Here is a 71,943-nt window from a genome sequence, read left to right as displayed (position 1 = left end):
TTGCTGTACAAATACAAGGACTTGGGTCCAGGTCCCCAAAACTCAAAACCCTGGGTGCAGTAGTTGCATTTCTGTAATCCCGGGGAGATTGGCAGGTTTCTGCAGTCCCTTGGCCAATTGACCTAGCTGAGTGGATGAGCTCCAGGTTCATGGGGAACCTCACGATTCCACATGCGTGGACACATGAGCACCTGCACCTCTACCCACATGTGTACACACCCATGTGACCACAAACATGCAGCACACACATGCACACACACACACTTTTTATTTTAGTCTACGTGCCAATGAAGATTGTTAAGTTTATACAGCAAGACTGGATACGACTTCTTAGACTACACAAACTACCCATCTGAGGGTTAATTTCTTCTAGGATGAGACTGTCCTAGCCTGTCTGTGGTAAGTTTCACAACTGTAACGACGGAAGTTAGCTTTTGTGGCAGGGGCTTTATCAACCAACTTCCTGTGGTCCAAAATGGCTGGACCACAGTATGTCGACCTTAGAATCGACCTTACAAATGCTAATTTTTTTTTTTTTTTGCAAATATGAAAGAATTCAATATTCATACAAATGGGTTTACAGATGACTCACACAATTTCCATCAAAAAGGTGACTAGGAAGAATAAATGCCAGAGGTGAACTCAAATGTCAGAAGATGAGACTCCTCCCCGACCTTGTCTGCCCACTTGTCCCACACAGTTTCCTTGTGTGTGCTAATGCTAACAAAAATGTTTGGATCTAGTAACACAGCCAAACAGACGACTTCTTACTAATGACAAGCTTATAGATCTCTCAGAGACTTTTTTCCCTTTGAAAAACACTTGAAAATTGAAGGGTCAACAAGATGGTTTTGAGCATAAGAGCACTTGACAGCAACCTGATGACCTGATTTGATCTCTGAAACCCGCAAGGTAGAAGGAGAAAATGAAAACTCAGATTATCCTCTGACCTCTTGACCTCCAAGCTCAAGCCATGGCATTCATGTTCCCATCTCTCCCCCGCTGTCTCCCTCCCTACCTCTCTTTCCCCTTCTTCCTATTTGTCTTCTCTCTCTGTGTGTATCTCATTCATTTTCTCTCTCTCTCTCTCTCTCTCTCTCTCTCTCTCTCTCTCTCTCACACACACAATGTCAATTCTTTTTAAGTTTTACAATTGAGAGTTTTACAAAAGAGAGTTATTGCACGGCTTTAACTCTTCTCTCTTTTTGTGCACACTGAGTTTATTTTTGAAGACAGGAACTTGGGTGAGTGATCATTCTACTAAGATTTGAAATACTGTCACTAAATAAAGCATACAGACTTTTTTTTTTAAAGTATTTTTTAAAAAAGATTTTGAGGTGGGGTCACACTGTGCAGACCAGGCTGGCCTGAAACTTTTGAACTCGGATTCTCCCTGCTTCAGCCTTTCCAAGGAATGCTCCACTGTGACAGGTTGGTAAAACACAGAGATTCTGCGCCGGGGTTTCCTGGTATTCTTCCTCACTCCCAGTGCTGACGGTAGTAGCAGATTTCAGTCTGAAGCTACGCACAGTGACAGGAAGTTGGGCATGGTTCCATATCCCTGTGGTTCCACCACTCAGGAGGCAGAGGCAGGATGATCCTTGAGTCAAGAAATTCTACGACTAAAAAGCATGGTAAGAAACATAAAACAATTCAGTTTCAAAATAATATCTGAAGTAGCCGTGGCGACACTAGTAACAGCATAAAAAACAGTTGGAGCAACAACACATGTATGCTGAGCCCTGTTGACTGTGACTTTATATATGTCGACTCACCCTGAGCTCGAACCAACTCAGGAGCACTAACCTAGACCCCTCACCACTGAAGTATGCTGCAGTGTGGGCCTGCAGCCAGCCTATGGTGTATTTGTCCTTAGCTTTGTGAAGGATGGAACTCAGGCCCAGAAAATAGAGGTCACCTCTCCCGTAAGTGGCACAGCTTGGATTTAATCACAGGATGTGAGGCCCCAAAGTCCCCATTTTTAACTGCAGACTTCTAACACTTTCACGCTGTCACAGAACATGAATATGTTCATGGTTAAACCACTAATGCTACTCTGAATTTTGCTTGTGTGTGTGTGTGTGTGTGTGTGTGTGTGTGTGTGTGTTTCTGAAACCTGTATCTTGTTTGATGGTTGAGAGCTGCAACTCCAGAAAGAATTGGAGTCTATAGCAGGACCACATCAATGAGACATTTGCTCAGGCATTTGGTTTGTTCTGTGTTGAGCAGAGTCCCACCTGAGTAACTCAGTTCCCTGCCTTTCCCCAGCTGGAAGAACCTCGTCGCTATGCAGTAGTGGTCTGTGGTTGTTGCTGGGGTGACAATTGTCACCACACCTGTTACTTCTGAAACATGCTTGCTCAGAAGCACCTCACCACAAACATTCCTATCTGTGTTGCTGCTTCAAAGTTTAAAATTCAGGAGGATTCACTCTTTCCACAAACTTCAGCCTGCCATGTGCCAGGAATTTGGCTACTTGATGGTGGGGGTTACACAAGATAAATAACACAGACTCTGTTTCTGCAAGCTCTTGGCTACTGAGCAGACAACACAAATGACTGAAGTCACTGTAAGGAGGAAAGTGAGAGCGGAAGATGGAGGGTATAGTGAAAGGGCTATTTAGTAAAATCTAGGTGTGCAGGGAAAGTGAGAAGGAGTAATGAGCTGGGCAGGGACCTGAAGGCTGCATAGGAGTCACCCCAATAATGAAGCAGGAAAGAGGCCACAGGCTCCTCCATACTGCAAGGCAGGACCTGACCTGCCTGTGCCTCTTCCTGGATGTTCATCTCAGTGAACTTGGGTGACATCTTGGTTCTTTTGTCTTGCACAGCTTTCCACAACCAAAACCAATGGGTCCTTTGCCTAAATGGCTCTGAGGATCCTCACACTTCTCCATCATTCCTGACATCTATCTCTGGTCCTTGCCTGGATTTGGAAGTGGCCATACAACTAACTTCTGCTCCAGGCTTGCTTTTCCTATTATCTTCCTCCCCTTTCCTCCACACTGCAGCCTGAATGCCTTCTGAACCTCGCAACAAAATGTGAAGAGAGAACATTTTGACAACTCTCCCTTGCTTCAGAAGAAAATGCAACTTTTTTTTTTTTTTTAATCTGAAGAGACAAAGGCTTATTTTTCCAGTGTCCTAATCTCTCATTCCATCCTCACACTCTGGTGCAGCTACACTAAACTTTCAATTCCTTGAATACATCCTGTTTTGTTTCTTGGCCCATATATTTTTTCTCTTTGCTTAAATAACTATTACTCATCCCACACGCCTTGTTTAAATATGGCTTCCTCTAACAAGTCTTTTATGGCTAAGGTTAAAAACTTCTCTTATGTCCTCCCAAGATGTTTTACTAATTATACTATATGGTAAGTGGCTGTTTGGTTGTGTGACAGTATGCTAAAGTAGGAATGAGAGAGAGAGAGACAGAGAGAAAGAGAGAGAATTTCAAATAATTCTATCAGCCAGAAAGGGTTCTGGGTAAGCAAGGGAAACCTGAGGACATTGGAAAAACTACTTAAGAGGTGTTTTCAGAGAAGCAGTTGGGGAGGGTGAGATTTGCTGAGGTGACAGAGAGACTGGGATCTCATTCCTTTTCTAAGAAGTCTGGATGTTAGAAGCTGTGGCAGTGGCTGTCTGTCCAGGGGCAGAGCTGAGACAAAGTGGCACACTGTGAAAACATAGTTTGTTTTCACTGACAACAGGACCAAGTGTATCCCAGGGACAAGTCGTGGGTGCTGGGAGAGGAGACAGTCTGAGGACAAATGTCAAAGGGACCTGGTCCAAGAAGGCGCCTCATGGGGCAGGCTGGCCAGAAGAAAGGCAATGGGATGTGCAGTGAACTGCAGATGCTGATGGGTGGGAGAAGCAGGTCAAACGGTCAGCTGGGGAAAGACGTCTTCACTCAGAAGTTTCCAGAGGGGAGCCATCAAGGGGCCATTGAAATACTCCAGGAAATAATTAGCTCTAAACATTTCTCACCAAACACTGAGAACATTCACTCACATCTTAACTTTAGCAGTAAAATAAGAACCCCTCCTATTCTTTATCACTCCACACTTAACCCATCCCTCCCTACTTCCTCTCATCACTCTCCCTCATCACACACCGTTTCTGGACTGATAGCCCTGGATAAGAAAGGAAAAAAAAACATTTAAATGAAAAAATATTTAAATGACGTCAACATTTGTATTTATTTGTTTATTTTTGGGACTGAGGGTACATACCATGTAGTGTAAGCCAGCCTTGAACTCATGTCTTTACCTCAGCCTTCCAAGTCCTGGGATTATAGGGATGCACCGCTATATACCAAGCTCTGTTTATTGTCATTGTTGTTGTTGTTGCTATTATTATTATATTATTATTAAATGTGATTACTTCTTTTAAGTATTGAGCTGCTTGTGTTCTCGGTACTAAAGCAATCTTGCCATTTAAGTGTAAGCAAAGAGATTAGGAGAGACGCCAGCCTGACATTTCTAGCAGTGAAGAAAAGAAAAGCCAGATAGTCACCCAGTGCTTTTAAGGTCTTTACTTTCGCATTTTGGCTACTTAATTATGGTGTGTGTACATGTAGAATCTTTGAAATTTTCTGACCTTTGAATCTGAGTGGAAGTCTTCAATTGGCTAGGCCGTTTCTCCTGGTAATTTCAGATGACACTTCACCAGGCTGCTTCCTTCTGGAGCTCCAATTATGTACACATTAGATCCTTTGGTTGTGTTCCATAGGTTACGCGCGTTCTATTTTTATTTTCTCATGCTCTGGTTCTGTTTTCCAATTATATTTCCTCCATGTTCCCCACTTTTGAAGTTTTCTATTTAACTGGCTCTAGGTTAACAGGACCAGACTTGCAGTTGGTGCTCGGTAAATGCTTGGTGAGTAAACAAAGATCAGAAGAAACGTGGAGGTTTGACAAAAATAGCACAGAGAATGAAGATGTTATAAATTATTCTTTAGGCTCCGAAACTAGAATTTTAAGCGCAAGGTTTACAGAAGACGAAAGACACACATCGAATGATGAAGAAGCAAGAAGTTCAGGCTTCAAATATTAGGGACTTAACAGCCAGTTTGTTGCACAGGATCAATAGGTGAACCTGGGAGATGGGTTCATCTTCTAGGAGAACAGCAAGAAAACTGTTTTTATACTGCAGATACAAAGGGCAGGAGGATTTAGAGGAAGAGAGAAGAAAATCAGGGTTCTGGGAAAGTGTCAGCAGAGGTAATTTATCTTCGTATATTCTCACTTCTGTCTTAAGTCACACAAAAACATCAGTGGTTATGTACCACCCATTCCCACTTCTCCCCTCAGGGTATACAGGCCCCTTGTGGGCGCACACTGGGCTGGACTGGAAGGCATGAAGCTTGGCAGGATCTTGGCCGGTGCCTCAGTGAGTGCTGAAAAAAAACATATTCCTGGGGAACAGCTTCAAAAAACTGGTGTGTTTATTTGGGAGAAGTGGGTATTTATGCCCCTGGGAAGGTGGCCAGGGTCTCTGGGGCAAGGTTTGTGTGGCTATGTACAATTGGCCAGGAGTGTCAGAAGATACTCATCTGCATACTCAGGGGCTGAGGATGGGTGTGTGGACCTTATAAGGTCAAACAAGGAGCGAAGCCTGATAGCAGTAGTGTCACACACTTATGGGATGTTTACCTACAGCTCCCGTATCTGAGGAGACAGCATAGAAACAGGAGAGCACAGACTAACTCCTAGAAAGAATTGTTTATAACCATATGCGGGCCTATGTATTAATAGACAGTGCAGAACCAGGAAGATGTCTCAGCAGATAAAGGTACATTCCACCAAGTCCAACAACTCTGTTGGATGTCCAGAAGTCATGTGGTAGAAGTAGAAAACGGATTCCTGCACACATGCTCTAAGATATGTGCGCGCCTACACACACACACACACACACACACACACACACACAATGTAAAGAATAAACTATATGAAGTCTGAAAAGAGAAGCCATCCCATATTTTACTGAGAGTTGGGCCCATATATCTTAAGAGATGTACGGAGTCTTCTGGAAGCTCCCAGCGCTAGCAGAACCTCATTGGCTCACCTTAAGTTGTTCTCTTGTTGAGAAAACACCATAAGTGCCCCTCACTGATGCCATGATGCCATGAGTCTCCTGACATAATCAGGTGCAATGGGCACTCGCACGGGTGAACTCTGGCAGAAAAACAGAAAGGTCAATGTCCTTTAGCTGCTTCCCAGCTGCCCTGAGGTGAACAGCCTCCTACACCGCACACTCCTATCACCAGGGCTCTGAATGAGTCAGCATGACACGTTCCTTTTGTTTTTCTCAGAAAGTTGGTTCTGAGAAGTGTAGTCATGGCTATGACTAAACTGGATCATGTAGTTCAGAGTATTTAGAACCGGTTTTTGAGACAGTTTGGAAAATTTTTGGAGGAACTGGTCCGAGAAAGCAGTTAGTGAACCTTAATGGGAAGTTATAGTAAGAGTTCAAGAGACAAGACTATTGACAGGAACACACATGACAGAGATTGTGATCATGAAGTTTTGGGTGGGAATGACGATGCTACTGACGAGTAGACTCATGGGTATTCGTGTTGTTTTGTGACAAAGACCTTGTCTATATTTTGTTTGTGCTCTGAGACTCTGTGGTAAACTAAGTTTCAAGATGTAAGTTTCAAGTCTGGGAGATAATCTCCCAAGGCCGCCCGAGATGGAGCGCTGGGAACTGCTGGCACCCTCTTTTATCCATCTTTAGGATGAAAACTGGAAACAAAAGCAGCCTACAAACATCTGAAACATGGTGCGGATAGGTAGGAAAGGAAGCAAGTGAAAGCCATAGACAATGATAGTGTGATTTTTTTCAGAAGATAAAACTCAATTAAAAGGACATGAAAAGAATTCACTAGGGGCAACAGAAAAGAAACCTCAGGAATTCCTAAGATCGTACCAAGCCAGAATGCACAAATTGAAACTCATTTGAAAGGTTTGTTTGTTTGTTTGTTTGTTTTTCTCTTGAGAAGAGAGTAATGTGGCGGTCTGGAAGAGACTTGTGTTCTATAGGTCCAACCAACAAAATATTATCAGGGATTTGTTTTACCTGGTCAGCTACTGCAGCTGTAGAACAGGGGCCTTGAGGTTTCATCAGATGGCAGCAGATCTTGGCATCATCATCAGCTAGGTGATCGTTGCAATGCAACTAGTTGCTAGTTGGAATGCAAGAAGTGACAGAGTCACATAGACTGAGAGAATTCAAAGGAAAGTTCTGAGTGTTAGGCTACACGTAGCAGGGCCTAATTCCTTGTAAGAAGACCAAAGTGGCAATGCAGGAAGCCATGAGAGCAAAGCCAAAGATGCAGCGTAGACGTGGAAGTCAGAGATGCTAGAAATGGAAAATGGGCCGAGTAAAGCCACAGGCCGTGAGTACCCAGGAGAGGGGCCCTGTGGGCTGCAGCCAGGAAGGCTGTGGATTCAGCGCTGTCTTAGCCTTTTTGAAGCTTATAGCACACCAAGATGTGCCCCAGATGCAAGGCATGTTGGCCCTTCTGGGCTTTAGTCTTTCTGGGTTGCATGCCTTCATTCTAAGTCCTCATTCCCTCCTGGAGTGGACATGTGTGCCATGGCTCACTAGCAAGTCTTAGAAGTATGTGTTCCCTTTCTTTTTGCTTTTACAGACGCTCAGAGCCAAGAGTTTTCTGGGTCTCAGAGGGACTTTGAACTTGGAATTTTGAGAAATGCTAGAACTATTAACACTTACAGGGTTTTTAGACGAGGATTAAATAAATTTTGCACCATGGGATGAGCGTGAATCTAGAGAGATGTAGTGGGATTCTCTAGAGAAACAGAGAACTGTTAAGTGGAGATTTACAAGGTTAATGGACACGGTTACAGTTTGGGTCATCCAATGATGTCTGTGTTTACACTGGAGAAGATGAGAATCCGGTAGCTGTTCAGTCCGCAAAGCCTCAAAAATCCAGCTGTCGCGCTGAAGGTCTGGAGGCTTTATTTACGTGTAAACCTGGACAAGTTAGGTGCTGATATCAGTGAAGAAGAAACAACCTGGTAAGTGAAGGCATGAGGGAAAAGTGAAGCTTTTCCCTCAGACCACTCATTTAGGATGGACCGTCCTACTTCAAATGACCTGCCCCCCAAAAATCCTGTAAAAAATCCTGTGGAGGTGTGCTTATTTCTCAGTTTCTTCCAGGCCCGTCAAGCTGACAGTTAAGATGAGCTGTCACAGGAACCAAAGGAGGAATGCATGGTGGACCCTAACATGCCTTCCCAAAGCTCCTGTGGGAAAGCCTTGGCTGGCTGCTGCTGGAGCTCTGGGGAATCCACTGGCTCAGGGAAGCTCTGACCTAAGGGTTGGATCTGCGCACTCATGCGATCATAGTTTGGGAGTACTGTTGGGATGGTTGAGACAGCAGTTTGTGCCTAATGGGAGACGTGTGCCACTTGGGAGGTGCTTTTGAAGGGCACTTTCTGTCTCTGGGCCCCCTTGTGTTTGTCTGCTTACTGATTAACATGAGTTGAACAGCCTCCTCCGCCATGTTGTTCAGTCTACCTCAGTGTTGGAGCTACGGGACTGTGGATTAAAGCTTCTGATACTACGATTCAAAGCAAAACTCCTTCATACAAAACGTCCTCCGAAAGTATTAAGGGTCCCGTTTTCCTCCTATCAGGTTGCCTTGCCCAGCCTTGATGTGATGGTATGTGCCTAGTTTTATTGGAGCTTGTCATGTCATGCTTGGTTGATATCCCTGGGAGACCTGCTCTTTTCTGAGGGGAGGCAGAGGGGGTGATGGATCTAGGGAAGAGGAGAGATGGTAGGGAGGGATTTGGGGGAGGAGAGAGAGGGGAAACTGTGGGAAGTAATTTATGAGAGAAGAATTAAACAAAAGATTGAAAAAAAGTGTTAAGGGTCCTAAAGAAAAACCCGAGAAAACAGAGTGAGATCTGTAGGAGAGGAGAAATTCAAAATAATTAGGAAAATTCTCGAGATACAGGGAAACATCACAAAGACTGATGTCTTGTAGCAGCGACGTTAGAGAGAATAAAAGATGTGTAGTGAAACTTAGGTCTGGATTTTCAATCCAGCAGATGACTCAAGTAACAGAGCAGAAACAGCTGACAAATTAAGCAAAGATTTATTGTAGATGGTACAATGAAGGACATATTCACGAATGTATGAGGAATGATATGTTTAAAGGAAATTTATAACAGTAAGAATGGAAGACTTCCTATGAAACACAATAGAAACTTCAAAGCACAGGGTAGGGGAAACAGTAACAAGCTAGGTTTTCATAAGCAAAACTGAACTGCACATAGATTCAGAAACATTGAGGGGATAAATAAAGTGAGATGCTTTGATAGCATTTGATTATTTTCAGAAACAAAAATAATCTTTCTTATTCATTTCAGTACTCAGAAGTTTGTTTTAAAGGTGCAATACTTAAGATAGTATTCTTCCTTTGGCATAAAACTGATCTAATAGTAATATAAAAACTATTGTACGGGGTTGCTTGCTAAAGACAGCAATGTAATTACTATCAGGATTTTCATCACTGAGCGCGAAAGAGATAGAGAGGTATGAACAGGATGATTTCTTTCTCTCACAGCTAAGATATAGCTGCCTCTTCTAGTTTCTCTTCAGCTTTCTCTGGTGTTCTAATGATTAATCACAAAATAGCTACCTGCTGAAATTTAGAGCCGTCTGGAAGGCAAACCTCTGACCGTGTCTGTGACAGCGTTTCCAGAGAGATCTGAGTATGAGTGGCATCATTCCATGGGCTCGGGTCCAAGACTGAATAAAAAGGAGCTAGATGCCAGATTTCCCCTTTCTGCTTCCTGGCTGCAGACACAGTGTGGTCAATCATCTCATATTCCTGCTTCCACAGCTAAAATTGCTCCTGCCACTGCTGCTCTCTGCCATGAAGAACTGAACCCTCTAACTGTGAGCCAATAAACCATGTTTTAAGTTGTGCATGTCGGGTGTTCTGTCACAGTGTGAGCAGAGTAACTAGTCCACCTTGTATCTGATGACTTGCTATTAGAAGTGTATTCCTTTATGTCGAAGGCAGCACATTTCCACACCATCAAAACATTACGCGATGTCCTATTGCTGTACCTCAGTATTAGCATGTCACACCTTACTAGCTTATTTATCAATTGATGGAAATGTGATGAGAACAGGTTGTTTGTAAAGAGCAAAGGGAGTGCTGGATAGAGTCTTTGGGAGGCTAGATTTAAGTGGGAGATTTCATGAGGTCTTCAGTGGGCCAAAACAGCCTGGACCTGAGAATAGAAAAGGAAGAAATGCTTAGAGAAGAAACAGAGTGATCAAAGAGTGAAGGGCGAAGAAAAGCACGTTATCAACCTTGCTTGGACTGAGCCAGCCTCCAGGGTAAGACATTTTCACATGCTTATTATTTAGCATAGAATACATATCTTAAAATTATTAGTAGCATGTAAAGTTTATATAATGTATATGCATTCATGTATGTATGTATGTATTGTTACAATACTCAAGCTCATAAATCGGATGTAATTTGTTTCTAATGTAGCAAGTACAGCCACTGCCTGGTATCCAGACATGTTCCTGACCTTTATGTAAGCTGGTATAGTAGATGACTACATTCAGGGTATGCTTTCGATAGTCTTTAAATCATCTCTAAATTACTTGTAATATGACTTGAAATCTTGCTCATACAGCACTCACATAAGCTTTCATAAGTTCATCATTGTACTTGATACCGTAAGTATCAAGGTTTTTTTTTTTTTTTTTTTTTTAACTTTCTAGAACAGTTTCCAGTAACAATTGGTGGAAGGTATGAGTGAGAAACTCACGAATACAGAAGGCCAACTTACACATCACACCAAGTTCTATCAAGAAAAGAGGGACAAACTTGAGATATAGCTGGAGAGGCTAAGGAGCTGTGGTCAGGAATAGGCAGATTAATGATAAATAATGATGAACCCAGAAACAAGCAAAAATAGATCTTTCTTATCCTACAGGAGACAGATTGGTGCTTTCCACTAGTAAAGACCCTACTTTATAGGGCAAATTAGAACAATAATATAAGTAATATCTATTATCTATCTATCTATCTATCTATCTATCTATCTATCTATCTATCATCTGTCTAACATCTATTTTCTATGTATGTATGTATGTATCTATCTTTGATCTATTTATCTATCACCTATCTATTATCTATCTTTTTATCTATCATTTGTCTATTATCTATCATCTGAGTCTCTATCTATCATCTATTTATCTACTTACCTACCTATTATCTATCTATCATCTATTTATCAATCATCTATTTATCCATCTATCTAACTGCTCTACTCTAATCTAATCTAATTTAATCTAAACTAGTCTAGTCTAATGTAATGCAATGCAATGTAATGTAATCTAATCTAATCTTATCGCCCTAAAGCTGAGAGTCTTGAGAACAGGGTATAAAGTCAGATTGCCTGAGTGGGTGCAGTGTTGGCAAAGGGCTCTTCTTAACAGGGAGATTGGCGGGTGAAAGTCAGAAAGAATACATAAGGACAGAAACAGAAGTCAGAGGTTGGACTGAAGAGCTTTGAAGATGAAGAAGGGGCCTGTGAGCTGAGGAATGTAGGTGGAGGCTAGATGCTGAAATAAGCAAGGGAAGGGGCTTCTCCTCCAAAACAAACCAAATAAGCCCTACATAAACCCCCTGAAGAGACATTTCAGATGTTTGACCCCCCAGAGCTACAAGATACTATGTTTCTCCATTACTTTTAACTTACCAAATGTGTTCTATCTGTACTAAGAGATGAATACACACTCCTTGGCTTCAAGTGATAAAGAGACAAAGGTGTTGCCAGAGTCTGGACAGAACCAGAGCTGTGTGGGAGGAAGAGCTGGATGTGAGCTGTGGCCACAGAGCAGGTCCACAATGACTCGCGTCTTGGTGAGCCTGGGAGCTAGCATGAGAGAGAGTCAAGACCTCATTTTTCTTCCCCCTCTGCCTTTTGGATCTCTGTGTGTTTCTCATTGGCTAATATCAGCCTGCCCTATTGCAGCAGAGTCACTCAACACAGGCAATGGGGATTGCCTCCAAGACACAGAGAAGAGAAGCTCAGAGGACGCACGTTCAGAAGAAAGAAGAGCTGAGCAGATGAAGGACGAAAAGGAAAAAGCAATATTATTGAGTTATTTTAATTGTCCTCTTTTAGACTCAGTTTATACATAAAAGTATTGTATTATAATAAATCCTAATTCCTTTCCTAGAGTTTAGGGAAGCAGCATTTTCTTTTCTATTGCATCATAAACAAACAAATAAACAGATGAATACAAACACAGGCCATTATGGAATAAGCTTCATAGTGTGATCTCATTATTATTTGTAAACAAGCACATTACACTGACTGTCATCTGGAGTCATCCAGCAGACTTTCAGTTGTCAACAGAATTCTAAGTTCCATTCTTTTTAATAATGTCAGTAACCTGAAAATTAGCTGCTCTGACTCCAATTTCCTCCTGAGTTGCCAAACATGAAGATGGAAGCTCATCTTTGAAAGCATGTAACAAAAGCCTTCTCTAGAGAGACATGTTCCACTGGGATGCTCAGCAATAATGACTCTCACACTTAGAGATTGGAAAAGGAGTTATGAGAATATTAGTGAAGATCAGATGAACAATTCCAGTTTCCACACTACATATATTTCAGGAGAAACTAAAGTGGCAAGAAATAGAGGTGAGTTCTGGACTTTCTAGTCGGACACAATTAGCAGGGCAATCCTTGAAATGCAGCTAAAACACTATCTTTAAATGAAAGAAAGAGCTTGAGTAGAGAGGGGTATAGATAGAAAAGACCAGTGACCAAACATTTTAGGGATATTTTGTTTAAATTGTGCAGTTGGAGAACATTGAGGATCATAGTTTATTTCAATACCATCAACTTTAGACCATATAATACTCTTCCCAACAGTGTGGTGGATGCTGGTTCATTTTATGTGTGATCACAGTGGGACTTCAGGGTACCAGAATATATGGCTGCACACAGCTATAGATCTATGAGCGTGTTTCTGGAAGATTTCGTAAAGTGGACGACCCTCCCTGGAGTGGGTGCAGAACTCTTAGGAGCCAGCATAGATCAAAAAGGTGGAGGAAAGGCCAGTTCACCTTGTTGGTCATGTTTACTGGGAAACCAGCCTTCTCCAGTCTTTGGAAACACTCACTAGTTCTTAGATTTTCAGGTTGGAATCTATAAGTCTCTCTGCCTCTTAGGCCTTAGAACTATGTCGTTGGCTTCAAGGGCTGCTGTAGGAAATAAGTCAACAAAGGAAAATGAAAGAATAGATTCCACCTCAAAATGGCAAAAGCAGACTTTACTGGTCTGAAAGGTTGGCACCCCCACCAAACCCTGTGGCTCAGTAGCCAACAGTTCAGGAGAATATGCCAGGCCGGAGAATCAGTTTATACATGTGTGTATGTATGTATGTATGTACGAAGAGTGAGAGATGAGTCAAATTGCCTATCTTTGCATCTCCTGGCTCCAGGGTGTGTGAAGGTAGGTGGCTGCTTACTAGAGTTCCATTAGTGGCCAGTTTCTTCAAGCCTTAGGCTTGTTTTACGGCTCTGGTTTTGAAGTGGGGGATTTCCATTATTCCTGACCTTTTATATATAAATGACAGGGAGCATCGTTATCTGTCTGGTACTTGTGCTGTCGGAGGGGACGTTGTTTGGAAGCATTGTGGTCTGAGGTAGCTCCGAGGGAAGCACTGTTCCTGAAGGAGAGCAGGAATCTCTCTGTGGACTGTCATCCAGGAGGGCTCTGGAGACAGAAGATCATAAGAGACCTCCGAGCCTCCACGATCATTTCAATCAGTGCCTCATAATAGCAGCTTCTCCATCAACCTCAAAAAAAAAAAAAAAAAAAAAAACAAACTATTTATTTTTACTGCAAAGATAACATAGCCCAAGAATGAGATGAAAATAGATAAAAAAATTTATGAATGTGAAAAAAAATCTATGGGTGCTACATATAGACTATGGCTAGGAGAACATTTAAAATGGTAAGTTATGTGTGATCTTTTGAGTGACTTTGTCCTCTGTAGCATCAGCAAACCTTCCTGTCATCTTTTCTTTGATTTATGGTCTCACCCAATCCTCAGGGTCAGAAAAGCTGCCATCTTCTTGCCTTCCGTGGTTCTTGTGCTCACTTTAAGTTATGGCCACCACCAAATAACAATAACCGGCAGGACACACGCTGTCCAGATCAACTAAGTTAGGTCTTTGGAAATCCTATGATGCTGATAATCCTAGCTCCACGCCTGTCATGGCAACGGGTGTTCAGGAAGCTTGAGCGGACTGCCCTTGTTGGACGGGTAGGGAGAGGCCGAGCTACCTTCTGAAGCCGGACAAGCTATACCCAGTCAGTGCGTTTAACGTGGCATTTGAAGGCTTTTTCTTACATCACATGAACTTGTCAGCGTTTTTTGCTTTCTGCTCTTCCCCTGATGGCTGAGGCCATCCGCGAATTGTGTAAAAAGGAGAAAGCCGGCTGAGCATCAGCTTTCATCCCCCTCGCTACCCCTTGATTATGGGCACACCACCCCCAGCTACCTCACACTCCGCCACGCTTTCCCTGTCGTCACCTTTGGTGTTGTACTGGAAACAGTACACACATCCGAGCGCTCCCTCACCTTGGTCGCAGCAACTTTTCTTCAGAGCAAAGCTTCATAGGAAGTTCAGCATATAAAAGACAGAACCTGGCTGCTTCCAACCGCAGAAGGAATGCGAAAGATCAGCCTCTATCCTTGCGACTCTCTGGTGGTTCAAGAAGAGGCCCTGGTCAAGTCTGCCGTGTAGACGTGAAAGCAGCATAGAAAATGTTCCTGAAAGTGGGTCCCTCTACCAGCTAACTAGGAGAAGCAACCACTGGGGCTAAGGAGAATGACTGACAAGCCTAGAATGTGGAGATGGGTTAAAGAGCAATTCCCAACAGCGGCCCATCGCTTAGCCTTTCTCAACTTGAACTTCCTCCCTTGCTCATGACTCATTTCCTTTTCCTGGGTGACAGGTCCTTTTCTCTTACTTTATAATCCCCCAATTTTACTACCTTCAAAAACATCCTTTTGACAAAGTGTTTACCATATTTACTAAAACTAGTCTTGCTGTGAGTGGCTTTCCCAAAGGAAGTTTTCATCCAAGACAGTAGTTCTCAACCTTCTAATGCTGCAACCCTTTAATACATACAGTTCCTCATGCTGTGGTGACCCCCAACCATAAAATTACTGTGTTGCTACTTCATAACTGTAATTTTGCTACTGTTGTGAATTGTAATGTAAATATCTGATATGCGGGATAGCTGACATGTGATCCCCTCGCCCCCACCGAAGAGGTCACAACTCATAGATTGAGAGCCGCTGGTCTAAGAGAGCAATGCGTTTCTAAGGGTTGCCTTCACACCTTGACAGGATCACACCTATCTTTGCAGTATAGTACAGCTGTGTCCATGGTTTGATTTAGTTGCATGTTTGTTCAGTTTTTACTACGTCCACATTAACGCTGACAGACGAAATGATCCAGCCGTATCACAAAGGCTAGCAAAGGCCGCATGAAACCTGTACAGAGAAACAGAAGCCGTTTTTCCCTGAAGAATAATCTTGACTGAGGCTGTGAGATGGCTCACCAGTTATGAACACCTGTTGCTCTTAGGAGGACCTAGGCTCAGTTTCCAGGTCCCACGTGGCCGTTTGTCAGCACCTGTGACTCCATTTCCAGGGGATCTGATGCCCTCTCGTGACCTAGAGGCTTGCAAGTGCTATACATATACATGCAGGGGAAACCCCATGCACACAAAATAAAAGAAATACATCTAAAAACAGAAGAGTGTCCTTGACAGGCCAGGAAAACTTGTTGTTACAGCTTGACATTTGAGTGTAGGCTTTTAAGAGCTCTAGCCTATGGGCCAAACGAGAAGCGTGTATTCCGGCCCTTCTGCTGCAGAATGAGGTGGTTGTCTTGCAGAAGCACTGATTCCTGGGTAGCAAGCTGATCATGAGACAGGTAACCTTGGCTGTTCTGGAAAATGAGCAAGACGTGCTTACCGATGTAAGGAGAACAACTGGCGTCGCTTGGTCGCTAGTGATGCAGCTCAAGCCCTCAAGGAAAAGAACCTGGACCCTTGAGAAACTTCCGTCACAACGATCTACTTTCCCAGACGCTAAAGATTTTCGTGATTAAATAAAAAAGTGACAGAAATGATTTAGGGTTTTGTTATTGTGACAGCTAACAGGTCAACACTGAAAGCTCTGTGGAGCCCAGTGAATCAATACTTTCCAAATGACTGATACCTTGAGTCTGACGACGTCCCTGGGTGAGAGATTCGTTAAAAGGAGAAGAACAGTGGTATTGTAGATGAGTGGTAAAGCATTACTAACTCAGAGGCAGGTCACCATTGGTACACGGCCCCTATGGAAGAGTCCACGAGAGAACTCTGCTGAGAGAAACACACAACGAAAGGGTTACTTAGAAAGGTGGAAACGAGACACTCAACCAAAGACCATGAGAGGATAAAACCTAGAACCTCTGCTCAGATGTGACCCGTGATAGCTCAGTAATCAATTGGTTTCCCATAGTAAGGGGAACAAGGACTATTTCTAACAGGAACTCAATGACTGGCTCTTTGACCTTCCCACCTCCCAAGGGAGGAGCAGTACTGTTAGGCCACAGGGGAGGACTTTGCAGCCAGTCCTGAAAATACCTGACAAAAGGGAGTCAAATGAAAGGGGAGGAGGTCCTCCCCTATCAGTGGACTTGGAAAGGGGAAGGGAGGAGATGAGGGAGGGAGGGTGGGATTGGGGAGGGAATGAGGGATACAGCTGGGATACAGAATTAACAAAATGTAACTAATGAGAAAAGTAAAATTAAAAAAAAAAAAAAAAAAAAAAAAGAAAGGTGGAAACGCCGGGAGTTTTATAGGTGTTGTAGGGGGCAGCGCCTCACCTTTGAACTTGTATCAGATAATTTGAATACGTAGCAGAATTTGTAAGAGAGCTAATATTTCTCCCCAAGGAGCATAGTTCTGAATCAATACATTAAAAAAACAACAACTTTTAAATAATATATATTTTTAAATCCTCATTTATTCTAGTTGTGTGATACATAGCTTAAATCCCAGTATGGAGAAACAAAGGCAGAGGCAGAGACAGAGGCAAGTGGATCTCTAAGAGTTTGGGGTCAGCCTGGTCCATACAGCAAGCTCCAGGACAGTTAAGTTTACATAGAGAGAATTTGTCTCAAGCAAATAAGCAAACAAAAACAAAAATCCAACAAACAAAACAATAACAACAAAAATGCTTGTGTGTGTGTTTTTCTCTGTCTCTATATCTCTGTCTCTCTCTGTGTGTAGGTCAGAGGACATCTGGTTTTCTCTTTCCACAGTGAAGATTCTACAGGTCAAATTCAGGTCATCAAGATTTGCTGCAAACACCTTCACCCGCTGAGCCTTTTCATTGGCCCTCAGCATAAAGATTCCTTATGCGGCAAAGCTTCACTCTTCTCTTAGCTCCATTAACAGCTCTTTCCTGGCTGTCGGGTCTACACCTCCTGGGAAGCCAGCTTGCAGCTTTGCACCCCTTTACCCTTCCCTTTTGGTCTATTTTCCCTGCTCCCCTTCTCTCTCCATTCCCTCCCCGCTTCTCATTTCTTTCCTCTCTTATAGGAGTCTACAGGCTCATTGCAGCATCATTCAAAATCTGCCTCTTTTAAAGTTGCTTTTAAGATGAAGACAGACGGACTTGGGAGGGAGTTCTAGAATTTCCCCAAGTCCTCCCAATACCCAGGGAGGCTATATTTGGAGGCACAACTGAGGCCAAACCTCAGGATCTTTGAAGATGGTCTCAGCTAAAATGTTGAGAGTGGTGCGCAGGAAGGGGGCATCGGGGTTCACAGAAGCCAGCTCTTAAAATCTCACAGAGGAAACTGAGGCCCAGAGACGCAAACGCTCTGAGGATGGGCACGCGGAGGGAGCCAGGAACCACTGAACCCACCCACAGACTCCACCTCAGAGGGCCCCGATGGGGAGGGAGGAGGCCGGTTGGTGAGAATAAGGAAGAGGGGGAGGGCGAAGGAAAGGAAGGAGGGCTGAAGTGGGAGTGGAAGACGCAGCCTCCCCGGGGCTGATTGGCTCCTGAGGCTAGCCCTCTCCACGAGGTTTATAAGAGTTAGGGCTGCCCGGGGGTACCCTGCCCTCTCTCCCGCGCCCCGGGGAGCCGCTGCCAGGACCTCGGTGAATCGGGTCAGGGACCCGGCTGGCCGGGGAGCCTGTTCGGGTGGCGGGAGGCCGAGGAAGGAAGAGAGCGCGACCGCAGAGTCGGGTATGCGCCGGGCCAGCAGAGACTACGGCAAGTACCTGCGCGGCTCGGAGGAGATGGGCGGCGGCCCCGGCGCCCCACACGAGGGCCCGCTGCACCCCGCGCCCTCGGCCCCCGCCCCGCCGCCGCCCCCCGCGGCCCCCCGCTCCATGTTCCTGGCCCTCCTGGGGCTGGGGCTGGGCCAGGTGGTCTGCAGCGTGGCTCTGTTCCTGTACTTCCGAGCGCAGGTGAGTGGCCCGGTTCTCCCCCCCTGGGAAACTGAGTCTGGTCCCCAGACCGGGCTTCCTGGATCTTGCCTATCATGGAAGGGAAAGCGACCCTCCCAGGAAGGGAGCTCGGGAACCCCCCTCTCTCCCCGGCCACCCTCTCTGGCTCGTTCTCCCCGCGGCGCGGCGCGCGGAAGCCGAGCTCTTCTGGTTCTGGTGGAGGATGTTTGAATTTCCCCCCAGAAGCAGCATTGGCCGCTCCCTTCTTGTGCGAGTGATCGCCACGCTTTCTCCCCAACTTGCGTGTCTCACTTGGAGTTAAGGACCAACTTTCACCCGTTTTTAGGGAGAGTGGGTGCTTTTGCTGCTGCGCCTTCCGACGCCGCTTACTAACCTGTGACCGCCTCGCTTTTCCGGCACGCTGGGACCCCAGCGAGAGGATGTTAGTAGTCCTTGGAGCAGCTAGGGGATGACACTCTTGTCTCCAGATCAGCCGAGTGACAGCTCTACCAGAAATGCTAGGTCTCAGGGCTGGGGCTCTGCCGCTTGTCTTGTCTGGAGCTCAGGCTCCGAGGGGTGAAGGGACAGCCCCATTGTGCCTGCCTGTGAGGTGGGCGGAGGAAGGAAGGTGTGTGTGTGTGTGTGTGTGTGTGTGTGTGTGTGTGTGTTAGAACAGTACAGCCTGACTACATTCGAGCCAGTAACTAACCTTTGAAGAGAGGACTCTTTGAAGAGAGGAATCTTTCTGAATCTTTAGCTCCATGCTAAAAGACTCAGAACCGCGGGGAGATGGAGAGAGGAAGGGGTAAATTTGTAATATTATGCTTTCTGGTGGTTTGCGCTCTTGTGTTTTCTTGGAAATTGCAGTGCAGTTGGTTGGATTCATTCAAATACTCTTGTCCGGTGCTATGAACTCTTTCTCAGAGGAAGTGGGGGGCTGACTGTGCATATTTTTATGGGAAAAGAAAGTTGTGTTTGGACCTCGCTTGTTTCCAGAATCGAAGGTGATTACTGGACCAAACTGGATGCATAAAAACGTGTCATTGCTTGGATGGCATAGGTTTTCGACATGCGCCAAAGTCGTGAACTGTATTTTGGATCACAGGCTTTGTTAAGTATTCAGATTGACTGGTTTGCGTTTTACACCACTGCTGTGGTTACCCACTAATGCAAAAAAACAGAAAGACCATAAACCAACATTTCTGAAAACCAGGGTCTCCGTATTAATAATCACACTTGCTACCTGTAGAGATTTTCCTCCTCGGGCAAGGTTTGGGTGGTTTGCTTGCGATATTAATCACAAAAGTCATAGGAAAGTGAGTGCCAAACCAAACCTAACCTAACCGAACCAACCCAAACCAAACCTCCCTCATCTGGGTACAGAGGAATCAACGAAGAATGGCTTCTCCATTGTTTTCTGCCATCTGGCATCTTACTGCGTGTGTACAGAAAGCCTGCATAGTTATGACAATATTAAATGCTTAAAATCACCGTGTATGCAGACCCCATGTCTTTATGTGTGTGGTGCCGAGGGATAGAGCATGCTTCCCACAAAAGGCCATTATAATTCTTTGCGAAGAGGTTTTAGGTCTGAAGGTGCCATAGTTCCCAGTGTCTTCTTCTTCTTAATTCTTAGGGTCATAACATTTCCCAGCAGCAATTGTGAAGTGAACACTGAGCCTGGAAAGAACTGTGGTGTGTACATGCTTTAGTGGCTCCTAGTTTGCCAGGGACCTTGGGACTTGGCATGGCTGTGGAGGAAGGAGTCACCATCTGGGCTCTTGTCCAGCTTTCTTGAAGGAATTCTACAGTGGTAGGGTGGCCTGAGACTTCTGTCACCCTAATGTCGTGGTCACCTTCCATCACACAGTAGTGTCAATGGCACGAGAATTATAATGAAACAGCTCTTTCCCAAAGTAAACACGAGAGATAGCAGGCAAAGCCAGATAATTTTCCTTCGGAGAGTTTAGTGTCATCAGATTTCTGGGTATATATTTTTTTCCTTCTTTTTTCTTCCCTCTCTCTTTCCCTCCTTCTCCTCCCTCCCTTCATCCCTTCCTTCCTCCCCTCCTAGCTAGGGTCTCATGTAGCCCAGGCTGACCTCAAACTTGTCATGTAGCCAAGGATTTTACACCGCCAAGAGCTAGGTTTGCAGGCACGCACTGCTATGCCTGTTTGTTTGTGTGGTGTGGTGCTAGGGCTTGAACTCACAGAACTGTGTGTCTGTTAGGCAAACACTCCACCAAGCGTACCATATTTCTAGTACCTAGTCGCTACAAGGACTGAGTCTCTCAAAGACTTGCTTAAGACAATTCCAGCCATTATTCTGAACCCAGGTCTGAACTACAGTTTTAAAAGGCCATATGCAGCGATACAGGGAGATCAAAGTTCCGTATGCGGCGTAGTTTCTAGCTATCAGTGAATAATGGTTGAGGGAGAGTTTGGGTATACAAGGCCTCAACTAAATAAATTTTTCCTGAAACCACTCCTTCTTTTCACTTTCTTATCCATTCTGAAAACCTTCCTTTTGTACTTTCAGATATTAGTGTCAAATAATGAGTAGTTATTAGAAGTCGTATTAATTTTAAAAGTTCTGAGTGCATTTGAATGAGAGTGAAATAATCTACTATCCAAGAACACATTTACATTTTGAGATAAAGCAAGTCAGATTTATTATAGTTTAAAGATGGGGAACAGAGAATACACATTCTCTAAAGCAGGAGGTTTGGAAGTTCAAGGCCAGCCTGGATCAAAACAAACAAACAAAACCAAAATGGAAACCAAATCCTACTTGTGTTTAAATAATTAGCAAAGAAAGGGCTTCCTGGGAGTCTCAGATTGCCTGTGCCTACATTTTAAGAAGACCTAGATTCAGTGTAGATTTTCCCACCAGACCTGCCAAGAGGTTGGCATGTGGCTCGTTCTGGCTGCTTACTACACAGTATTCATATTTTGGTTTTCAAAGGAAAAAAAAAAGCTTTTCTAAAATGTTGCTTGTAAAGCTGTGTGTGTGTGTGTGGTATGTAGTTTGTGTGTTTGAATATGTGTGTGTTTGGTGTGGTGTGGTATGTGTACCTGTGGTGTGTGTGTGTGGTGTATCTGTGTGCGGTGTATGTGGTGTGAGGGGGAAGGGAAGGAGGGAGAAAAAAGTGAGAAGGAAGGGAGGGAGAGACAGAGTGAGAGAGAGAGAGAGAGAAACAGAGGGAGAGAGAGGAGAGAGAAAGGTAGTCATACTCAATCAAGTTTAGAGTTTAGGGAAAGTTAAGCCCTTCAGAGAGCTGGAGGGTTTTTGTTTGTTTGTTTTGCTTTGCTTTTAAACTTCCTTCTCACCTCCCTGTGTGCACATGGCCGCCTCTCTGGCTGCTTCTCACCCAGGACAGCAGCCACTACTGCAAATCTGATGTTGAGGTGGGCAGGGAGCTTGTTTGAAAAACCGATAAGGAAGCAGCCCAAATGTCAAGCATCCTGCCTCATTTAACCCTATGAATGATCAGTTTCAAGGAAGTTCTCTCTCTCTCTCTCTCTCTCTCTCTCTCTCTCTCTCTCTCTCTCACACACACACACACACACACATTTCATAGCCACAACATCTGATAGGTGCAAATTTTCAAAGTCCCCTGTGTGTGTATATATGTGTATCTGGTGTTGGGGATGGAGCCTAGGGCCTCCAGTATGGCAGACACTCTCCCAGCCCTGAATGTCCCTTTAAAATCAGATTAACTCAAGATGTTTGCAGGTACACATGTAGGCATGACTCAGTGTAACTGTGTGCTGTGCTCTTTGGTGCAATTGATGGGTTTTCCATGAAGACACAGACAGCTTGTCTATTCAGTGTCTGACCATGCTTCCCCTTCCCCTCAGCCCCCACAACATCTAACAGGTACCTGACATCCTTAATTGACTGAAAAGGCCTTTCAGATGATTCGCCAACCCTGTACATCTTCCCATTTCTAATTTATTATTATGCAAAAATGATTATCTGGTAGCTAAAATGGCACAGATTTTCAGGTGGGGAAATCCTTTACCTAGACTGCTGTGTACCCCAAAATACACTGCTGGGCAGGAGCTACGTGCATTCAGTTGCTCTGAGCGCTCTAAATTTCCCCAACCAACCTTACTTCCTGGCTTGTCCTCCATCCCCAGGCCACTCTCCCGCTTACCTGTGCTCTTGCTCTTGAGCCTCTCAAACCTCTTCCCTTCCTTTTTCCTGGGCACCGGGAAAGAGAAAACATATCGATTAGAGGTACAAAGCAGGTTTTCTAATTTGCCGTGCTTAAGGAAACAAATACGTGGACTGTTCAAAGTTAAATTTTGCTGCACAATCCTAATTTCTTTTGTTGCAATAGTTGGTGAGGTTTTAAGCACGAAGTTTCGGAAGATTCAACAATCGAATCTAACATAGGCATGTGATAAAATTGGCTGAGGGGTCCAAGTAAGAGCTGGTTACTGGCATTTTTTTGTTCTTAAGAGAGAAAGGCCAAAGTCTTTGCGCTCCATTTTTTATTTGTACCAAGCCAGGAGCTGTTATTAAGTGATGCAGTATTGTGATAATTAGTGAATCTTGGCAGAGGGGGGTTGGATCCATTTTAGTAACACAGTAGCTATACCTATTTGTATGTTTGACATGTTAAAGCATCACTTCTCAGAGTTTAATGCAGAGAAGATGACGTTGGCTCCCGTGGTAAGTCCATGCTGTGATTAGCAACATCCTGAGATTTGCTGGGGCCCCGCTGCTTCTGATCCCTTAATTTTTCTGTAGGATGCAAGGTTAACGACCTTTGTTTGGGGTCCCCAGGCATTTCCTAAAGCCACAAGGTCTCTTCAGCTCAGTTCTCGTCTGAGGCCGTTTCAGAACTCTGCTTTCCTGAGGTCAGAACCCAGGGGTCCTTCATATCAAGCGCCCAGATGTGTCTGTTTTGTAGGATACTTTTGACTTAAATGAGTCTTTTTAAAAGATACTTTTGAGCTTGGGTACAGTGGTACACAGCCTTAATCTCAGAACTAGGGAGGGAGACAGGCGGGTCTCTCTGTGAGTTCCAGGCCAATCTGGTTGACTAGGGAGTTCTAAGCCTGCGAAGGCTATATACAGTGAGACTATTTCTTGTCTTACACACACACACACACACAAAAAAAAAAAAACCAAAGTAAAAAAAGTAAAACAAAAAAAAAAAAGAGGAAGAGTGACAGCTGCCCTTCAATGTAAATCACATGCTCTGATTGGTACTAAGTATTCCAAAGAAACTACATGAAATAAATATACATTGCAACTAATTTTCTTTTATGGTAGGACCTCACCCATGTTTACACATTATCTTTATATATTTTAGTACTTTAAATATTTACTATTTATTTATTTGTGTGTGTGTGTATGTGTGTGTGTGTGTGTGTGTGTGTGTGTGTGTATGAGCATGCCACATGTGTGCAAGCCCTTTTGGAAACCAGATTGGGGGGTCAGATCTCTAGTAGCTGGAATTATAGGCCGCTCTAGTTGCCTGACTTCTGTGAACCAAACTTTGGTCCACTGGAAGAGCAACAAGTACATATGTTTGTATGCATGTATATACATACATATACACATATATGCATGTATATATGTGTGTGTGGAAATACAAGATATAAACAAATAAAAATAAATTTATTTTTATTTCATGTATATTGATGTTTTGTCTGCATGTATCAGTGTGAGGGTATTGGGTCCCCTGGAACAGGAGTTACAGATAGTTGTGAGCTGCCATGTGGGTGCTGGGAGTTGAACCCTGGTCCTTTGGAAGAGCAGCCAGTACTCTTAACAGCTGAGCAGTCTCCAGTCCCAGATCATCCTTATATTTGCATGAATAGAATACTAAAGCATGTAGTCTGTGAGTGCATGTTTGGAAAAAGGCTCTTTTTAAGAGTTTCTGGTATGGAGACAGTAGTTTTTTAGTTTTTAGGTTTTAGTTTTTAGTTTGGTAAATAAGGGCATTAACCTTTCTGATTGCTTTGATCTAATTAGATTGGGGAAGAGAGAAACAGTGCTATTTCTGACTAAAGCTTTGGTTGTTATAAACTTTGTGTTTGGTTTAGTTTTCATCACCTGATAAGTAGATACTCATGAAGTACTTTGTCTTTTGGAAGAGGACAAGTAAAGCTGTTTAAAAAAAATCTAACTCAGCTGGGTGGTGGTGGTGCATGGCTTTGATCCCCGCACCCAGGAGGCAGAGAAAGGAGATCTCTGAGTTCGAGGCCAGCTTGCTGTACAGAGTCTGGAACAGCCAGGGCTATGCAGAGAAACCTTGTCTTGAAAAATCAAACAAAACAAAACAACGAAAATAATCAAACTCCATTTTTTTATAATGGTGGTTGAAGATGCTGCAAGGCCTTGTGGGAGCTTGGGAGGTAGAAGACAGGCTTCTAGGCCAGTACGCTGAGAGATGCCTGGCTGAGCACCTGTTTTAAACCTAACTCCAGGGGGATGTTTGGGGTGAGACAGTGCTTATATTTTAGCATGTCCTAGCACTCTCCGGTATGGTCTGCACAAGTACCCTCCTCACCCTAGTGGGATTACATATTGTAGGATCCTGGTTGAGGAGTACTGGTTAAATAAATAGATATCCATCTGAAAGAGAAGTTACACTCCTGGCTTCTGGTTTTGTTTGAGCTGCAGGTGGATTTCTCACTCCCTTATTCCACCGATCAAAACACCCATGGATTAAGGGAAAAGGCCAAACGAAAATAGTAGCTGAAGATTATGTTAATTTTGCCTGATTTATTCAGGCTTCATGCTCTGGATCTCCAAGAGGGTGTCATCTCTCTGTGGTTTTGTTGAGTAGGCTGCGCGTGTCTTATTCTTCTTGTTTAAGAGATAGGGCCTTACACTGTAGTCCTAGCTGGCCTAGAGATCGCTAGGTAGCCCAGGCTATCCCCAGAGTCACACTAATTCCTCTGCTTTAGCTTCTCTAGTGCTTATATTATAACTGTGAACCATTGATCTAGCTTGGCGAGTCTTTTCTTACCTCCTTGCATCACATGTGACATCCTCGATACCTCTTCTGTCCACAAAGAAGTTCATTCCCTGTGCATTGAATTGCACACATACACTCCTGTTAAGAATCTATGACAGCGTGCATAGCGGGTGACTGTCAGCCACTCAGCAAAATGAATTCAAAGTGTGTTCAGGGCAAGGGAGCTGGATCAGCTGACAAAGTACTTGCCTCTCAAATCCTTGCCCCACAAATCCCCGAGATGGATGGGAAACAGAGACAGGAGGATCCTGAGGGCTTCCTGGCCAGCCAGTCTAGCTAATGGGTGAGCTCCAGGTCCAGTGAAAGACCTCGTCTCAAAAATTAAACTGGAGTGTGGTAGAGGAAGACATCCGACCTCAATCCCCAGCCTCCACATGTGCATATACAGGTGCTCACACCCACACACGCATACGTATACACACACACACACACACACACACACACACACACACACAGATGTTTATTGACTGGAGAGTAATTTTATTAATCATCAGCTACTGTAGCCACTTTAATATCCCTTTTCCCTCTTAGATGGATCCTAACAGGATATCAGAAGACAGCACCGACTGCATTTATAGAATCCTGAGACTCCGTGAAAACACAGGCTTACAGGACGCGGCTATGGACGGTGAAGACACGGAAGCCCTCCCGGACTCGTGCAGAAGGATGAAACAGGCCTTCCAAGGAGCCGTGCAAAAGGTAAGTCTGTACTGATGTTGCTAAGTCAAGGGCTCTTACTGACTCTACAGTAAGTGAGTGGTAAGACATAGGGAGTGCTGTTGACTCTGCTCTTTTGTTTCACTAAATTGTAAAGGAGCGGACGAGGCTGTCTTAAAGGGAATCCTCTTGGAGTTGGTGGCAGTCGGTGTCTTTCCCTCCTTTTTAGGAGGAGGGATTTGGAAGGATGTCTGGAAGGAGAACCAGGGGTGGCTGCAGTCAGGGTGCGATCACTTCGTTGGTTTGAATCCTTGGTCTAAAACTCGTGTTCAAGGTGCCCAGTACTGCCTGGGGGCTCTTTCCCCACCTGCTTCTGTATGATTCCCACCTGTGCACCTGTGGCCTGGGCTCCCACAGGTGTCATTGTCCCTTTGCTGTCAGGTGTGGTGACAGCGAGGCAGCCAGGAGCAGGAGGTGACGAGTGAGGTGGAAAGCATGTGTCTCTTTCTCATTTTGGGGGCGAGCCTGGCAGTGAGGGCTGAGAGTGGGGAGACGAGTGACTGCCATGTCAACAGCTGCAGCCGAGAAGCATGCCCGCCTGTCAGGTTTCCCAGAGCCACCTGGGAATTCTGCTGCCTCAGAACTAACGTACTTACTGACCCTGCCAATAGCTGGGTAGGATTCCGGCACTAAATGCTGCATGTCTGCAGTGAGCCCAGGCGCTCCCAGCTTCCCGTGTTGCTGCATCCTCTCAGAGTAGACCCTGGCGTTCTCAAAGCCGCTGGGCCTTGGACTTTTTAATACTTACTAAGTAGCTAGTACAATCCGTAGTTCCCCAGAGGGATAGCGGAGCTCTCAAGGTGAAAGTACAGGCCGAGAGATTAAGCTGTAACACTTTGAAGGCGAATATAGCGTTTTAAAGGTGAGGCTTGGAGTAGTTCTATTAGATTTAAAAATACCACGACTTTTCAGCTTACTCCATCGCGTCACATCCCCAAGACAATATACAGACTGAAGAATGAAAGGTGACCATCACAGACTCTATTGGCATCCTAATTTCAGAGATGATTCACTAGAACTGAGTGTCATAGAATTGGTAAAATAGATGTTACTATAGCACGTATGAGAAAAGATATTGCTTACAGCATTATTATCTGTTGGTGTGAATATATGTGCATATATACGCATGTAATTCATTTATTTTAAATAAGTTTGCATTAGGAGAAAAATAATTTTACCAGCTTTAAAAATTTAAGCTGTTTCTTAGTCTGGGCCTGGACCTTAGTAGTGGGATGTGTGCTTAGTGTGGGCGAGGCTCTGGGTTCATATTCAGAACCTGGCAAACTAGTGCCAAAACCAGACGAAAAGAATCAACTGCTGTATTAAAGGCGTATGGTTACCTCGTGTGGCTCATGTTTGTCATCCCAGACTGAGGCAGGGGGATTGTGAGTCTGAGGTTAGCATAAGCTATAGAGTGAGGCACAGCTTCTGAGAGGAAGAGAGGAGGGGAGGGGAGAAGAAAGGAGGGAGAGAGAGGGAGAAAAAGAAAGAACAGTATTTTATATTAACAAATAATTACGATTCTCAAGAGGAATGGAATTTTATTTCATTAATTTTGTACTTGTGTTTGCTATGCTGTAGGAGTTTGCATTTGAAAAAAAAAAAACCATGGGCAATTTATTAAATCCTTTTAAAAGATCAGTGAACTATTAACACATAAGCCAGTATATATTGGTATAATACACACACTGTTATATACACACTATTAGAGCATGCCAGTGTGTGCTAGAGGTGGGAGTTTCCAGCTCTCCCTAGGCCCGATCTTTAGGAAGGAGATGAATGTTACCCAAACCTTATCATTACAGTCAACCAACATCCATATGGTGGACCTAGGCACTTTGCCATACCTTTTTCTGCTACCCGAGAACGTGCTCTTTTATACTAGTCAAATGAACGGTTTACCAATAGTATCACCCCTTCACGAAAACCATTGCTTAATGTGACGTCTTCGTAATTGGTCACGGTAATCGGATTTCTGATTTGTCTTGGCAACGCTAAAAATAGGATGGGTGTAGGCAGGCCTTCTGAAAGTAAGCCTGCATCTTCACTTCAGCTCCAACAGATACTGAGTGAACCCGAAGAACAATTCATGTGCAGCTGCAATCAGTATTGAGAGATCAGCCCATGCAGTGGCAACAAATGCCAGACAGGAATGCGATCTCATATTATAGGCGTGCAGAAAGTGGTGTTTACACAGCTCATTGTGGTCAGACAAGTAATCTTGTTTTTCCCTCCTTTTTTGTTTGTGGCTAGGTTTTCTTGGCTTCCCCCCCCCCCAGCATAGAGCTCTGAAAGCCTCCTCCTGGTCCAGCTCTACAAACTGCAGTTTATAAAGTCTATCATAACAGTCTATGACAATTAAAAAAAAAAATCCTAGTACAGTCTGATTTGTGAAGCGATGCTTGTTTTCAATTTTGGCTGCCTTCCTGGGCTCTGCCCAGCCAGCCGGGCTTGGATAGAGTGGTGAGTTCAGGCCTTAATCGGGACTGCCATGCATGGTGGGGAGGACACAGACCCTAGACCTTCTATTTGGACTCAGTGGAGACACATCTATTGAAGTATAGATTCTGAGTCCTCGGGGCTGTGACTTCCCCCGCCTTCAGTATGTCAGGTTGTTGACTTCACACTGGGACCTTTTGGTAGCAAAACTGGATGAGATTTTCCTATAAAATATTTAGATGAATGGTATCAAAGGGACAGACTGATAGGCATAACCTTGCCTGTGCCTTGAAGAGGCTAGGAAGAAACAAGGGGGCTTATAATTGCTTTGCTTGTTTGTTTGTTTGTTTAATCTATATAGGTATTTTGCCTTCATGTATGTTAGTATGTCTGCTGCCCTGGAGGCCAGAGGAAGGAGCCGGATCCCTGGAACTGGAGTTATGAGCAGCCATGGGAGATGGGGGGGTGCCGGGAGTTGAACTTTAGTCCTCCAGAAGAGCAATCAGTGTTCTTATCTGCTGAGCCATTGCTCTAACCCCTGAACTTGTTTTTTATTTTACCTTTTAAAAGCTAGATTCTAGACTGAGAATTGTGTGTGTATGCATGTGTGCCTGTGTGCATGTGTGTGTGTGTGTGTGTGTGTTCACTCCCACTTATGTGTGTAGAGACTAGAGGTTGACAACATTTATCTTCCTCTATTGAGCTTATTCTTTGAAACAGGATATCTCATGGAATGAGCTTATTGGTTTGGTTAGATTGCCTGGTCCCGGAGCCCCCAGGATCTGTCTGACTCTGCTCCCAAACACTGGGGTTAGAGATGGGTGTTGCCATGCCTGGATTTTATATGGGTTCTCAGGGTCCTAACTCAGACCTTCATGCTTGTTCAGCAAGCAGTTTTCCCACAGAACCATCTCTACATACCTGAATCGTAACTATTTTAAATGTACATAACATTTTATTTAATAATTATGTAAATAGATATTTTATTTAAGAACTTTAAGGTTTTTTTTCCTGATAGGGCTGGAGAGATGGCTGTGATGGTAAAGTGCTTGGAAGACCCAAGTTCAGATTCTAGAGCACACATTTGAAAGAGCCAGGAGGGGCTGGAGAGATGGCTTTAGCACTTAATAGCACTCGCTGCTCTTCCAGAGGACCCCGGTTCAGTTCCCAGCCATCTGTGAATGCCGCTTCAGGAGATCTGATGTCTTCTGTCCTCCCTGACCACCAGGCATGCACATGGTGTACATATATATACACACACGCAATATATACCACATACATACATACAAACATATAGGCAAAACGCCTGTACACATAAATTAAATAAAAATCCAGGAATAGGTTCTTGCAATCCTCACCTTGGAAAAGAAGAGACAGGCAGATCCCTGGGCCTTGCCTATGGGACAAATACCAAGCCAGTGAGAGACCTAAATTAAAAAAAAATGTTGAATGACACCTAAAATCTCTTTCTTTCTTTCTTTCTTTCTTTCTTTCTTTCTTTCTTTCTTTCTTTCTTTCTTTCTTTCTCTTTCTGTCTGTGTGTGTGTGTATGCCTGTGAGTCTCTGTCACATCACACACACGCATGAACACATATACACACACACACACACACACACACACACATGCAAACACACACACTGCTAATTTCCCTGATAACATCTGGGAGCTCAGAGTCTCAATGTCCCTAACATGTCTCCTGCTTAGGAGACTCAACTAGCTTCCTGCTGAGCTGCCACTTGTTTATAAAGCTTGAGGGAGGGGCTGCCTAGAACCAGTGGAGGTGGGGAGAGAAGATGTTGCGAGGGTACCATGAGCATTGGAAACATTAGCTCAAGCAAACAACAAAAGAACAGAAAAAAGCCCTCCTAAAGTTGAACAATAAGAAATCCCTATAGACGGCAACAAAGTTGTAAGTTTCCCCAGGCCAAGGAATCTAGTCAGCTCACACACATTTGAATCTATCGCACCTAACTGGTTTTTAGGACTGTCTAGTAAACAAACAAACAATCAATGATGGGTCACCTGTTGAACTATAAACGGAGATTCTTGAATGCAGCTGGACATCACCTAATTTCTAAAGCCATGCAGGACTGTTACGAGGGTGGTTCCTTCTCATCTTCTACATCAGACACGCTTGGTGGTTGTAAGTGGCAGCTGTGGACAGTATTGCTGCAGAGCCAGACCAACTGGGTGCATTTTGTGAGGTGGTATCTCTAGTTAGACTTCTCGCTTTAGTCCTGTGTCCAGGGGGTCTGTTTGCCCCTCCCATTCTGAGCACTCTGTAGCTGGAGAACTAGAACGTTTGCTTGAAATTTGACTCTGGTTTCTTATGGAAGTATAACTGTATGAAACTCTAATTTCTTTCCCAAATATGAAACACCAACAGTGGGAACCAGAGAGATGGTTCAATGGTTAAGAGCACTTGCTGCTTTTGCAGAGGACCCAAGTTCAGTTCCCAACACTCATATTCTGTCTCTCAACCATCTGTAATGCCTGATGCCCCCTTCTGTCCTCTGTGGGTACAGCACACATGTAGTGCACATACATTCATGCAGGCATAACACTCACACACATCAAATAAAGAAAATACAGAGCAAATGACAAACACCATGGTTGGTGATTTTCTTACCAGACCTTTGATCCTCTAATGCCTTGCTGGAGAAATGGGGTAAGAAAGAGTCATCATTACTGGAGCAATACTCATTCTTATCCCGAGACAGCCGGTGCATGTGTAATTTAAAATGCACATGTACACGGTATCCTGATGGTAAGACAGGTCCGCCCAGCATTCCTGATGCTTTGATCCAAAGTGAGATAGTCACTGTTACTTCACATCATCTCATTTGCAAGAATCTTATCCGGGAAAATGGCTAGTGTTCTCTCTCTCTCTCTTCCTCTCATCATACTCCTGGGATGAGCCCTTCAGGTCTGGATTCTCCTTCTTCAACAGGTCCCTGTCCTCCCTGTGTCCAGGGTGGCCTCTTGTGCTGTATGTCTGGATAGGGAAAGGGTAACAGGAGAAGGAATGTCAGTATGTGGCAGTGGAGACCATACCTTGCTGCCAGGGAGGCTAGACATCCAGCTGAGCTGCTGTTTGCTGTGATGTTTGAGGAAGAGACAGCCAACAGGGAGAGAGAGGCATCTCTGATGCACATTAGCTCTGGATGAGTAGGAAAGTGTACACAACACACACACACACACACACACACACACACACACCCTCTGCCACACATGCCCACATAGACACGCATATATATGAAGCAAGAGTTAGTGCAGTGTGAAAAGTTTGGGTAGTCAGGATTTTCTTTTCTAAAGTTTATATTTCGGTAACTCGAGAGACCATGAGAGAGAGGTTGAAAGGTAAATTTAACAGTTTGAGGAAGTGTCGCTGATGGTGATTGCTGCTTGCAGTTTTCAGCTGGATTTTATAGATTGAGAAACAGTTACTCAAAGCCAGAGTGTTCAGCATTTTGAGTGATTGGTTTCTTTTTCTTCTCATGGAACTTTGATCCTTTAGAACTCCACTGTTGATCACTAGAAAAATCTTAATTAGCCAGGCTTGTCCACACGCCCTAATCCTAACAGTAAGGAGGCAGAAGCAGATATCTGTGAGTTCTAGGATAACCTGGTCTACATAGTGAGTTTCAGGACAGCCAGAACTATGACTCAAAGAAACAAAGAAAAAAAAAAAAACCCAAACAAATAAGTCTTCCTCCAAACTTCAACTGAGGTAAAATAGAAACCACTGAAAATTTGAGCAGGTTCTGTCTGCCTAGAGACGTTGGAGTTGTTATGTAGACATTGTTTCTCATGGGCTTCTTAGTTACAAAAGAAAGATCAAGGGGGAAGTTTAAATCCCATTTCCTGTCTCTTTGCCTTGTGTTCAAGAATATGTATCCTAAGAGAATCTTCCATAAACCCAGAAGAAAGCTTACATTTGGGTCGCTCGTGTTCCCGAATCGAGATCTTAGTCATGTCGTGGTTTTCCAGTAGGATTCCAGCTCTCTTTGCCATAATAGTTTTGGGAATTGAAATCAACCTCAATCATATTGAGTGTGTATAAAAGCTATTTTTTTATGGGAAATCTGAAGCAGGATCCACAGAGATTTCCTACAGAGCCAAGGCCATCTGTATTAGTTACTTTTGCTGTGATGAAACACCATGACTGAGGCAACTTATAGAAGAAAGGGTTTATTTGGGCTTATGTTCCGGAGAAATAAGAGCCCCTTATGGCAGGCAAGCATGGCAGCAGGAAATGGATGCTGAGAGCTCACAAGCACAAAATACACACACACACAGAGAGCACATTGGGAGTGGCAGGGGGTTTTGAACCCTCAAAGACCATCCCTATATGAAGTACATCCTCCAGCAAGGCTGTCCTGTCTAGACCTCCACAGACAGCGCCAGCGGGTGTTCAAATACTGGAGTCTGTGGGGGACATTCTTATTCAAACCATAACACCATCACTGCCATTTGCTCCAGTGAAGGCTGATGGCAGTGTTCTCAATCTCAGGGGAGCCCCCAGAGAAGGCAGAGCCAGGAGGATTGCAGTGTGGAACTAAGGAGCAAGTGATGTCAGAGGTGAGCTTTGATCTGTGCTGTGAGTACCCTGGGAGGGAAGAAAAGATTCTGGATGGGGCCTCTTGAGAGACCCAAAGTGAGAAGGATCTACCTGAGAGGGGCCATTCATGCTGCTGTGAATTCAGGCTTTTAAAGGAGCCCGTGTTGCTAAGGGGTGGGTTGGCTTGTGCATGCAAGGAGATGGCAGCCTCTGGAAAGGAGGGGGTGATGTGTCCCGGGTTAGTGCTTTCCAAACCAGCTGCATCTTCGATGACCTCAGGAGCCCTTCCTTGTTGGTTTATTAAGAGTTCTCAGATCTGCAGTGGAGGTTCTGAACTGATAGCCACAAGATGAACCCTCTGACTTCTGCAAAGCATCCTTAGTGCTAAGAGCCGCTAGTGGACAGAGCAGCCCGAGAAAGAATGAAAGCTATTGCTGGAAAAGGTGGCGGTAGAAGCTGGAGAGAATTATCTGCATCAGAGAGGATCCTACATTTAGTGTCTGACTGTTGAACCTGAAGTACAGGAGCGGGAGGATCTTTCCTAGAAGTCCCCATTCTAGGAAACTTCCTGCTCACCAAGACGCTATTCCAGGCCTTGGTCTTGGCCTCTCGAGAATAGCAAGTGGCGATCACAGCAGTAGCTGGAGTGAACACACTAATTTAAAATGCTAAGGGCCGAACACTTTCAGAACTGGGAACTCCTCTCCTTTGCAGCTGCTCCTCTCCTGAGTGAGGGTCAGCTTTGTCATCAGCTCACCAAGCTGGAACCCTGAGGATGACCTTATGCTCTTACCCAAGGACTCTTCCCTAACCTTCGTTCTGTGAAGTCGGCCTCCTCACAAAACATTCAAGCAGGACGTTCAAGCTTGACCGATGAGTGAGTTAGGCACTTGTGTGCTCCCTCTGAACATTTCGGGCCCGTTTTGTCGACTTGTTTTTCTAATTGTCTCGCAACACGCAGTGCAAGCATTTCCCAGGGGAGGCTCCCACTCACACATGCCCACCTGGGAATTAGGAGACCCTCTTCAGTACACTTGGAGCTTATCATCTGCACACTAGCTACAGGCACCTGGGCTGATCCCGGGTCACCCTAGGTAAGCTTTTCAAGGACCTGTGACATTCCTTTCCGTCCCCAGTGGCAAGCATGCAGTAATAGAACCTACAGAACACATTTTACTTGTGAATAACCCATACCCATCCTGCATTAGGTGTCTCAGTTAGGGTTACTATCGCTTCGATGAGGCGCCATGACCAAATGCAAGTTGGGGAGGAAAGGGTTTCTTTAGCTTACACATCAGTGTTCATGACATGGAAGTCAGGATAGGAACTCAAACGGCAGGAACCTGAAGGATGGAGCTGATGTGGAGGCTACAGAAGCGTGCTGCTCACTGGCTTGCTCCCTGTGCCTTGCTCAGCCTGCTCCATATAGAACCCAGAACCACCGGTCCAGAGATGGCACCGCCCACAATGGGCTGGGCCCTCCCCGTTGATAACTACCTAAGAAAATGCCCTGCAGGCTTGCCTACAGTCCCATCTCATGAAGGCTTTTTTTTTTTTTTTTCTTTCTCAGTTGAGGTTCCTCATCTCTCAAACGACTCTAGCCTGCATCAAGCTGACATGAAACTCATCAGCACACGTGGCTAGTCACTCTTGTCAGGGGCAAGCCACGCCATAAACTCACAGGATTTGGTAGGGCTGCAGGTCTCAAGCGTTTTCTGCACCCAGAGGGGCAGCTTCTTCTTCCTGGGCACGAGCCCATCAGGGGCCCTCCTCTTACAGCTTCCAGACTTCCCTTGACATCGTCACTGTGTACAGCGGCTGGCCTGCCATCTTGGCCGCTCTGTGGTTCTTATTCCCAGGGCACCAGGCACATCTTTTTCCAAGGAGGCGGGGCTTTGTGATGTGGAAAGCAGTGCCAGTGTGAGGCTGACATTCTTGTTACATTGGGCAGAGGAGAGCAGGGGCACACTGCACTCCTCCGCTGAGGCCCTGCATACACTGTTTTTAAAAAATAACTCGCATGGTAGAAGACACTTCAAAGTTGGTCTTTTAGGAAGACTAATACCGCTTGTCATAAGGCTTCTTTTTTTTTTTAAATCAAAACCCAAGGGGGCCTTTAACCGCAGCAGAAGCTTCCTCATTTAAACCATGAAGGTTAAACAATAAAAACCAATTTTCTATTCCCAGAATACCCATTGCCCTTCCTGAAAAAGCATCACTCTGCTTGATGACAACAAGGACATGGAGCTCCTTGGCCTCTTGGTGTGGAAAGAACAAAAGCAGTTATAGATGGGCGTCTCTTCCACTCGCTCCTGGAAGAAACGGTACCCATGTGGCCGTCATGGCCAAGTCCTTCACCAGGACTTCCATGACAGCGGCTCAGGGAGCAGGGGGAGGTCCTACCCTTGGGCTGCTCTCCCAAATCTCAGGTTGGGGTGAGACAGCTGAGTGACCCGTTCCAGGTGCACCCCAAAATACAGCTTGCTTTAATTGGACAGTTGCGGATTTGGTCTGTTCTCGAGATTCTCAGGTTTGATGTAAGGAGCAGCAGACCGTGAGGTCAGGCTCTGACAGCTAGCACCATCAGAAGAAATGCCACATGGCCTAACCCCCAGCAGTGCCAGCATCCTGGGGAGAGGAGGTGGCACACAGGGCAGGAAGAGCCGTGAAGCCAGGCAGGCAGCTCAGTGAATAGCTACTGTTTCCTCTACACCTGCAAGATTTCAGATAGCGAGCAGTCTGTTCTTCCTTTCTCCCTAAGCAGTTTCTACGCCTGAAGCCCTGGAAGGACAACTGGATGCCTTATAGAACTCCAGCCTCCTAATCAAGTACTTGGTTGCTCTGGCAACCAGCTCCCATCCCTTGAGTTACCTCATTGGCATAAATAGGCCTGGTTGAGAAAGGTTCACGCATAACAACAGATCGATCATTTTTGTCATTAAAGAAATTCCAGGAATTCTAGGAGGGGTGTGCCAGGAACTTCAGATGCAGACCCGCCATGTGCATTTCTTTAAGCGTCGCGATGCCACAGAGGCCCAGTCATGGAGGGTCTCATAAGCGTTTCGACTGTACTTGTTCTTGAAGTCACCAAGCGATTTCAGGAAGGGTAGGGACAGGCACCCCTTGCGTTCAAGATGCTTATTCCAGCAGCTGACACAGAGGGGGAGACAAGGTAGGAAGCAACTGCTGTCTTCCCGAGGAGGAGTGATGCTGATGCGAGCTTGAAGGCTGTGGTAGCGGGCCTAGGAGGAGCAGGTGGGATTTCTGAGGTATTTACCAGGCACAGGTCCGCAGGACTTCCTCGAAGGAAGGGGAAACGGCCTATTCATCTGCAGAAACAACCGGAGTGTGGCATTCACGCGCTAAGCGGCTGATGAATGCACTATTCTTGTAACTAGGTTGGAGAAGAATTTACATGAAGGGTATCATTAAGATGTTAAAATGAACGCACTACATAATGTTAACAAGTGTGTGAACCCTGCATTATATCTGGCAAGCGGGGTGTTAAATCTTTGCTCAAGCAGCCAGATGTCTCTGCAGCTGCTGCTGTGGCGTTGCTGAGGGAGGCAGCCACCTGAGACCCTTGCTGCTGACTGGCGCCAAAGAGTGTCTGGAGCATCTGCCTGTACAAATTGCTTCCTCGGTGATTTGATTGACAGGTACCGCATGGATCACGTGATCCGTGTCACAGCACAGGTGGGGCTTCAGACTGATAAACCCAGATGCCAGCAGCTTGACCCTTACATGGAAACTCTGCAGCTGGGATATATATGTATGTATATATGTATTATATTATCTATATTATATGCACATAGAATATATCACATATATGTTACATATATACATGCATATATATGTCCCGGCTGCGTATATTATATAAGTGAAGGTATGTTATTTAGAAGGATGAAACCACAGGAGCAGTCAGACAAGCACAAGAGACCAGTTGAATCACAGATATCCGGTGTCTTGCTCCTGGCAGTTATTCAGCACGGTTTGTAAAGACAGGCTTAGAAGTTGGCTGGGTTTGGCAAAAATCCCTAAATCATTTACAGGGCCGCACAGGGGTCTGGGGGAGCTGGGTCCTAGCAGACGGGATGTTTTCCCTGTCCTACTCCTGGGAACTGCACTTCTTGGATGGGTCATTTAAGAGAAGTCGAATAGAGGCCATAGCGGAGACCACAGTTACACAATCAATTGATCTTCTGTAGACTTTGTTCCCCGGAGGAGAGATTATGAAATCCCAACATTTTTTCCTATGAGTTAAACTGCAGTTGAAATTAAGGGGGGGGGAGAAAATCAAATCAGTTGTTTTCCTGTCTCTGCAGATGTACTCTGACAGCAAAGATGAAAAATTAGCGCATTCTAATTTGAAAGATAGCCCTCAATACTGAAACTTCCTCGCTTCCACGTGAAAACCTGAAATCCTGACTGGTGGTCCAGGTCCGCGGCAATTTGGGGCAATGTCCACTAGGTGGCACTGTGTCAGAAGGTTTCTTTCATCCCTGGCTGCGATTTCTTGGGCTGCCTACTTGATTTCAGTTTTCCCGTTCCCTTCTGTTTTGTTCCCTTTTCTTGTTCTGCTGAAGGGAGCTATTCTCGTTTAGGCCAAAATTATGCTTACCTAAAAATGAATACTTTTTGTTACAGTTTGACCAAAAATAAGTCTATTCATTCAGGAAGTTTCTTATCTACACTCATAGGTAACGATTCTTGTCCTGGGTAATTTATAGGAACCAAAGGTCGTATGCATGTGTGTGTGTGTGTGTCAGTGTGTGTATGTGTCGCAGGTAGCTGTACCTGGGAAGGCGTAGTGCTGGTCTTCTAAGGTGGGGAGTCAGCTAGATAATTAGGCTCTCCTCAAGATAACTTGGCTCCTAGGCAGGCTTCTGCTCCTGATGTTTATTATATGATTCTCATATAATTTTAAATGGTGCTGCAAGGGAAAACTTGCTTGGCTGAAAGAAGTAATGCTTCAGTACGGGGCCTGGAAGCGTAACTGTGAGGTTATTCATCTGAGTGCACACGGGTGCTCCCAAGCAACGACTCACGGGGACCCCCATTTAGCTGTCACATTTCTGAACGCCTGCTGGATATTGGAGTCCGCCTTCCATCACGTTCTGAGAAAGGTCAAGGCGGTGTGAGACAGGGGCTGTGCATAGGGCCAGGGCAGCCCCAAAGTTAACGCCAAATGGCAGCTCCCTCTTGGATCCACCGGGGTGCCTCGGTTCTGTCTACAAGAAATCTGTGTGTGCGCACGAAAGTGTGCACTCGTGTGTGGGGGTGTGTGTGTCCAAGTGTGTGGAAGCCCAGGTCATCTGGGTGTGTTGTTCTTCAGAGGCCAGCCACCTTGGCTCATTAGGACAAGGCTCTCTTGTTGGCCCGGAGACTGATGATTAGGCAAGACTGACTTTCCAGAGAGCTCCAAAGCCCAGCTTGTGAGTGATGGGATCGCCCCCTGAGTGCTAGGCTTACGAGGGTGCACTAGTGTCCAGTAGTTATGCTTTTCTTTTTTTTTTTTTTAAACCAACCAACCAAAAACCCCATTGGGTCTGGGGAGATAAAACCCAGATCTTCTTGCTTGCACTATGCCAATTAAGCTGTCCTTCAGTTAAGATTTTTTTTTTTTTTAACAAAGCCCATAGACTTAGTCAAATGGCATGTTTGTGATTGCCCATAAATAGCAATTTCTTTGGGGTTCAAAAGATAGGGGTGGAGACATATATGCTACAGCCCTTTGTGTGTGTATGACCCGAGGTCACAGATTCATCGTAGGATCTTTTCTGGTATTGAAACTTCCTGTCTGAATTTCTGGGGTGAGTTGCAGTTCTTGGATACTCTAGAGAAATAACACAAAAGCATCACCTCCTGGGACTCTAACGAGAGGTCTAATTCACCCAGGGACGCGAACCCTTTTTTTCCCCCTGACAGCAGGCATTGAAAGTGCTTCTGAGAGGTGCTATTTATTGAATTTTCTTGTAACTAAATGGGTCTGTGGCAGCTCTGACCTAGAAGCCACTGATTAAATGGGCAAGGAAAGTGCATCCCCGGTGGAGAGGGAGAAAAAAAGTCCCTGCCCATTTAATCAGGGGCTTCAGTCTGCTGCTTTGGTCTGGTCTCAAGCCTTAAGATAATTTGCTCATTTGCCCATGTAGAAATCCTTGTGAAGGGGATTTGTCGGTCTCAGCTGAGGCTGCAGCAGCTCCTAGTCTTTTAGAAATTCAAATCAGAGACTCCAGCGCAGGCCTCCTGGATCTCAGACCATGACCTTGCAGCCCTCCCGGAGGTCGGCACACAAAATCACCCTCAGGTTGAGAGTCACTGCAACTGGCCACAGTGCCTTATTTTTTTTTTTTTTTTTATCTCTGTGGTGGGGCTGAGTGTGTAGAAAATCAGGGAGCAGGTTTGTAGGAAGGTGCTGCGCTTCTCTCCTGACAGTGGAGCAGGCCAGAGCGAGAGGGGAAGTGAGGAGGTAGCTTTAAGCCTGGGAATAACTGTCTCCAAGATGCCTGCTCTAATCAGGTAAAGGTATACATGGGATATCTCTATGTAGGCATACACTATGGAAATAGAGGCGCTGTCTATATGAATGTAGAAAGTTATGCTCAATGTATGATAATGCCTTCTGTGTACGTATAAATACATAAGAATATATGTAGTTTTATGTGTGTTGGGAGGGAAGGGGCAGGAGCCAGCAAATTCCGGAAATTGGAACACCATTGTGAATCCCAAGAAGAGACCTGTGCCGCCGGAGATCGGCAGGAGTGGGGAGCAAAAAGAAGCCTACTGAGAGCCATCGCGCTGTTCAGTGCCAGGGGCCACCATCTGCTTCAGGCTGTCCAGGGACCCAGGTGCAGGCCAGGGCAGGGGCTGACCTTCTGTGACCTCTGTGGATTCCCTGAGAGTTATGAAGGACAGAATAGATTCCTATCTCCTTTGGGGGTACTGAAGGCAGAGAGAATAACAAAGAAGAATAAATGTTATCTCCAGGTCGCTTCTCCCTGACAAGAACTGAGCTTGTGTTATTCCATCTACCCATTCACTGGTCCGACTGTGAGGCTGAAAGCCTTTCTTTCTGGATAGGGAAAGCTCTGCTTCCGTGGTCTCTTCTGTAGACGTCATGGGATGGTGATGGTCAGCAAGCAGGATGCTTGTCCCAGTAAGAGAGAAATAGGACACTGTCCCCTGTTGATGGCATCCAGGTGTCCGATTTTACTCACCCACCTCCCTGGCTGGGCTCCTCTAAAGCTGACCTTTGACCCAAGGAAAAAGCTAGAGCCCTGACCCGCTCTACCTTATAGGACATTCCATGTTAGGTACTGACTGAACCGGGTGAGGACATGGAAGAGACTTCATTCCGGGGGCTCAGGTTCAATATGCGGCCACCTCCTTCACTCTACACGCACCGATGTAACAGAAACTAGCCACCGGGAGCCGGGCATCACTCCCGTTCTTGTGGGCTGAGCCTCCAACAGGAATTCACTACTGAGCGCCTTAAAAAGAGGCCGAGTGCTGACCGAAGAGAGTCAGGCATTTTGTGTACTTGTTACTTTTCGGGCTCACTCTATTTCCACCCGTGTCCCTGTTACGTGCGCCCCAGACTTTCTAGGCGTTTTGGAGGTTCGGGAATACGAGATCCCGGGATTTTGCTGCCTCCGAGCTGCTGGCCTCATTTTGGAGCAATCCCAGCTGATTTCCCATCTGGTGGTCCTGCCTATTCTCTCAGCGCCTTACAGAAAAGAATGAGTTTATAACTAAAATCCTCTTTCGTTTTCAGGAACTGCGACACATTGTTGGGCCACAGCGCTTCGCAGGAGTCCCAGGTAACCATGAGTCTGTGTGAGTGTTTGAAGTCCTGTGCGGCCGGTAATCTTTAAGCTCACCCGGTTCTGTCATCCCTAGCTACGATGGAAGGTTCATGGTCCCAGCTGGCCCAGCGGAGCAAGTCTGAGACTCATCAGCCTTTCGCTCATCTCACTATTAACGCTGCCGACATCCCATCCGGTAAGATATATTTATGCCCAGCCTGAAAACATGTTCCAGTCATACACAAACCTATTCTTAGCCTGTTACCAAAACTTTCAAGTCTTGACCTCTAACGGAAAAGGAGGAGGCAGACCCATCGGTTGTCCCCTACCTTGTCAATCACGTCAGACACTAACTTCATCCCCGTATTCATTTTCAGGTCATGGAAGCGGCCGTTTATTTTAAGTACCTGCCAGTTGGGAACACATAATTGCCCACAATGCCCATCTGTTTTCACTCATGAAGTAGATTAGTTTGGTATCGAACGCGCCCCCGTTGCTGACATCCTAGGTGGATGACTTCATTCAGGAAGCCAGAGGTTTTCCCATCTAGGAAGGCTGGGGGGTGGGGGTAGCAGATGACAGCAGTCCTCCAGAACCTGAGGTATTTCTGTCCCTTCTTCCCACGCTCATCCACCTACCCTCTGGTAAATATTCCGTTTAATAGACCAGAGCCCTGATTACCTTTGAACCACAGCTGGTTCTATGCACTAGGCAGTTATCACATAGCTCCGCTGGCTGCTCATCATGAGCGAGGCCACGATTACAAGGATCACAGTGGACATTATGGTAGGGTGATAAGTGAACATCACTGTTAGCGCTGCTGGGTCCTTACATACTGAACACTTCCTATGCCTGAGGTCCTGGGCTGCGCGTTCCTTCTACGAGGAGGCAGTTATCAGTCAGATTGTTCAGACGGGGAGGCAGTGCTTGTCTCTTGCTTAAGGTCTCTTGCTTAAGGTAACGGGATTAGACACTGACTTTCCCCTCTACTTAATTCCCATGTGGGTGCTGTACACTGTCCTAGAAGGCAGGCTACAGGGGACTTGTGGTGGGTTGGCTTTGTCAGGAGGGAATAGTCCTAGGGTCATAGGTAGTTTCCCACAAAGCACAATAGTTTGGTACCCAGTGGCAATGGCTCTAATGTCTGCTTGGGCCTGTGACCTTGGATGAAGTACCAGAGTCTGTTCCTCAGCTGTAATAACGATGGGAGTACTGTCCACCGTGTGGGGCTGCTATAGATACTGTATTTTGGGGGTGAAAGGGGCCTATTATACTCAGTAGATGTGATTTACCATTATTATTTGAACTTAATTAAGTCATTATGTAAATCCACTTTGTTCTCCAAGTGGTTTAAGGCACTTTTTTTTTATTTGAGTTTAAACTTTTTTGAGTCTTTTAAATAATAAAAGTCTAATCTTTTAATAAATAATTCTGATCTATTATAACAGCGTAGGCCATAGAGAGTTATTTATTCTTTTTTTTTTTTTTTATGGACGATACAAGAAGTAAGAAAACAGCTCTGGAGTGGTTAGGAGATTGGGTAGGCTGCCAGTTTTGATCCTACACATATTTGCCTCCATAAACAGGTTCTCTGCGTGTGCCTGGGGGTGGAGCTACACTGATGTTTCTCTGGGTGGGAAACCTAGTTTGCATGTCCACAAAGGCAATCAAATTAATACCCGTGTGCGGGCTGCGTGTGCTGTGACCGTACCCTACACTTACCTTTTCAGTTCCCTTTAAATGGCATAGGATAAATATTGCCTGAGAGCGTGTGCCAGAGCCAGCTTGGCAACGGCAAGCATGTTTTAGTCACAAAGCTCCCTCTGCAGGCACCTAGAGTCCAATCGGTGCCAAGAATCCAGGCGAAACTCCCGGTTACGTTCCGACAGCTATTTGCTTTAGGACTTGGGGAAATGAGCCATTCTATGCGTCTGTTTAAGAAAATAGAGTTAGTTGCTGTTGTTGGGCCAACAGCCCCTCTTAACCCATTGTTCTCCCGATGCTGGCCAGTGCTGAATGCTTCCCAGGGAGTTGGCTTGTCTCGGCCATTTTTATTTTAGAGCGCTGTTACATACTTATTTATACACGGGGAGACAGAGTCTGTCGCATGCGGACTGTTATATGGTGTGCAGTTGCAAAGTTTCCTGAGTAAAATGCACCAGAAGGTACTTGGGGACGGGGTTAGACTCTGTGATTTTCCTTAGGAAGCTGTGCAGGCTAAATGTTTGCCGAGGTCCCTTTCCAACAGCTAGCGGCTGGGAGCCCAGCAGAGAGCTAGAGAGGTCAGCCAGGCTGGGGTAAGAGGTCCTCAGCATGCCTCATTAGCAACCGAAATCCTGGCTGCCAGGGCAGGCCTTCCCCCGGCTAATTTCTCATCTTCTCTCCTCACTGTTATCTTTTGGTAAGTCCTTTATTCACACTGTCTCACTTTCTAGCTTCTCTCCTGTGGGCTTCAGGAACACCCCACTGGACTCCAATGGTGTTTTTCTCACCAACAATACGCTCCCTTTCTTCAACCCAGTTTTGACCCAAACCTTCCTAGTTTTCTGGCTCTTCTGTCTTGTCATCAAGATCAGCTATGCTGAGCACCACGGGTCTCTGCAGCTTCTGTCTTTGTTCCTCATAATCAAGCCTGTTCTTTACAGCATGCAGCGATGGAAAGCCCACACTTTATATGCTCACTTCTTCTTTTCCCTACCATCAGGGGCGAGCATCTTAGGAGTCCTTCTGTCAGGTAGCTGGGATGAGTCAAGGCTGGAGAACAGAAGTGGAGAAAAGCAGAGAGGCACATTACAGTAGAGAGGATGAGTCTTCACTTGACTCCTTAGACCATGGGAGTGGCACTCCATCAGGGTTCCTATCTTCTCGCACCACTGTTTTGATTACTTTCTTGCTTTCCTTGGGCATAGCTCCCTTAAATATGAGTTGGCCCATCCCATAGAAAGGAGGGACTTCATTTCAGTACTTTGACTTGTCTGTGTCAAATTACATACATGACATTTGAATGGAATGCAGTACAGGAACTGGCCAAGAAGCTGGGAAATACAGAGTAACTTGAGATGGGAGTATCTTGAGCTTTGCCTATGGATTAGAAGACTGCCTACCGGGTTAGAGGAGTTATCATGCAGTGTTTATGATATGGTAGTGGGCAGGCTTGAGGAGGCTTTTACAGTCTCCTGTTGATTCACTTGGAACCCTAAGGTGACATTTGCATTTGGCACACTTGACTCCAGGGAGAGCTTGGGTAAGACTCCCAGTGGGAAAGAAGGAGAGTTGCTGTCCAGTGCCCGGAGGCTAGTGACTACAGCAGCCCTGCTGGGAAGTTTGAGAACACCCTTGTCCTCTTTGGAAACTGGAGCCATTGTTTTCTTGGTCATTTAATGATGGGTTGCTCCACTGTAGGTTGAGCGCTGCCTCATATCTGCTCTCCTGCCTTTCCTGTCACCTTTCCAGTTTCTGTTGTAGCTTGAGGTGGATGTTTTCAGATCACATTCGAGAGACTACAGACCATTCTGTGGTTCATCCTCTGGTGCTGTAGGGATGGATACAGGTGTTCAGGTCTTCCCAGGACTCGGGTCACTGTAGGTAGACAGTGTAGGTGGTATTATTATTGTTGTTGTTAGCATTTGTATGAGGATCTCCTTGAATCTGTCAAATGAGTTGTCACCTTTCAGGACTTGAAATCTAGTTCATGGGTTGGTGGCTTCAAAGTCAGTCCCTGGTCTTATTTTTTTTTTATTCTTACAAAATTATTTATGTATTTTGTTGTATGAAATGATAGATTTAGTAATGACATTTTTATTCAAGTGTATGGTGTATTTTGATACCCAATCCCAAATAGCACCCCTTGTATTAGCCTGTGTGTCTTCTAGTTTCCATACATGTCTTCTCTGGGTCTCCCTGACTGATTTCTGTGAAGACTATCTAATTGCAATACTAATTACTGTCTCAAGACTAACAAGTTGTAGGCAGCATGACACGTAACATTTTTTTTTTTAAATGCAGCAGAAGCAAATTCTCCCCTGCTCCCCTAGTCAGAGAGCTGGCTGTGTTTTGTCTTACTGACTCCAGAGAGATGACAATGTTAGTGTGCCATAGCTCTTCATAAAATCCTTGGAGAAGAGATGTGGTTTTGGACCTTTGCATAGTTCTGTAAGCTTTCACCCTATCAGTTATCATTTTTTTCCAGTATAATAATATAAATCTCCACAGAATTATACATACTGATTTATAATAGAGGTAGTCCCAATTTTTAAAGACCCAGCTACATACATCAAAGACCTGGATTCTGATAAACATTAGTCACACAGCTAATTTAGAATGTTCTGTAAAACTTGGACTTCTCCAGGAATGGTGGCATGGAGGTCCCTCGTCACTTCATTTCATGGACCAGAAAGGGTTATAGGAGAACTTGGAACTTGGGAGTGATTTTACAGCATTTTGATGTGAGTGACTGCATGAAGTTGAGGAGCTGGGATATTTTGTTTTGGAGCTTTTGTGGGGATGGCCATTCAGTTTTGTGACTCAGGCTGAGTTGGGAGTAAAAATGGTGACCTAGATAGAATCTGGCCTTTTCATAGCTTCTGTGACCCAGATTCTCACATCCTTTTACACACCCCTGTCCACAAACTAAACAAAGGTTAAGCTATAGCAAAGATGGAAATTCTCTTCGTATACAAATTGGGTTCTTTCCTATCTGAATTGACTCTGGCTAATTGTTCTCTTCAACTCAGAATGAACTGTCCATGGGTCCCAATCTTTTCCCTTTTCTGTGTTTCCTAGTTTGGTAGAAACTCTACGGAGTCAGTTTTGATCCCTCTCTGTGGAAGTAACTTGTTTTCTATCTCTCTAAATCTCGTAGCAATTCTATGTGCTTCCTTAAAGCTCTGCTTCTTTTCTGGACCATGTTGCATTATCACTTGTGCCCTACAGCTTCCTTTAGGACAGGAATAGAGGATTTTTGGTTTTGTGCCTCCAGAGTGCTTTAAAGAAAGCACTAAGGGCATCTGAATGCATCCATGCCCTTGTATAGGTGAGTATCAAGGTAAGTTACTACGTTGCAATAGGGACTGTTATGTTAGCACACAATACCACCCTGCCAGCCTACATGACGACCGAGGAGGTTTTCTCATCCGAGTAACAGATTCTAAATCCTGTGTCTCTGTTCTCTGTAGGTTCCCATAAAGTCAGTCTGTCCTCTTGGTACCATGATCGGGGCTGGGCCAAGATCTCTAACATGACCTTAAGCAACGGGAAGCTAAGAGTTAACCAAGATGGCTTCTATTACCTTTACGCCAACATTTGTTTCCGGCATCATGAAACGTCGGGAGACCTAGCTACAGAGTATCTTCAGCTGATGGTGTATGTCGTTAAAACCAGCATCAAAATCCCAAGTTCTCATAACCTGATGAAAGGAGGAAGCACCAAGTACTGGTCAGGAAATTCCGAGTTCCACTTTTATTCCATTAACGTTGGAGGGTTTTTTAAGCTCCGAGCTGGTGAAGAGATCAGTGTTCAGGTGTCCAACCCTTCGCTGCTGGATCCAGATCAAGATGCAACGTACTTTGGGGCTTTCAAGGTTCAGGACATCGACTGAAACTGGTTTTGTGGCACATTCGTCTGTGTATCCTAGATGTTTGGAAACTTTTCAAAAAATAAAAAATGGAAGATGTATATAGGTGTGTAAGACTACTAAGAGGCCTGGTCCGCACTGTACGGAACTCCGTGTCCTCTCTCTTGGCCCTGTAAAGGTCACGTGTGTGTAAAGATTAGGGGATGCTAGGCTCACGGAGGTTCACAATGGTTTTACAATTTTGTAATGAATTCCTAGAATTAAACCATGTTGGAAGAAGGGTAGTGACACTTGTGAAAAAGCGCACGTGAGCTATGGAAGGGGTCACGGTCTGTGGTTCTAACTCCTGGCAATGTGCCACTGAGAACCTCAAAATTAAGAGGGTGCCATGGTCCGAAGGGTTAAGTTCTTTTGAATTGTTACATCTTGCTGGAACCTGCGAGTAGGTATACTTTTCTAATGAGGAGAGAAATATATATGTATTTTTATATAATGTCTAAAGTTATATTTCAGGTGTAATGTTTTCTGTGCAAAGTATTGTAAATTATATTTGTGCTATAGTATTTGATTCAAAATATTTAAAGCTGTCTCACTGTTGACATATTTAATGTTTTAAATGTACAGATGTATTTAACTGGTGCACTTTGTAACTCCCCCGAGGGGACTGGTAGCTAACAGGGAGGAATACTGTTTCTGGTGGCCACAGGTAGTTCATTTCTTCATTCTTCTTAACTTAATAGAGTTTTCCCGACTTGTCAAGCCTATGCAAACAAAAAAAAATTAAAATGAATACCTTGAATAATAAGTGGGATGTTGGTCACCGGTCCTTTTCAAATTCAGAAGCCAATTGACTTTAGGAGCCGAGATAGCCAAGAAGGATACATAACAGGCTACTGAAATCTGTCAGGAGTATTTATGTAATTATTGAACAGGTGCCTTTTCCTACAAAAGGTAACTGTAACACAAATTGTAAGTTTTGTGGTTGTTTTTTTTTTTAAATAGAGAAAGTACTGTGGTTTATCAGCAAAAAAAAATCTACTTTTTTTAATCTAGCAAAAGTTATTTTATTATACTGTACAATAAAAGCATTGTCTCTGAATGTTAATTTTTTTGGTACAAAAATAAATTTGGATGAAACCCGCCTACTGATTTTTGTTCCTGTTCACTTTCATGTGTGTCTTGTTCTGTGATCCTGTTCTTTCCAATATGATAATGCAGCTTCTATCTTTCTCCAAAGGTTACTGGGAGAAGTGCAGATTTAATTAAAAACTAGGAACAGATTCAATTAAATTAATGAACCTTAGAATTTGAAAAATAATTTGCAAGGGATTTGTATGCAAGGATGTAGCTGGAGAGAAAACAGTCTCCTCGCTCAAAAAAGAAAAGTTTGCTCTGCTTGTATCATGACAAAAATATGGAGCTTTGACTTAGGGAACCTTAGGGCATGTCTCCCTTACTGCAGTAAAGAGGGGCTCACTTAGGCCTGGACACATTTTCTCACGGAAATCTGTGTGGATGAGCTGTCTACACCGTGCTGGTTACTCACGAAGGGCAGAGACAAGAAAACAGCCAGCTTGGGAAAGCACAGGAAGCCATTACTTGAGGTACTTGTCATCTGTAGATAAATGTTTTTATTGGCGATTGTGAGAGTCTAGAATGGGGGTGGGGGGAGAAATAGCAGATGTTACAGAGAAGAAATCATAAATTTTAAACAGCAGCGCTATAATGGTGGGACTCGATAGTGTTGACCAAAATATGTCTACTATTTTACATCTGTCAACAAACCCCGAGTTTGAACAACGGAAAAACATGAGTTGGGTGCTGTGTATCCTGATGGCTGCTGCTTAGTTTAAGGAAGAATTTCCACGAGCAGTGGCATTACTGTAGCTTTCACAGACAGAGGATCTTGCCACTGTCTCATTTGCTAGCCAGCTTGGAACCTGGTCCTGCAGTTTTCACTTGTTGGTTTCATATTCATTGGTTGAGCATCAGTGAGGTGCAAAGCACAGTGCCAGCCACCACGGTTCTAATGGCAGTTCTCTCAGCCAGCCCAGGCTTCCGATCAGGTGGGGTGTCAGCTTAGACTAGACTGGATAAAAAGTATGTCCTGCTTGATCAAACTGTGGGAATCCCAGAGTCTAACATGGAACATCAGATAGGAAGTGGAGGAAAAGCCTACAACGTGACTATAGATTGTCAACTATTTATTTTTACTTGGGGGTAGCGTGTCAGTTGTGTGCTAACTGTTGCGATAAAGCTGAGGAGAAAGATTTACTCAGACTCGAGATTTTAGAGGTTTTATTCCGTCATATCGGGGAGATGGCGGGGGAGCGGAGCAACGTATAGCAGGACCATCAGGAAGCAGCCAGCCAGCCTATGCTGCAAGAGGCTCTTCCGCTTGGTCCTCTCAGGAAATGCCTGTGCCCGCACAGTCAAGAGGTGTGCCTTCCTGACCTAGGTGCTTCTCAGTCCAAACCAGGTGACACTCAAAATCAGCCACCAACTTGCTGTCTCTCAAAGATGCACGAATAAAGCACCAGGATCTCCTGAGGTGATTCATGGGGGACCATCCGAACTCTGAAAGCAGCGTGGCAGTCTTCATGTGATGCCAAAGAGAGTCTCCATTGAAGACCTGGGGAATTCAGGCACAGCGTGATGTGATTTTCTGAACACTTGCACCTGCCTGTCCCAGGGGCTTTTTTTTTGGGGGGGGGGGGATGATGACTCAGTGGCATGTTAGAAATCAGCATTTCCAAGAGGATGACAGTAGGGTCCAGACACAGCAAGAGGTATGAAGACGACTCCTCTCTGTAATGCCTCACAGATGGCCAGGCTCTGAGCAGCAGGGTCTACAAAGCTGGGCGGGAGCACACAGGTGTTTCCTACTTTCTTCTTTTCCTCCTGCTTTGCCTTCTCATGCACCTCTTTCTCATTTCCACTCTCTGCTTTAATCCTCCTATCCTCCTCCAGACTTCTAAGTCTCTCATTGTCCTAGTTTTCTTTCTGTTGCTGTGATAAATACCATGACAAAAGCAACCAGGGAGAAAAGGGGCTTGTTTGGCCTACATGCCCCAATTACAGTCCACCAGAGAGGGACATCAAGGCAGGGGCAGAGGCAGGAATCTGGAGGCAGAAATTGAAGCAGAGACCATAGTGGAGCCATGTTGACTGGCTTGCTTAACCTGCTTTCTTATACAGCCCCAGACCTCCATCCCAGGGGTGGGACCACCCACAGTGACCCGGGCCTTCTCACACCAATCATGAATCGAGAAACTGTCCCACAGACATGCCCGGAGGACCATCTGATAAAGGTGATTCCTCAGTTGAGGTTTCCTCTTCCCAGATACATCTAGGTTTGTGTCAAGTTGGGAAAAAACTAACCAGCACACTCATGGTCCTCAGGGAATAAGGAGGCTGTTGTGTCTCACCGAGATGAGACTAGAGTGTGTCCCCCGCCACAGCTGAGTCAATGGGAGGTGTGACAAAACAATGCCAGGAGACCTTGTGTGTTGGATGTAGCGGGTTTGAGCTGCTGGCTCATTTTACCTGCTGTGTTTCAGCCCTCCTAACCTGCCAAGTCTGGGGAAGGAAAGCATGCCAAGTCTCAAGTTATCTGTCTTCCTGAATCAATTTTTACAACCACACCAGGCCCGTGCTTCCAAGCCTCTAAGAGTCGACATGGAGATGAAGTGCTTCTTACTTAGAGTGCTTGCTTTCCCTGTGTTCTCTCGCTCTCTTTTATCTCATTCTCTTTCATTTTTTTTTAAATTGTCTTATGTACATTGGTGTTTTGTCTGCACTGTTGTCCGTGTATCATGTTTGTCCCTGGTGCCTTTCGAGGCCAGAAGAGGGTATCAGATGCCCTGGAATTGGAGTCAGGTTGTGAGCCAGCACTAGGGTAGTGAGAACCGAACTTGGGTCCTCTGGAAGAGCAGTTAGTTCTCTTACCTGCAGAGCCATGTCATCTCTCCAGCCTCCATCTCATTCATTTTTATTAGGCCACCTTGGCATTTTCCCTGGGGAGATAACCTAGTTCCTTGGGTGATTTGGCAGGAAGCAGAGCGCCCCGGACCCATCCTTTCCATCTGTGTGTTCTGATGGGGTAGGTTTCACAGCCACACTACTGTACTGTATGCTTTGGAGACACTGGACATTGACTCACTTTTTGATCTTACCTTTGGTCTCTAGGGTCACGATGGGCACACCACACGCGCATTCCCTTTGCTTTGTCTTTGTTAATTGATTTTCCAGCTTCTTTGCTATGAAATTGAAACATGTTCTCGGTAACTGAAGTTATAAATCCTAATTAGCTGTTGACTTGCATTATAATGATTCAGCCTCATGTTACTTCTCACAATGAAAATGTGTACACATGTTATATTTCAGCTGTAAAACAAGTATTCTTTTGATTAATAACATGCTTATGACAATGTTCTTTTGCTCTTTTTAAACCTTTAAACGTTTAGTGTGTGTGTGCATGCGCATGTGTTTGTGTATGTATGTGAGACACACACAGAGAGAGAGAGAGAGAGAGGCAGAGAGAGAGAGAGTATGTGTCCTTTTTGTTTAGGGGCCTCTCTGTCCTCTGGAAATTGAACAGTTCCATTATAGGCCATTGTGAGTAGCCTGACACGGGTACCAGGAACCAAATTCAGATCCTCTGTAAGAACAGGATGCACCCTTAACAGTTAAGCCACCTCTACAGTCTCCCCAACCTTTTTAACATTTTGTTAACTTGAAATTCTATATATACCTTGGTCATTTATCCTCTTTTTTTTTTTTTTTTGTTTTGTTGTTGTTGTTGTTGACAAATTTACTTTAGAGGCTCAATACAATGGCTATTTTGCTTAAATTAGGCATGGCCTGAACCAGAAGGACTGGCATCTGAGGACAGAAGATGGATGTCCCAGATCAAGCAAATAGGTCCTCAGCATCTTCTTGCTTTGCTCAGACCTTCAGCACATCAGCTGCTGCACATCCACGCTGGGGAAGACAATCATGGCTCCACTAATCGATTCCAGAAATACCCTCACAGACACACCAAGAACAAGTGTTTTACTGTTTGTCTGGGCATCCTATAGTCTAGTGGATGTGGTCATAAAATCAACTACCATGCTGCACTGAGGACACCGAGTCACCTTACACATAGCTTAGGTAGCTATTTTGAGAAGCCCAAATGCGCTTGGACGATGGCAATATCGCTTCTCAACTTGACGTGATTGTCATGGAAACAAATCTCTGATCATGCCTACGAGAGAGGAACCGGATTAGGTTTGTTGAAGTAAGGAGGCATGCCTGGAGTGCGGGCAGTACCATTCACTCACTGGACTGGAGTCCCCAGCTGAATGAAAAAGGAGGAAGCAGGCTGAGCACAAACATCCATTCTCTATGCTTACTGGCTGGGCACGGTGGCCAGATTTCCTCCTGCTCTTTGCACCATGACTCCCCTGTCACGATGGATTGTACGGCTGACACTGTGAGTGAACCCCTTCCCCCTTTTTAAGTTGCTTTGGTCAAGTATTTTGATGCAACAGTGAAGAAAGTAAGTACCACAACGTAGACCATCTGTGTGTGCCGTCTCTTCCCTAAGCGTTTCTGTCTTTCTCCCCTCAATTCCTGCGCCTAAACTTCGATTAAAACTGTTTCTTAATAAACTTCAGTGTCATTCGTAAGAAAGTGAATTAGGGATAAAACTATCCCAATCCAAATAGATGGAAGGAGAAAAGTTCCCAGACAACGCTAGAGGAATCACAAATAATAACCACATTTTATTGATGAAAATCGTAAGTGAAAAAATTAAGGCAGAAGAGAAATTTTGTTGAGTTTATCTAAACTGCCAAGGTTCGAGGAGACTTTCTGTAGTAAGAGCAGGGTAAGAGAGAGCCCCATCCTCAGCATGGGGTACACACCAAAGCCAGCATAGGGCCATCATTCTCTCTCTATTTCACTAACTTACAAACACAGAGACCACTATCCCAAAGGCATGTGCTGAGTTCATGCCCGAGTTGGTAGTAGAGGAGTCATTTGGAGCATCAGGGCCGTGGGAATGAGACAGGACAAGTCGTCGGGGTGAGACTCCACGTTAACGCATCTTGAACGCCATCAGCACCAACAGATCTGTTGAGCTCAGAGCACGCAGCTCAGGAGGAAGACTGTCAGGATCCCTATGAATCATCCAGAGGTTGAGCCGAGACACCAGGGGGCGCCACGTGGAGCGAAACTCAAGTTGCGTGCGAGCCCTGGGCAGATAGACAAAGACGCTCCTTTGTGGGGAGGATTCAATCTCACAGCTGCCATGAGATCCTGTCCTTGGAAATATGATAAGCTGTTGGCCTCTGACTTAGCTTGGTATGGCTGCGGTAGCAAATCAGCACAAACTTGGTGGCTTAGAACTGCAGAAGTGCAAAACAAAGACACCGGCAGGACCTTAGCCTACTTTGGGACTCTGAGGGCGAATTCTACGCCTCTTCTTGTTTCCAGGCATTTGAGGAGTTCCTAGCATCTTCCCCGTTCCAAATTCTGCTTCTGGCCCCTGTTCACCCTTGCCAGGTCCTTTGCTTCTTTGGCTTCTCGTCCTCCACCCCGCGCTCTTTAGTTAATTTGGTGTGGGTGCACCAGCATATCACAGCTTGAGTAGAGAGGGCTGAGTCCAACTTCTTTGGGGAGATGTTTTTCTTCTCGGTCCTCAGACTTCACAGCAGGGTGTGTCCACTGGCTGAGTCCTCTTACCAGCCCCATCTTTTCTTTCTTACAAAGGCACAGGGCATTAGATTTAGGGTTTACCCCGACCGTTCAGGGAGACCTCATCTTCACGTACCATATCACAACTGATGGCTGTTTGGCTAAGGAAGGCCACAGTCACGAGTTCCAGGACTTTATAGGACACAGATAGGTCTTTTAGTGGGAGGGGAGAGGAGATCACCCATTTCACCTACTAGACCCTCCAACTATCATGTCTAAAATCCCAGATGCTTACCCTGCTTGCCTCCTTTTTGGGGCCTTGGCTTGAGAGAGGGGCAGGGCAGGAAGAGACTGCAATCATGAACCTAACAAGCAAAGTACAGAGTGATACACGTTCCTTACGTCTGCAAATTTCTAAGAAATGTGGAGGCAAACCTCAGGGGAGGAGGATAAACAGCAGCATGTTGCTGAGCTGTGGAGGTAGGATTATGAGTGTTCTCTTCTTATTTCCCCACTGTTGTTACACTGCCATCGAGGTCAATAGCAAAGAGCATTAAAACATCTTTTCAAGAGAGGAAAGAGACCGTAGCTTTCAGAACAATCTAGCTTCTGAGCTGTGGGCCTGTGTGCTTTTGAAATGGAATACCCCATGGGCTTGGATAGAGAAGGAGCCAGCTTTTAGAATGGGAGTGACATCTCCGAGGTATGCACAGTTAGACGCCATTTACAGCCTTTGACTTGAATAACATTCAGGATTAAGGGCTAAAAATTCCTGTGGGAGTCAGGCTCAGTCTCCAACACTGACTGCACCACTCCCTCCTGAAACGTGTCTTCCCTCCATCTTCCCTGATCTCATGATGAGACCAGGAATCAGGGACGCTGTAAGAAGAACATGGTCCTGGATGCCTCAAGTGTCTGTTTAAGGGGCTCAGAGCTAATTTTTCAAAGATCGCTTGACAACTTGTTTTCTGCCATCAACAAGGGAGTAAGCAAGACAGAGATGGAGATAAATTAATTGAAATGTTTCCTTAGCATGTAACTCCTCAAATAAAGATGGTATCCCCATGGCACAGCTATTTAATCAGGTATGCCTCTTTGTAATGGATTGTTACGAGAAGCTCAAAGTTAAATTGTATTATTTTGGATGGTGTAATAGAGCTTGTGGAGAAAGTACTTGCTTTCTCATACCTAAGTTCCTATATATGCCCTCAGTCAGAAGTCTAACCTGGAAGACTACAGTGTCTACAGACTTCTTGGAATAGAGTTAAGCTTATGGTCCATCAGCACCATAAGAATTCAGATGTTCTACCAGCAAAATCTGATGAAAGGAAGTGTATTCATCAGCATCCTCTAAAGAACCAGGTCAAGACATACCGATCATAGTAGACAGATGCAAGTGGGGATTACTTGAGGGAATTACCTTATGCCAGTATGGAAGATTGAGAAGTTTCATATCAGCATGTTAAAGATGGGGGCCCTGGGCTCCTGATAGCACCATTCAGTCCAACTCCTGAGGCCTTAGGATTGGTGAGTACTCTTAAGGCCAGAAGGTCCAGAATTCTGACATCAGAGGGCAGGGGAGGAAGAGTGTAATCCAGTTGCAAGAGAGACTGCGACCAATCCCCTATTCCTCTGTGTTTGTTCTTTCCAGCCCACAGCTGATTGGATGGTCCCCCATACTGACAGCGGACCATCCTTCAATCACCTTGGAAAACACCCTCCCAGACACACTCCACAATAATTCTTCATCAGTTGTCCAGATGTGTTTTCCACTCGAATTGACACCTAGGAGTGAAGCACCACAGAAAGATAAGCCAGGCAGTGTGTTTAGCAAACCTTTCTTGTCAGGCTTTACAATGAAATCTTAGGAGTTCATTGTGTCTTGTTAATGTTTACGATTCTTGTTGTTGTTACTATTATTATTTCAGACAAGGTCTATGTAGCTCTGGCTGGCCTAGACCCCTCTATGTAGACCAGCCTGGCCTCCAACTTCTAGAGACCTACCTGCCTCTGCCTCCTGAGTCCTGGGGTTAAAGACTCATGACATTACACTTGGCCGCGTCATGTTTTATAGATTATTAAAATGAGCCATCTTACGACATGTCTTGTTTTTATAGGGGACTTGGAGAGAATTTTGTAGTCATTGGAGTCCCCAGAAAATTGTCTCTCTTAGGGTCCTGCTCTACTGAATCCAGATCTCTAGTTGTCTGGAGTTCATTGGTTTATTTTAATTTAAACATTGGTTTATTTTAGAGTATCTATTTAGTATTCTTTTTTAGAGGAAAGGAGAGTGGTATATATGAAAGGACAGGCATAGCGGCTGTTGGTGGTAGCATTCTTTAACCCTCTGTTTGCCTGATACAGACAGTCTAGGTTTGGCCCAAACAAGTGTTCACTGGGATCCATCCAGAGAGACTAACAGCTGCTTTTTGATAGGGGAAAATGCCACAGAGGACTGGCTTGTGCCCCCCTCAAACAGGACGGGCTGTTGGGCTGAAAGCGATCAAGGAAAAACAGGTGTAAACTTGTTGCACTGAAAAGCTGGCCCAGAGCACAAAGGCTGATTAGGCCAGGAGATGGCAAGAGCGGAGTCTCTGTTAACTAGCTTCTTCACTTTCTTCCCTCAAGTTGCTGACAGACACAACGTCTCTTTTTCTGCCTTACTAGTCCTCTGAAAATGGGCTGTTTGTTGTTGAAGATGCTACACAAGCTGGCATTCAAAACTACCTCATGGAAAACTTCTCATTCAGGGTATCTTTCACATGTATATGAAACACCTGCTGGAAAACCTCCATTTTTGTTTTTGTTGGCCTGTTTTTCACAGCAGGGATCCATCCACTCTGTCCATACCTGGGAGGGTCACTATTTCCCCCCAGAGTTCCTCAGACGGCTGACTCTATGCATGTCAAAATGAATTCCTGGTGTGTGTAGAAGCATACATTCTCTCCATTTTCATTTTTAACATTTCAGTGGGCCAGTCACCCAGCCCTCCCGCTCAAGCACTTCAGCTTTCCTAAGACAGCACTGACGTCAGCAGTCTCCCAAAAGGAAATTCTCTCTTCATCACCAAGAAGGTACTGTGTTAAATCCAGCGGTCAAAAATAACAATAAGTCAGCAAGAAACATTCTCATAATCCTAGAAGACTCATGCCACGTTATGTCCATGGTTAAAAAGTGTGGATAGAGCCAGGTGATGGTGGTGACGCATGCCTCTACTGCCAGCACTCAGGAGGCAGAGGCAGGCAGATCTCTTTGAGTTCGAGGACAGCCTGGTCTATACAGTGAGTTCCAGGTCAGCCAGGGCTACTCAGAGAAATCTTGCCTTGAAAAACAACAGAATGCTCGACAATTGTTTAGACAGATTTGCAGCGCAGGAAAAATTCTCATGTTGTATGCTAGTAACACAAAGTCCAGCATACTTTCATTGACAGCCAGGTTGAGCGATTTGCCATAGGGTATCAATTTGCTCCTGCAAGAGGTCAATCCTCTGATTGAACACCATCAAGCTTCCTTTTAGTTGAGCATTAATTCCTTTATGTACAACTAAGGCATGAGCTACATTGGCTAAATGATTATTCAGGGTCTGAGCAGTCTGCCCAGTATGACTCATGGCTAATGCCCTGGTGGTAGCTCCAACAGCCGTCAATGAGATGGTAGTAACAATGGTGGCTGTAGTTCCAAGATCCCTTTTCTGTCTGAAGAGAGTCATAGCGCGAGGGGCATCAATGGGCACAGGTACCCAGTGCTGCAAATCTGTCTAAACAATTGTCGAGCTATATTTTAGGTAATTGGACTGGAGAATTCGATACTACGATGGAGCAGCTGAGAGTGGCCATTGTCACAGTAAATTCTACCAGAGTGGACGCAGGACTAGCCACAGGATTATCAACATGGATTGCTGCAGCCATGAATCATCTGAAGGAATGGGCGGGCATGGGAGTGTTAGCAGGCCTTCTGGTGTTGGTCTCCTTGGTTTGCCTGTGGTATATATGCAAGATTAGAGTCTCACAACAGTGTGATGCAGCCATGATCATTCAGGCCTTTACAGCCATTGAAGCAAGGCATTCTCCCCAAGCATGGTTGGATACCATAAAAAGCTAAAATGATACGCTCAGGATGCGAGGCTAAGCACTGCACTCAGGGTCAGCTGCTTTGGACCCAGAGAAGAGCATGTCTGATTGCATGCGGGTTGATGCCCCAGGTCCCGCCTCTGAGAAAAAGGTATCGGACGGGTCCGATGCTCTTTGGGTGGATGACACCTAAATGAACATCTGTACAAAGTCCCAATTTATTTCTAATATCAGAGATCAGACCTCTACTCTTGCCTGATGCGTCTAAAACAAAAAGGGGGAACTGTAGAGAGCTGCAGAATGCTATGCCTTAAAGATGGAGCTGGTTTCCGCCCTCCACCTTCCCGATGGTGAGTGCTCTCTGTCAGGAACAACTCCACATTTGGCTAAGGCCGAGGATCTGGCTTGCTTCCATGTATGTGGACCTATCTGCATTGCCCCCGTGGCACGCCTGGGTTGGCTACCCAGAGGCTATTTTAAGCTGTGGGCTGGCTTTCCCCGGGGTCCGAGGATTGTTCAATGTTCCTGAATAAACTGCATTGAAAAAAAGAAAATGAAAAAAAAAAAAAAAAAAAAAAAAAAAAAGAAAAACAACAGAATGGATTGGGAAATTTCAGGTGACTGAAAGTGTTGAGGCTCTGGTAATACAGAGCATTACTTTAGGGCTGATCTCATATATAGTCTTCTTTTAACACCCATCACTGTTCTGCATAGTGACTGTCAGAATTCCTCTGTGAAGACTTAAAAAAAACTGGAATCTGAAGTGTGTGTGTGTGTGTGTGTGTGTGTGTGTGAACTGAACGTAAATGCAGGGCTTTCTCCTGCATGTCCACTGCTGTAGATAGGTGACTAATGTAGTTCCTTCTATCTAAGATGGCTTCCCACTTTCCACCCTGGTTAGGCTTTCCCCATCCTTCAGTTCCCCATGTTCGTCTCTCCTGCTCCTGCCTTTATCCCTGATCTTGTCTTCTCTGCTGCTTATGTTTTAATCACGCTCATCTAAGGGACCATTGACTGTGTTTCCTATTTCCTCCTGACTGTTGGGCCTCACCTTTCTTTTCACAAGCTGCTTTAGTACAGGGAGGTCTGTTCTCTTACACTGCCACAGACCCAGAGTGCAGAACAGGGCAGAGAAGACTTCACATAAGGGTCCTGGGAATTCTCACCCAGGGGCTACCCAGCACTGAGTGAGAGAAACATGGGAAGTTTTACATTGAGAGGTTTTTCAGGTTCTGGGCTACCACATGGGTCCCCATTGCACCAAAGTAGGATGAGCTGAACGACAGGACAGTGACTGTGCTGCTGTGAGAACAGTATCTAAACCCAGTTTTCAGAGATCATTTTCCAACTTGGGATAAAGATGTAACTTTTCTCTAACTCCACTTCTTTCTTCATAAAACTGGAATAGTAACAGCCATGTAATCTACTTCTGTAATATCCGAGTAACTTACCTCTTGGGTTTTTGAGAGTTCATGTAAACAGCACATGTGTGAATCTCAAGAATAAACTGTAGCGGGGGCTGAGCAGGACCCTGGCTTGTGAAGTCTACGGGAGCTCACGGCTTTCCTGAGCTCTTTCTCTATATCTGCTCATTCTGACCCTGGTTTGGTGCCGCCTCTTCACCAATGAGCATTTCTGGGGAGACCGGAGGGGTTCATATGCACAGTTCTTGCACTGTTTCTGAAGTGAACTTTTTATTCAGATTATAACGTTGATGGAAGGATATGGAAAGCAGGTGGGAGGAGCAAGTTACAGATTTATTGGCAGCTTAATAACGATAGTGTGTCCTTGGAAATTGCTAAGGTGCTATGTGTGCTCACTGCAAAATAATTGCACGATTGTGCATGGATAGCTTAGCCAGACTGATCAAGGTGTGTGCGTGCTGCAAAGGCTTGCGATGTATAGGAAAAATACATACTTTCGTTTGTCAATTTTAAAACTATGAAATAAAAGTCATTCTCTTTAGATTTGGCATTTCAGATAGTTTTCTCTTGTTAAGCTCTGTTTCCACCTGCCTGGCCATGAGTTTCTTTCTTTCACACTTCCCCTTTCTAAAGAGGAAGTGAAAAGGGAGGGCAGAGGAAGTTCACTGGACTCTCAGGACCCCTGACAGTAAAGTCCACAGTGTCCTCTAAGCCTCAGAGCCTCAGGGCCAAACCCATATTCTCCCTTTCTCCCTCTGAGCACATCTGTATATAGTCTCTGTCTGGGGGAGCTGACCCAAGCCTCCTGGAGGTCCTCAGGGTGAAAATAAGGGAGTCTGAAAATAACAGCTTAATTACTTATTCCTCATTAAAACAGACAAATATTTTTTTAAGGGAAGTTGCTTCTGAACTTTATTCTTTTGTATTTTTAAATTTTTATTAATTGCAGTCTATGTACTTTGTATCCCAGCTGTAGTCCCCTCCCCATCCCCTCCCAATCCCACCCACGCTCCCTCATCTTCTCCTATGCCCCTTCCCCAATCCAAGCACACAAACACACTAGCACAGTCAACATCAATATCAAAGGATCTAACAGACACTGCTCATTAATCTCCCTCAACATCAATGGACTCAAAGCTCCAATAAAAAGACACAGACTAACACAATGGATATGTAAACAAGAGCCAACAATCTGTTGCATACAAGAAACACACTTAAGTCACAGATAAATATTTAGGGGCTACCCACATCTATTGATCATCCTATCCTATAACATCCCAGGCCCAAGTACCTGGAAATGGGTAAAGATTGAATAAATCACTGAATGAAATCTAAGTACCTTTTCCTTCCCCTCTTTTTCTCCTCCTCCATCTCCTCTTCTTTTTGGCTTCTTTTCTTTCTCCTTCCGTAAAGATGCATTCATCATGGCAGAAAAAAAAAATCCCCAATTAAAGGAATGATGTGTTTCAGATTGCAAGGACTGATCAGAGAAGGTAGATTTGGGGCATTTGTTTTTATATCTGTATATATAGGAGTGGCACAAATTAGGGTGGCTTTATCTGTAAATAACGGACAGCAGCTGAGCTCCACTGTTCCCTCCTTCCATGACCTTCCTGAGCCATCGAGTCATGATTGAAACCCCAAAGTGTGAGTTAAAATGTGTTCTCTTAAACAGTTTCCTCCGGAATTTGCCATAGGGATCAATGGTCTAACAAGTTATTTCTGGTGTGATGTATGAGGTGTGTCTGTGTGTATTTAATCAAAGATGGTCCATCTGACAAGGACTCATTTTCTGAACCCTCCCCTTTGAGCTGATTAGCAAACCATATTAGATATCAAAGTCTACCTCCTGCCAATGGAATGAGACAAAGTCATCACCTATGTCAAATGAAAGCGAAGAGCCACATTGGCCCAGTAGTTGGATTCTGGCACATCCAACCTCCCCCCCCCCACTTTTTCCCCAAAAGAATCACCTTGCAGAGCTACTTTGGTTTTGTTTGTTTGTCCCTTCATGAGACTCTGAAGCTACTCATTGTTTTTGTTTTTTCTTTCCTAAGACCAGTTTCTGTACAAGAGACTATTTCCTAATATGCATGGGACCACGTGACAACTTCTCTCCAGTACAACGTGAGTAGAAATGAAATTTCACTTACAAGCTGTAAGAGGGTTAAGAACTGGTTTTTCTTTTCTTTTCTTTTTTCCTATGTTGACTTGAAGTAGAAAACTATGATGTCTGAGAAATCCAGACTAACAGGTTAGAAAAAGTCGAGACCCCTGACCTTCTCATGGAGGAAAGAGGTACCCCCCACATTCAGTGATATCCATTATGTAAATGAGAAATAGATTTCAGTCAGGTTAGGCCACAGGCAATCTGAGCTTTGTTATCGAAGCTAGGACTGCTCTGCTAATATGTGATATCTTAAAACACAGAGATTAAGCTGATGCTAGCATTCTTATCATGAAGATCACAAACTCTTAATACTACTTTGCTGTCCTCCTGCCTGTCTCAGCATCAGGATTCCTAATTCTAGTCTTTGAATATGAAACACTTACCTATCAGAACACTGCAGTCTCTCACTTTAGCACTGTGCTCACAAGCGCAATGCCTCCTCTGTTCTGACAGATGCTGCTTTCGTTCTCCCAACAAGAGCTGTATGCCTTAAACTGGGGACAGACCAACTCTTCCGAGAGCTGGCACTTTCCTTACACTCTGCTGATGTAACATCACTCGCCTGCAAGGGAAGGGTGGGCACTGTGGGGTCTAAGAAGGCCAGGTCACTAACTGGTCCTGCTGAACTGTGTGGAGGTCTTTAAAACCAGCCCCTCCTCACCCGTTTGTCACCCAAGACATAGAGAGATGTTTCAGGGATGCAGTTCAGCAGATGTTTGGGTCTGCTTTAGTAGTTGTGGGAGCAGCTGTCGATTTTCACATGTGTCTACTTCTTTCCTCCTTTCCCCTGGTGGGCAGATCACACGGTTCCACTGTCTTCTAACTGGATGGCCATAGGTGGTGACATGCTGACGGAACTGAATTTGTCGTTCAGGAGGAGCCTTTCATGGTAGCACTCTTTCCTTTGGTAGCACTATCAGTAGCTTCCGGGAGCATAGCTTCCAGTACCTTGGGAGGCTGAACCAGGGAAACTTGAACAACCCCCTTGTTTGGCCTGTTGTTAGTTACTTGCTTTTTATCACGAGTGCTGAGAGCCGTGCCACTTGTCAGCGTCCTTCCATTAGCTCCCCTATCAATAACACTTCTGATGTGTGGTAACCATGGTGACAGTTCTTAAGTAGCGTTTCAGGAGCTAGGAGGCTGCTGCAGCCTATCACAAACTGGTTGAAACCACTGACCTTCTGGTTAGACTTGCACAGTTGTCTGCCTTCGATTCTACATCTTATCGCTGTATGTCACCAGGTTTGAACATGTGTCCCGTGAAGAGCCGTGACTTTCTTTCCACCTGCACAGAGCACTGGTTACCTACCATTTCTTACACTGCAGACCATTCTGTTTTCTACTTCCCCAGACTTCTCTAAACTGTATTTGAGGGTCCAGGGCACCACTCCCTCAAATGAGGCTGACTCATAAGTAAAACTCTCCATTGCCAAATTGGTCTCCTCAGGGATTGAGGTGTAGTAGGTAAAACGAGCCTGGTTTGTCTGGCTCTGTATCATGGGGCTCTGTAATATGAGGCAAAGACTCCCACTGATGCCCGATAGACAAGCAGGGTAAGCAGGAATAAATTGCACTTGAATTTGAAGTGGCCACTTTGTCATGTGATAAAGCATGTCCTGTGGAGATCTATCACACACATATACTCACTCCAGGTAGGGAACCCACGACATTGCAAAATGTGGATATAAACAAAGTCCAGTTTGGTGAACCAATGAGTTTTATTGGAGTTACTTACAGGAATATGAATAAGGAGTTACTTACTGGAGCAGAAATCACTCAGAGATAGCTGCATCAGCGAAGCCCACTCCAGCATGGGGTAAAACTTTGAAGTCTTTGAAGCTGGAGGACACTGCGCATCCCACAGGCAGCTCAACAGCTTGGAGAGTGTCCTTCGCAGTGTGTGAGTTGTTCCAAACCTCTTTCAGGTAGCTCGGATGGTTTCTGCTCCTTCCGTACGGTCTCAAAGCCTTCTTCGCAACACAACTTCCTACCATTGGACAAGAATCTTGGGTTTTATTGCTTACTCTGGCAGGAAGGGGCCTAGTGAGTCTGGGCAGTTTCAAGGACTTCCTGAAACTTTTAAGTTGTTCCCTTACTGCTTAAGGAGCTTCGCTGGAGCATGGAAAGTTCCTATAAGGAAGGAATCTGCTAAGCAACACCGCCTGAGCAGTGTACCTGAGTCCATGCCAAAAGCTGCCTTTTGGGAAAGGGGCCTCTCCCCAGACTTGGAAAGTTGCTGCCCAGCGTGGCTGTTCAGCACCAATTAATTCAATTGGACCCAGCTCTGCCTGGGTTCTTGAGGTGCTCACAGAGGAAAAGGGCTGTGTTCCGTTTCCCACAAACCACTTCTAACTGTAAGTCAGCATAGAGCAGAGAGGATATATTCCCAGCATACAGAGCCCCGTCTTGATGAGGGCTTTTATGGCACTTTTGCGTACAGAACACAAATTGGAAGGCTTCTTCACGGAAAGACCCCTGAGTACCCGAAGCTGCCTGACCTTTGCATGAACCCTCTTCTCCTGCCACCTGCCTCTGCCAGTAATGCTTTGGGGCCTAATTTCTAGCACATGAACATTTTTCTAAATTCAAGATTTCTTTTTAAATTTTCTGCTCTAGTTAGTGCACAGAGGACCTGGGCAGAAAACTTTCCTTTCTTTTGAGCATTCTTGGGTTTTATTGAGCCTGTTCGAAGCTTGTTTTTCCAAACTTGTTTGACTGCTCGCAACGAGATCAATAATCATTTCAGGTTCCTTGATGACTTAACAACTGCTTTGGGCCAATTGTCCAACCAGTTCAAACGACTGTAGAGATTGACCATTAAGATGAAGGAGAAACGTATTTCCACAACGATGGTCAATTTCATGCCAGTAAGGTGTTGTGGTCAAGCCCCAGCCAGGTTTCCTACCCTGTTCTACTCCTTTGAGGCTCTCAGTCTGCCATGTGTTCTGCAGGACAATTTTCTAAAACAGGGTTGTGGTCCCCGTCACTCATTCCCAAAAGTATCATATCATGTCTAGATGCTGACAGATTGTGTGCAAGGCGTCTACTATCGTCATCCTTTTTCTGCCAGTTTTTCTTCTGAAGTCTCTGGTCCTTGGCAGAGCTCTATCTAAGCCCTGGTCACATACAGAAAGAACCACTTGCTGCTTCCAGGAAAACACACACACACACACACACACACACACACACACACACACACCAGCAGCCTTTCTCTCCCCCACCCCCATCTTTTGAGATGCGCTCACATGGCACCTTCCCTTCTTTACTCTGCAGCCCATCAGACAGGCAGTCCCTGCTCTGGACTCATGCAGCAACAGTTTTGGTTTATCATCACAGGTTGTATGATAATTGTTCATTTGTCTGTTCGTTCCCTCTCTAGTGTTGGGACTGTGTATTATCGAATGAGTGTAAAAAGTGCAGTGACCCTTCATTAGGAGTGGTTTGAGAAATATGTAAAAGAGGAGGAAGGAAGGGAGGACAAGAAAAGAGGAGGAAAGGGAAAGGAGGGAAGGGAGGACAGAAGAGAATGGAGGAGGGGATGAGAGAACAAAGGAGTTGAGGAGAGCATGTTTCTTCATATCCTGAGTCTCTTTCACTGAGCCACACAGAGGCACCTTCTAGCCCATCACCTCACTTAGAAGCTTGCTTTCTTTCATTCCACAGCTGGATGAATAAAAAAATACAAGAATGTGGAACCTGCAGGCACAGAGCTAATGGCACATGAAGGGACTCTAACCAGCCCAAGCACGGCAAACGTGGCTCTGGCAAGCCTTGTCTTTCTCTCATTAGATCATATTCCTAAAGCTAGCCATCAAGGTTTTTTTCCTTATTAGGCCATTTCATACTCTTGACGTTGACTACCAAAGTCCAGTTACCAAAGTGAAGTCCAGCAACCAAAAGCCTCTATCTCTTCACCTAATTAACATGCCCAATTAAAATTAAACACCTCCCACCAGCAATGGAGGAATCTTCTCCTTGCTCTACATCCTCGCCAGTTTTTTATCTTAGCCATTCTAATGGACATGAGATGGAATCTTAGAGTCATTTAAAATTGCATTTCCCTGATGACTAAAGATGTTAAACATTTCTCTAAGTGTTTCTCAGCATTTAAAGATTCCTCTGCCTAGAATTCTGTTTGGCTCTGTACCCCAATTTTTAACTCGGTTATTCAGTTTGTTGGTATTTAATTTCTTATGTTCTTTATATATTATGGATATTAGCCTTCTGTTGGATGTAGGGTTGGTGAAGATTTTTCCCATTTTGTAGGCTGCCAATTTGTCCCATTAATAGTGTCCTTTTCTTTACAAAAGCTTTTCAGTTTCATGAGGTCCCAGTTATTAATTATTAATCTTACTACCTGAACTGCTGGGGTTCTGTTCAGGAAGTTGTTGCCTGTGCCAATTCAAGGCTATTCCCCACTTTCTCTTCTATCAGATTTTCTGTATCTGGTTTTATGTTGAGGTCTTTGATCCATTTGCATTTGAGTTTTGTTCAGGGTGATAAGTATGGAACTATTTGCATTCTTCTACAAGCAGACTTTTTATTGCAGGAGGCTGTCCTGGGCATGTCAGCTGATCAGTAACATTCCTAAACACTCTATACATGGGAGGCCAGAAGCATCCCTGGAGCATGACAACTAAAAATATCTCCATACAATGTTACTTGAGCATAGTAGTCTTGGCCTCTGCTGCACAGAGTGGGTACAGTAATGAAATCTCCAATGCTGGTGTTGCATTGTTACTGACCTTATTCTGTGTTTCAAACAGCTAAATTCCATTGCTGCTATTCAGCAGTCAACAGGCGGTCTGTTAGGTTACATATATGCTATGACCATGCAATGTGGTTATTAAAACTGAGATTTTTGGGGAAAAGTTTCTAATATTTTTGGGAAACATACAAGCAGATTTTTAGTCTGGATGTAGATGGAGACAAGACTGTAAAACAGCCCTTGTCCCCTGCCTTCCCCACATCCTCTGAGACCACACACAGCTTGATACTGAGTGCTCCATGCCTAGCTGTCTGTCATGTCTCACCTAACCTACCAACCAAGCATTTCTATTATAGATCAAATTAGAAAATGATGTTCATTGAAAGAGGAAAGTGAGATAATATTCTACAGGAAATACATGTTCTGTCTGCAAAGTCACGAGATGCTATTAGGAAATGCTCACCACTTCTTTGTGTGGAAGGACTCTGTCTCTAGCATTCATCTATGCAGTCTCCTTGCATTCAGTAATGGATGGTTGCCCTACACAACCCTCTAAAGACACACAGTCTTCCAGTTGCTTCAAATGAAGATGAGACCAACCTGAGGTTAACACCCGTCTAAAGAAATGAACCACTTGCCTTTCTGCTACTTGCCTTGAGGTTGGAAATTAGATAGAGTATTTGTGAACCAACTCAGCTCATTCATTTAGAATGGAAGCTTGGCAAGCGTAGACTGAGACCAAGGAGGCTTGGAGTCCTGGACAACCTTATCAGTGGAGTTCCTACTTAAGGTACAAAACCCTTTAGTTCTGTGCAACACTATAGTCTGAGGTCTTCGATAACAGTGTCTTAGCCTGAGTTGTATGTAAACATGAACGGGTGCCACTCATGTCCTAAAGGAACAATAGAGACGTTGGATTGGACCACTCTCATTTTAACAATTATGGAGCAGGCAGCAAAGAAACAGCTGTTGCTGGCTGGTGTGTGGTCACCTTTCTCAAGCAACGGAAGTTCACTGGGTAAAGCCGGCCCCAGGATAACTTTGATAGGTGGCTATTAGCTTACCAACGCTTGGAACTCTGGAGGAAATAGTGAGACAGAATCAAAATGCTGGTTTCTACTGGCTGTTCCTTTGTGCTGTTAGTAGAAAAGATAACTTTTTGGCAGAAATTTACCAGTGTGCAAGCAGAAATGGCAGGAAGTACACTGCGGTAGGGACCTCCCTTGTGTTTGGGACTTCAACCTGAACAGACCAGCAGTCTAGTAATTTAGTCATCACAGAGCTTTTTCCACACCATAAACAGAAAGAGATAATACATTATCTACTGACCTTTTTCTTGAATCTGTCTTTAATGGAATCAGGGGAGCCAATCAGACGGCAAGTCCAGAATTAAACATATTCTTGTCTCATGCAAGCCTGTTATTTCACATGGCCTCAAAGTTGCTACTGGAGAGGAAATAACCCAGCTACAGACATGAGTAAATATAGGCATATCCAGAAGCTGACGATTTAAGCAGACAAGGTTTTGGCTATCCTTACATGTTCATGGGAATGACTAGAAGCAAGTAACCCAGAAAACTGCGAAGAATTTTGAGAGCAGTATGTGATCAAAGAAACCACAAACCTGGCCTGCAAAAGCTGTAATTTTCTGATTCGTAAGGAAGGCCCCAGGAAGGCTAGGCAGCCTCAAGGAGGACATGTACCCCCACTCTCGCTGTCATTGTGGCCACAGAAGTTTATGGCAAGCAGAGTCTCCAAGAGGTCAGTGTACAAAGAATTTTTCTCAGCGATTAGAATCACTGTCTACAGCCCAAGAAATTTTCTAAATTGGCTGAGACCTGTCTCAAGTCTTTCCCGGGAAGATTTCAACATTTGTAAGAAGAGTAATGAATGTTTCCCATTCACCCTGGCCCCAAACAGGGATTTATGGCAGTTTTCCTGTTTGATTCCTCTACCATGGCCTAAGCATTAGGAAGGTGGCAGAAAACATGCCCATTGGATTGGGCATTCTGGGATCCCAGGGCCTCCAGCCTTGGAAACAAGACCTCCCTCACATCATCCAAAAACCTTGGACTTTCTGTGGAAGCCACATCTGGGAGGCTCTTCAGCCTCTCCCCCAGGAGTGGAGAAAATGCATTCCTTGTAATTACGAGGGTACACAGGGGTAGTTGGTGACTTCAAGCAGAGACTAATTATCATCCCCAGGACTCGTCTTTTCCGTGTGCCTTAGAAATAGAGCTTTCATAGTGGGGCACCTGGGCACCACACCTGGGATTTCATATGGCCTTTGGGGATAGAGCAGCAGGTCCTCCGGCAAAAGAAGAAGTAGACTGACCGCCTTCTGTTTGCTCAGCCCCTCCTCTCTGCTGTGAATAGCATGGGGCATGAGGTATCTGCTTTGAAAGCAAGAACTAAGGCAGCACTAGCGGAATATTTCAAGCAACAAGTTGGTGTGTTCACCCCCCAGCATCGCAGGGCATCGGCTCCCTGATCCCTGTGTAGACACCACAGTCTGAGGATGTTCAAGCACCATCTATGAGATGACATGATAGCTACATAAAACCTATGTATATCTTTTGATCCATCTCAGATCATCTTTAGTTAACTAATATCTAAATTGTATCTAATACAATTTTAATAGCAGCTTTATTGTCTTCTTCTTCTTCTTCTTCTTCTTCTTCTTCTTCTTCTTCTTCTTCTTCTTCTTCTTCTTCTTTTTCTTCTTCTTCTTCATCTTCTTTCTTGAGACAGAATTCAGGATCCCACTATATAACTTAGCCTTCAACACAGAGATCTGCTCTCCTCTGCCTAATGTGTGGCCTAATGGCATGTGGCCATCATGCCCAGCACAGGATAAAAAATTTTTACATATGTATGTAGAGTATATGTGTAAAAAATATGTATTCTGCAGTAGACTGAATATATAGCTGTGGAATCTGAGGACAATGTGGCAACCTCTGTGATGGTTAGTGTTGTCAACTTGACGGAAGCCAGAGTCATCTGGGAGAAGGTCCTCTGGGCAGGGCATGCCTTTGGGAGATTACATGGGTTATATAAATTAGTGAGGGAAGACCCATTTTGATTGTGGGTGAGATCACTCCTCAGGGAGTGAATCCTGGTGTCTACAAAGTGGGAAAAGCAAGAAGAGCACTAGCATGTATGCATTCAGTGTCATCATCTTTCAACTGGACTGCAGACCTCACGTGTCCAGCTGCTTTAAGCTCCTATTGCCTTGGCTTCTGGACTGTGATGGACTGTGCCTTGTGCTGTGAGCTTAAGGAAGCCATTTTCCCCTTAATCTGCTTTTGTCAGAGTATTCTATCACAGCAACAGGAAAGAAGCTAAGACATGATTGCTTTGGCTTAGGTCTTTTAGACTCTGTAGGAGCAAAGCATCTTGGGATCCTGAAACACTTGTCCACCTTAGTCTCCATTAGGTAAGAGCAGAAAGAAACTCATAACTTGTTGGGAAACACTGTCCCTTTGTGTCCCTGGAATAGACATGTACTCTAAAGCTCAGCCCGCCCCAAAATAATCCAATTATGTAGGTAATAAAAAACATACAAGATAAACCTCACATACTCATTTTTTAAAGTAAGTATATATATGCCAAGGAAAAACATGAAAAGCTAAGTATTAAAACATCTGTTTCTCTATGGTTTCTAATTTTTCTTTCATGATTTCCCATGTTTTCTATTTGATTGCTTTGCATATTACTATTTTTATAATTAAATCAGTGTCAGTAAATGCTATTTCAAATGATAGGTGGCCGTCAATTACTCATTTCTCTTTTTGAGGCCATGCGATTGGCCAACACTTCTTTGACTATCAAAATATTCCAAAGTTCATGAAAAAAGAATAATTACAAGTTGATTCCTATGTCTGAGGAGCCCTGGACCACAGCATGGGCGGTTAGTAGCAGGGAGGAGCAGTGTCCTAGGAAAGACCTCCTGCCTGCATTTGCTTTCCCTCCAGAGACCTCTGGCAGCTCTGCCTCTCACAGTGTGCATACAGTTGCTGGTTTTGTTGGGATGTGTTGAAGATTCAGCCAGGTCCATGCTTGTGAAACTCAGGCCCTTCTTGTTTCCCTACATCAAACAGGCAATGAATAAATCTGTTCCAAATGAGAACACATCATCACTAGACCCGTCTCTGTCCTTATTGCTGTGATTGCACTTTTCTCTCTCTCTCTCTCTCTCTCTTTTGACTACTGCTATAGCTCCTGGCTTCCTGCCTCTCATCTTTCCTCCCACTGAAGTCTCAACCTGTGGTCAGGGTTGACCTTTGAAAAGACACCTCTGATTGTGTCGCTGCTCCGTGCAAGGCTTTTAAGGTGGGTCTGCTGACTCACCACTTTCCAGGATCCAGCTCTAATTTCCGTAGGCGTTACTCACCCGACCTACTGTCAGCCAGCACCCGCTCAGTTTGGCACAGGGTGGTGATTCACCTACAACTGAATGTTCTTTAAAAATTAATTATGAATAGACTTGACTTTTAAGAGTAATTTTACAGAAAAAATCGAGTGGAGAGGCCAGAATTCCCATATTCCTCATGCCCACTCTGCTCTCCTACTATTAACATCTTGCATTAGTGTAGCACGTTTGTCACAATTGATAGGCTAACACTGGCGCCCTAATCTTATCATTTTCTGGGGAGAGATAAGACAGGGTCTCACTATGTGCCTCGGGCTGGCCTCGACTTCATGATCCCCCTGTTAGATAACGCTCTTTCCTTGAATAGTGTGACCTTCTGAAATGTCTCCTATTCGGAAGCCCGTAGCATCTAACTTCCCACAGGTTTCTTTTCCTTAGTCACGTGCAAACAAGGGCTGCTATGTGTCAACTCATAATTTGAAAGCCTGGTTCTTTTTATCATAGCATAATACCAGTTTGTGGACATACCGTGATAGTTTGTTATTCTCTTGACAGACTTGTTGATTTCTATATGAGTAAAGTTGCTGTAAATATCAAGAGTAGGCTTTTCTGTAGACATGTGTTAACCACTGAATGCTCCGTATTTGTTATGTGTGCATGTGCTTGTGTGAATGGATATGTGTGTGCACATGGATACAGAAGTACAAACTTCGAAACTTATTTCACATTTTTAAAATTTTTAAAAATTAATGTATTTATTTATTCACTTTACATCCAAATCATAGCCTCCTGTCTCCTCTCCTCCTGGTCCAGGCCACCCTCCCTCTCTCTCCATCCCTCTCCCCTACCCCTAAGAAAAGAGGAGCCCCCTCCCCACCTACCCATCCCCGCACATCAAGTTGCATCAGGACTGAGTGCATCCTCTTTCTCAGTGGTTTGTCAAGGCAGCCCCACCAGGGGGAAGTGATTGAAAAGTATGCAACAGAGTCATACTGTTAGAGACAGCGCCCTCTCCCCTTACTAGGTGACCCACATGAAGACCAAGATACCCATTGGGTACATACGTGTAGGGGGGCTAGGTCTAGTCCATACATTGTCCTTGGCTGGTGCTTCCATATCTGCAAGCCACCTGGGCCCAGGTTAGTTGGTTTCAATGGCTTTTTGTGAATCTCCTGTCCCCTCCTGGCCCTTCTGTCCTTTTCTTTACTGTTCCACAAGTCTCCCTGCACTGTGCCTGGGATTTGGCTGTGAGCCTCAGCATGTTTTGATCCGTTCCTGGTTGGAATCTCTCAGTGAACAACTAACTATGTTAGGCTCTTATCTGTAAGCGTAGCAGAGTGTTGTTAATAGTGTCAGGGGTTGGCTCTCTCCCACAGTGTGACCAGACATTGGTTGAACATCCCTCAATCTCTGCTCTATCTTTATCCCTGCACATCTTATAGACAGGGTAAATTTTAGGTAGAAGATTTTATGGGCGGGTTGATGTTCTCCTCCCTCCTCTAGGAGTCCTGTCTGTTTTAAGGGTGACCTTTTCATGTCCCCATGTTCCTTGCTAGTAGGGGTCTCAGCTAGAGTCACTCTCATACCCTCCAAAGAGCCTATCTGTTGTAGGTCTCCAGCTTGTCTCAGAGATGTCCTCACTCACTATTTTCCTTCTCTGCAACCCCTCTGTCCTTCCTCCCTCTCACCACATCTGGTTCCCACCCTCATTTCCCTCATAACTCCCTTTCTTCAGGCACTTCCTCTGTCCATTCTACTTCCCCTTCTCATCGAGATTCAAGCGTCCTCCCTTGGACATTCCTTGTTATTCAGCTTCTTTAAGCCTGTGGATTTTAGTATGGTTATCCGGTTGTATATGGCTAACATCTGCTTATAAGTG

At 44.8% G+C, this 71,943-nt stretch overlaps 1 protein-coding gene across 1 annotated transcript; it reads left to right on the top strand.

Moving 5' to 3' along the window:
- The first annotated feature begins 18,173 nt into the window (after positions 1-18,173).
- Tnfsf11 (TNF superfamily member 11) lies at positions 18,174-47,775 on the top strand. Its single transcript, XM_021659136.2, has 5 exons — positions 18,174-18,564; positions 26,076-26,243; positions 41,037-41,082; positions 41,162-41,263; positions 46,242-47,775. Exons 1-5 carry the CDS (start codon positions 18,343-18,345, stop codon positions 46,661-46,663), a joined length of 960 nt encoding a protein of 319 aa, XP_021514811.1. The 5' UTR covers positions 18,174-18,342; the 3' UTR covers positions 46,664-47,775.
- The last annotated feature ends 24,168 nt before the right edge of the window (positions 47,776-71,943 follow it).

Source organism: Meriones unguiculatus, chromosome 9 (assembly GCF_030254825.1).
Source record: "Meriones unguiculatus strain TT.TT164.6M chromosome 9, Bangor_MerUng_6.1, whole genome shotgun sequence".
Classification (NCBI taxonomy): domain Eukaryota; kingdom Metazoa; phylum Chordata; class Mammalia; order Rodentia; family Muridae; genus Meriones; species Meriones unguiculatus.
Note: the sequence above shows the minus strand (reverse complement) of the source record. Positions and strands in the feature narration are given on the sequence as shown.

Coding starts and splice junctions, on each gene's coding strand:
- Tnfsf11 (XM_021659136.2), top strand. CDS start 18,343: ATGCGCCGGGCCAGCAGAGACTACGGCAAGTACCTGCGCGGCTCGGAG. Junction 26,244..41,036: donor TCCAAGGAGCCGTGCAAAAG/GTAAGTCTGTAC, acceptor TTTCGTTTTCAG/GAACTGCGACACATTGTTGG. Junction 41,264..46,241: donor CGCTGCCGACATCCCATCCG/GTAAGATATATT, acceptor TGTTCTCTGTAG/GTTCCCATAAAGTCAGTCTG.